Genomic DNA, 72,089 nt, shown 5'->3' with positions numbered 1-72,089 from the left:
TAATATAAAACCCTCAGAGTAAGTTCTGAGAAGACATTAAATATAAAACTGGGCAGCTCCAACCAAACATGGGTGGCCTTTCAAAATTTGATTCATTCAGTATGTACCTAGACTGCAGCAGAATCTGAAATCAGTGGTTTCTGAAATTGATATAAAATATACAAAGATTCCATGTATTTTTTTTTATGAGCAAACAAGTACATTCCAAAAGAGCAGTTTGGGCTACATAAATAGGTCTTTCTGGTCAGATATACTTAATGCAAGAAGTTGGTAAGAAATCAAAATTAAGGCCAAGAGCTTCCTCAGTTAAGTGCAGACCTATGCTCTTTGTTTTGGCTTCCTTGTTAGCTCTCTCCAGTTAATTGGGTTGTCTTGTTCTGAACTGGTACACTAAGGAGACATTCCCCTGATCGTTTTGGAGCAATCATATATTTTTTGACACTCTTAAGAGTTCTAACCTATGACTGAGGCCGGGGTGCAGGGTAATTTAGGTGCAGTAAAGGCAGGAGAAGGAGAAGGTGAAATTGGCTGAGGTTTTGCGACTTGACTTTAGCTCTTCACAAATGCTTAGAAAATTGGAATTCTATGACTTTGCCAGCGTTAGATTCATTATATTGCTCAGTGATTAAGCACAATGTTTAAGCTGAGCTCTCACTGTTATGTAAAGTGCCTCGGGGGCAGCTCTAAATTGCAGATTTTCTATGCTTTTCTCTCTGCGAGATTCTGAACTCCTATAGATAATAGTCTTTGAACAAAGCTTCTGTATGTAAAATAGATTTTATAGCCCATATTTGATGAAAAGTATAGTCACAAAAGTATTCTTTTAAAAGGCATCACTCTGTGCCAGAAATTTTATATAAGCCACTTAGTCTATGCCTAAATTCTCACAAAACAAACTGAGATAGAAATAGATAGATGTTCACTGGGTAGAGTGAGTCTGGTACTTGGCAACAATGATGCTCATTGCAAGCATCTGTGGCAGCATGAAGGGTACAGTTTTAGTCCTCTAACTGAACTGTGATTCCTGGCTTCCAAACAATATCCAATGCAGTACTTTTATTCATAGCAGAATGTAATAATGCCATAGACTATAACCAAGAAACAACAGAATATATATATATATATGTATATATATATATATAGCATATGCATGATCTTTTGAGGAAAATAATTGGTCAGATATTCCAAATCTGAATCAAAGAGTTCCAAATAACAGGAAAACCATTGAATGTCCATGCTTTACTCACAGTATTTTTAATACTTGATACATAAAATATGTTAAAGGCCTGGAAAGATGCATCTCCAATGAGATTTATAAAATGTAACAACATATTAAATAAAAATTAAAAATGAAAAACTTCCTCTGATAACAAACTGGCATATTTTCTACTAATCAATAAATTGAGTGAAGTATTAAAACAGTTGTTAGTCTCTTTGACATGAGAAGGTACTCTGCAGTCTAAGGACAGAGAAACATAAACACCAACAAAGCCTCAAAATCCTCAACCTGGCATGGTGATGCACGCCTTTAATCCCAGTACACAGGAGACAGAGGCAAGTGGATCTCTGTGAGTGAAGGCCAGCATGGTCTACAAGAGCTAGTTCAAGGGCAGGCTCCAAAGCTACAGAGAAATCCTGTCTCAACAAACTAAAAACAAAAAAACAAAAACAAAACACAACAAAACAAAATCCTCAACCTACAATCTGTCCTGCCTGCAAGATGTTCTGGGGCAATGGTGGTGCAGAACTTGTGCTAGTGGTCAGTCAATGACTGGTTTAATTTTAGGCACACCTCACAAGAGGAATCCCATACCCTATACTTCCTAGATAGCCAGTAATCGGAGGCTGGAGAGCCTAGAGATCTGGGAAAGAACCAAACACAACTGCTGAAAACCAAACTAAAACAATAAAAACCCAGAAAGCAACTTCCATAATCACTCTAAAGCAAAGTACAAAAAGGGGCTGTATGTTAATGACATTTTAAAAACTCTAGAGGAAAAGAGGTCAGTGTTAGCCACTTGACAGTTTTCAATTCAACTTGTACCTTCAGAGGTTCCAAAAGTAGCGAAACAAAAGGCCCACAGGCAGATCTCCTGTAAGCAAAACGGAACTTTGTGGTGGTGTCACATCATATATCCCATCAGCGGGGCTTGCTGACTGTCAACCATGCTGCACACCATTGAAGTTAGTTTGTAGAGATGCGGAGCACTTTAAATTCCAAGAGAATGTAGGCTGCAGGGAATAGGCTTAAGTTACCGTACACATCCTTGTGATGAAACTATGGAGTGTGATGCCCTCTGCGCTGGTTGTTTGCCCTGGTGTACACATTTCTACACAATAATACACTTCTTCAAATAAATAATTACCCATTGTCTTAGTTATCCATTCATCATGGTGAGCAAATACCTACAAAAAAGCAATTTAAGAAATAAAAGATGTACTCTCGCCCACACTTTTAGTTCTTCTAGGAAGTGATGTTATAGCCGGGAAGAACAGGGTAATTTTCCTGTAGGACACAAAGACAGTACAAGGAGATCTACAGGGGTTCAGGCCGAGCTACAGCACACAAGATATTCCTCACAAATCACTGCTGACTTGTGCTAACAGAGTAATATTAGTTCGAATGAGTCAATACAACTGCCTCAACAAGACCTGAAAAATGACTATACGAATTGAATTGTGAAGAGGAATGGGGGAGATCTTTCTTGGTTTCAATCTCTGATGAAGAGGTAGATGCAGTTAGCAAACGCTGAGAGGGTGAAAATATGTTTTTCACAAAGGATGAGTTCCTTTAATGGTAACTTCACCCCCAGTGATCGTGTATACATATAAGCACACTAAACATATTCAGATGCTTGGGTTTATATGTTTGTATAAAATAATAAGAGTTATAGAATGAATTTGGGAGCAAATATGGGAAATTAGATGAAGGAGAGGAAGGGGGTATTATGTAACTATGCTTTAACTTTTAGAAAACTGAAAAAAGAAAGAAGGCCTAATAGAAATATTTATAGGATTAGGTTGTTCCCAATTCTATGAAAGTTTGAAGGAATGCCCTCCATGATTTCCATTTTTGAAAGCAGAACCATGTATAGCGGTGCAAATATAGTTTATTAAACGAAGTATAACTCTGGCTACACACATCATGGTGTATTTTCATTTTAAACAGTGAGATTTTCGACTTTAAGGAAAGATTAACTGGATTTTATTGAGGATAGTCATATGTAAAATTTTACATGATGTGGAGTTTGGATCACAGTTTCCTCCTCCATGTATTGTCTCCTGCATACCAAAACACACGTGCACACACATATGTATCTATGAAAACATGTACACATCCACTCACATAACACACATTACACAGACACCAAATGTTTCATATTCTTATCTTTTGACTACTAAGAAATCAAGGCATGGTCTGGTTTTATTCCCTCTTTAAACTGTTTAAATTTCTGTTTTGAACCAATGTGCTATTGTTAAGAGTTAGTATATTTCTTTTCCTTGCCCTTATTTACAATGTGGGTCCATGTATGTAATGGCTTTGTACTGGGAATTTTTTTGAATTGCTGAATAATTAAATTTCAATTTTGAAAGGATAGAAATTAATACTTGCAGAACTATGAATTTCTGTTGCTATGAGAAATACATGGGAATTTAAGTGAAATGAGAGAGCTGATTAAATTTTTAAAGGAGATGGTAAAGCAGTAAAAAGGAATAAGGAGATATTAAGGTAAAGTCACACACATTATGGACCGCAAAAAAAAAAATAAGTGGTAAAAAAAAAAGTGATGGTCTCATTCTTTGGGGGACTTACCCTCACAACCACAAGACTTAAAACTCAGCCCATTTTCTCAAAAGTTTCAGCTCTTCCAGGTATTGCCAAACTGAGAGCTAACACATTACTCATTTTAGAAACTATAACAAACACATATTACCTATTTCAGATACAATAGCTTAGAATGTTATATATGATAATAAATGACTATATTTCTTTTTTAGATCTTTTTAAGAAATTTGGTTTTCTGTTTTTGTTATTTTTCTCCTCTATGGAGGGTATAATCTCATAGAGAACCTAGATCAGTCATGAATTTGCCTTGGAGGACACCTTGGATTTCTGATTTTCCTGACTACATCTCACCTTCCAGTGCTGGGCTTATATGCCTGTATCACTATCCTAGTTTCTGTAGTTAAGTTTTTATTAGTACAGTTGGAATGTTTATGTTTAAATAATAATAATATTTACTTTTTCATGTTTTAGTATTGAGGTTGATTTAATTTTTTACATGTTTTAATTTAAAACTGTTTTTCAATCCCTAGGACAAATATTTGTTTTAATTAAAAAGATGTATAATATATTATATATAGGTTTTAATTTACAAGTTTTTTAAAGATCAGAGTGATTTAATATAAATATTTTCATATTTTAATAAAAACTATACTTCTACATACAGCACGGATTGAACATAATTTATACATTTGAATTCTAGTTTCAAGCATTGTTTTTTATGGTGTTAGAAATGAAGCGACAGCTCTTGCCTTCCCCCAGTGTCTCAGTAGAACAGTACTGCTCAAAATCCTACCATCGCAAAGAAGCAGAAGTTCCCAGAGGGGTGCACAGAAGGATTTTGCCTTTTCTAAAACTATTTCCAAGCAATAAGCCTTGAATAATATAAATTCTACTTTTTCCCAAGGACATTATGATGGCTTTATATTTTACTGCATTTGAAGGAATGAAGAAATAAACTGAAAGGCAGTCTTAAAGGATTTTAAAAGTTGTCTTAATGTTTCCCAACCACACACACTTCATATCATATACAGAACAGCGAGTTCTCAAGGAGCTCTAACGCTGTCTGAATCTCACTGATAAATGGGGAAAAACAAGGTCTGTGAACTTTGTCAGTTTTGGGGGGGATATTGATCCTTGATAATGTTTTAGCTGCCACAAAACAAAACAGGATCAGACTTTAATCCTTAAAACAATATAATGTTCCAAAATAATATTTGTAAATTGTAGCAAGATTTCTGTGTCTCTGCACAGAACCATATTGGATTAGGGCAGAATGAGGTGGACAAAAAATAAGAAGTAGAGAGTTAACGCAGTTGAATCTATGTGGAATTCATAAATGCTTTCAGTGAAGACAGAGATCATTGAGGAACAAGTCAGCTTGATTTTGCTGTGTTGCTTTCACCCTTTTCTATATCCTGTTATGGTCAGAACTCTCCTTTGTGGGTTCTGTTCTTGGAGACCTCAGAGTTCTCTGTTCAGTTTGGGCTTTGACTCTATGCACTGCGTATTTACTATGCACAGCTCTTTTAATAAACTTTGAAAAAGCAGTATAATTTGAAACTTTCACCCACTTCCTCTGGAATTATTTGTATTTTAAGGGTTGGTTTTAGTCCTAATAGGTCTGAATGTTAGGCAAATACTGTCTATAAAACTGAGTTTTCTTATACTAACAAGGAAAGATAGTGTGGTGATTTCCTCTGTGCTACGGTTTGACAAGATCTTTATTTGACCGAAATCCTAAATGAACAAGAGCTAGAATAATGCATGACCAAATAGCTTGGGCATTTTGTTTGCTTTTTTTGACATATAGAAATAAAGATTACATTTATCAATTTCCCCAGGCCTTGTTTTTAAGATCACTATGTTTAATTTATTATTGGCATAATTGGTTCACCAACATTGCCATTCACACAGACACTGGAGTAATTTGGGCAAAATTTGAAGTTACATTCTTTCTTAAAATATCTCAGGATTTCTTTTTTTTTCAATTAATTTATTTTTAAACCATCTTTTTTTTCTTTCTTTTTTTTTTGTGTGTGTAGCCCAGGCTGGCCTCGAACTAGTGATCCTCATGCCTATGCCTCCTTCAGCAAATCCTACCGGTGTGCACCACCTCAACCGGCTAAACTACTATTTCTTATTTTACATGTCAATCCCAGTTCCTACGTTCTCCCCTCTTTATGCTTCCTCTACTTTCTCTCCCATCCCACCCCCTATCCACTTCTCAAAGAGGGTAAGACGTCCTATGTGGAGTTAGCAAAGTCTAAGCACAGGGCTTTGAGGCAGGATTATGGCTCTCCCCCCTACATCTAGGCTGAACAAGGTATCCCTCCAAAGAGAATGGGTTCCAATAAGCCTGAGCAGTAGAGATAAAGCCTAGTCTCACAGGCAGTGGCCCCTCAGTCTGCCCCAGTCACACAGCTGTCTCCCACATTCAGTGGGCCTAGTTTTGTCCTATGCTGGTTCACTTGCTGTCAGGCCAGATTTGGTTGGCTTCAATTAGCTCAGGTAAGCTGTTTCTGTGGGTATCCTCATCATGGCCTTGAGGTCTTTGTATTTTCACTCCTCCCACTCTTTGACTGGACTTTGTTAGATCAACCCAGTGCTCCACTGTGGATCTCTGCCTTTGCTTCCATCAGTTGCTGGATGAAGGTTTTATGGTGACATTTAAGATAGTCATGAATGCGACTTCAGGCACCCTCTCACTATTGTTTAGTGTCTTAGATGAGGTTACCTTTGTGTATTACTGGAAATTTTTCTAATGCCAGGTTTCTTGCTAGTTCCATAATGACTCATTCCATCAAGATATCTTTCCTTGTTCTCTGTCTCTGTCTTTTCCCTGACTCAACAATTCTATTCCCCAAAGTTCTCCTTTGCCTTCTCCTTCTCCCTGACTCAAAAATATTCAGTAGGGAGAAACTGTCTCAACATTTCAATATAATATACTAACTTCTTTTCTGTAGATTTTAGTATATGTCAGTATTGTCAAATGTGTAGAGATATTCAAGGTTCAATATATTTAAGACTTTTGTGAAGATTATATTTTACACTAATTATGTTTGCTCTACTATTGCCAAATGATTAACTAACAACATAACGTATTGTTAGTTGGAAAAATAATGTAACATCCCTTTTTGTAAATATTAGTAAACATTTTTCTCTCACCGTATATTTCTCTCTATTAATTTTTCTTTGAAAAAACACAAACAGGTAAGTACTCTGAAAATTAAAGGAGAGTCATTTCATTTCACCTAGATAAAAAAGTCCAGGGAAGATTAATTTCTAGCCAATATCAAAGAAAATATATGTATGATGGGTAGATGAAGAATGAAACTGCAACATAAGTTATAGTTTCGGGCTGATTTTAGAAGTAGAGAAGGGAGAGGTTTTCTATATGTCCTTAAAATTATAATCATATGTGTTTATTTTCACATAGTAATCAGTCTCTGCCTCCAGCTTTTCTAATCTTTCTTTTTGGTATGTTTTACATATTCTTTTGACATTAATGTTACAATGAAATCCTTAAGTAAGAATCTATGCAGTCAAGTAGATTATTAGTGAAGACCAGCAAGAGGATTTTAGCAAAGGACAATGCATTACTCATTACAATGGCTAAGATTACACATCTCACTCTAGAGAAAACTTCTCCACTTGGGCAGAAAAAAAATGTGAGCAGTTAGGCAGAGGTGTTCTATTGTGGTATGAAATTGGAAGGTACATAAAGAATTTTCTAGTGGGTGTTGTGCACCAAATAATGCATTTCCTGATCTTAGCTTTGCTATTAGTTATTCCCATTTTTTCTCCCTGTTCAGAATGTACCCTTCAATAGTTGCTCTGGGATAAACATAATTGCACCAAATATTTCTTCTTTGATGTGACATGCTATTAAGCTTTCTCAATAGAGTTTGAAACTACTGTTTTTGAACAGGATGAAATGATTGTTCTCTTAATTATGTTATGGGAGACTTGGAAACAGCCTTCCTACAGAAGCATGAATAGGATGAAGGCTTCTTGCCTGATGAGTGGGCATAGGCCTCACACAGTCTATTCAATGAGGAGATTGTCTGATGCTCTGGAGCCCATACTCATTCTGCAGCCTTCTGCACAGTCAGTTAACACACTTCCGCCTGTTAAGCCATCAAGTTGCCTGTTCTTCAAGCACATTCAGAGCCTATCTACCCAATGAACTCTTTTAACAGGTTTAGTTACCCTTTCTCCACCACCTGTATTCCACTGGGTAGCTTCTGGTTCTTTTGGAAATAATGTATATCTGCTACCTGTCCCTACTAGAAATCTGCTAAGTGTTGAATTTTATCTTTAAGGTCTTGGTTCAAATTTTCTGTTGTTCCTTGCTCAAATACTCTCCTGTGTTGAACTTCCTTCTATACTATTTTTGTCAGTTCCTGACCACAAACTTCCCCTCTTTAAGCTATCATATCATCCTGTTTCTTCTCCCAACAATATCAAGAACAGTAAAAGTTAATGTAGATTATATGAGGTATAAGAATATAGTGTAATCAGTTGTAAACTCTCTCAAGCCTTGTTACTTTTGTTTTTGCCTGCTATTTCTCATATATAAAACTGATAAAAGAAACCCCAAGTAAGACATTTTATGTATAGACTATTCCCGTATTACTAATCGGGGTGGTAAAAGAAACCCTCATTTTCTCCATTATCTGTGGTTTTTGGAATCTGGAGTAATTAACTTATAGAAAATTATCTGGCTATAAAATTTATTACTATTTGTTTGTCTAATGAAACAAAATCCAAGCCATAAAAATTTCTATTTCACAATTTTTGTTCAGAGAAATACCTTGTAGAGATGATTAAATTCAGCTACTACATGCACAATGATCCTTGCTATAAAGCATCTCAATATATTCCCCCCAGAAAGAACAACTGGAGACTACATCAAAGAGGAACACTCATTATTTTGCTTAATTTGTTAACTTAGAGTTTTGTTTTGGACATATTTCCTTAAATATATACTAAGCATTTTGCTAAATGTATAACAGCTAAATATTCATAGTGAGTTTATTAGTATAACTAAAATTAAAGGATTTACGAATCTTCAAATATTAGTTACATAGCCTATTGATGATAGAGACATACCTAATAGAGAAACAGTTAGAAATGAAACAAATTTGTTGTATAACCCACTATGTATTTAAAATTATGATGTGTTGAGAGCTGGAGAGATAGCTGAGCATTGAAGAAGGCTTGTGACTCTTGTAGAGAACTCAGGCTTTATTCTCTATAACCATGCAAGAAAGCTTCAAACTGCCTATAATTTCTGCTCTCCTTGATCCGGTGTCCTTTTTAAGCCTCCATTAGTATGCACACTAAAGTTCCTTTATCTATACAGGCATACATAAACACGTATTTTAAACACATAATGTTTTAAATCGTGTTGAGTCCTATAATATACCTGAAGTTTGATTTTGTCTGTTACCTCTTTTAAAAGCAAGGAAGATACCCAAGCAATTGTTAAAATATGTAGTTCAAATATCCAGAGAACCATTGAAACATTGAGGCAGTTCTTTAGCAAATTAATGAAGATATCACCTAGTTTTATTTCATTTCTCTGGTGAATAAATAGTGTTAAATTTATTAACAGTTCTACAGTGTTTAATATGCTGTGAGTAATTTTATTGCTGTAAAGTATTCTTTGCCTATGTCCCAGACAGCAAAACTTGGATCTGGGTACTTTCAATACATCTTTGTCTGTTTGTAGCAGATAAAGGAAAGGAGGGAAAAAGCCTGATTTCATGCAAATATGTAAGTACTTCTGACATTAAATATGTCCATTGTTTCTCTTCTTTTGATTTTGTGTCTCCCTATTAGGAATTATTAAATATTAAATATTAAATATCCCTATCAAGGAAATTCTCCAAATGTGCTGTCTTCATAGAATTTAGTGATTATCCTTACTAAAACTGAGCAAAAGCATGGTCAGCGGATGTAGAAATCTTGCAGACTCACCAAACCATACTAAGAGTCTACATTTAGAAAACTGAGTGATGGAAATAATGACTGAAGTTCTGAGAATTTTCCACCGCAGTGACAGATGTGCTGTGTGCACCAGTTGATTCATCTGCATGACCTTTCTTGAGCTTTTCACAGTCTAATCTTCCAGACTCCCAGGAGGAAGTGTGACTTGTCTATGTCCACTCCTCATCTTCCAAAAGATTCTAAGATTTTGTTAGTAATTTATTCATTTAAAAGTACACAGGCATTGGTGTTGGAAGTCCTTCTGTCTATGTGTTGCTTTTGTTGGTTAATGAAAAGGCAAGGTCTTGAGCAATGGTTCAGCAGTTGTAAGCACTAACCACTCCTCTCAAAGATCCACATGTAAGTTCCAGAATGTACAGGGTAGCTCAACTGTCTATATAATTTCACTTCTGGGGAATCTGATGCCCACTTCTAGACTTCACAGGTAAAAGACACATATGTGGGGCTCAGACATATATGCAGGCCAACTGCTTATACAAATAAAATAATGAGTTAATGAGAATATATTTATACAAGTACACAGAAATTATGTTGTTCACTAATATTTATTTAAGCAGCATGCCTTCTCATTTTATCTGGATCTAACCCAAATATTTCTTACAGTTCTGAAAACTCCCAGCAGTGAAACACAGGCTATATGATGACATAGTGTTTCTATTAGAGAAATATTGGAACATATTAATGAGTTTCTCCATTTACACTTAGGTACTTTCACTCTGTGAGACTTATAATTATTTGGGGAGCAACTATTAGCTGATGCAGCATAGCTATTAATTTTTAAAATGAATGTTTACAGCTTCTCTTAGGATTTACTTAAGAAATCTATAGCTAAATTAAAACCAAATCTCTTAGGATGTTTTGTCCTTCTTGGCCATTGTCTCTTAGAGGCCTGCTCTTTTTTGATGAGGAAAAACAGGGAGAGTTGATCTGGAAAAAAGGAGAGATTGTACAAGAGCTAGTCACAAGATGGAGGGTAAATTGAGGTTGAGATGTATTATATGAGAAAAAAATCTATTTCTAATAAAAATAAAAATGACGGCGGAGCTCTCCTGAATCCCGTCCCAGCCTTTATCCAGCTCAATCACATTCCTGGCCAGCAAGAGAGAGTGAACTTCTAGCAGACTTCCATTGGAGGAGTGGTGAGTTTTCTCCTGGCCAGAGGGCTTCTGCTAGGAGGAATTCAGCCTTTCCCCACACCCCTCGACAATCTGGTCACCAGGCAGAGGCGGCTCCTCCCTGCGGAGCTCTCCTGAATCCCATCCCAGACTTTATCCAGGAGAGAGTGAACTTCTAGCAGACTCCCATTGGAGGAGGGGTGAGTTTTCTCCTGGCCAGAGGGCTTTCTCTAGGAGGAATCCAGCCTTTCCCCGCCGCCCTCGACAATCTGGTCACCAGGCAGAGGCGACTCCTCCCTGCGGAGCTCTCCTGAATCCCGTCCCAGCCTTTACCCAGGTACACCTTCCTCTCTTCCCCCCTTCCCTCTGGGGCCACAAGATCTCCCCAGAGCAACTCCCTTGCTCGCTGGGCCTGGATTGTGAGTGCAACCCAGTAGTAGGGAGTGCCTGTGTTTCAATAGACTGCCTGAGGAAAGGCAGGCCTTCTGTCAGTGAATTCCCTGCCCAACAAGGGAACCTGACCTGGTACTAGAAGATCCAGTAGAGAGCATTTGAAGGAAGAGATGGGCAGACGCCAAGGCAAGAACTCCTCCAACAATCTAAAAAGCAACATGAAAACACCAGAACCCAATGACCCTACAATAGAAGGACTTGAACCTCTTAATTCAGAAGAAGCGGGAAAAAATGCCCTTATGAAAGCAATAGAGTCCCTTAAACAGGATATGAGTAACTCCCTTAAAGATCTGGATGAGAAGTATAACAAAAAGATTGAAGAAATGAGTAAAGAAATGGATGAAAAATATAAAAAAAACATCGAAGAAATGAGTAAATGCATGAATGATATACTGGGAAACCAAGAAAAAACAATCAAACAGGTAATGGAAACAGTTCAAGAATTGAAAACTGAAATGGAGGCAATGAAGAAAACACAAAACGAGGGCCGGCTGGATATGGAAAATCTAGGTAAACTAACAGAGACCACAGAATCAAGCATAACCAACAGGATAGAAGAGATGGAAGAACGAATCTCAGAGTCTGAAGATACCATAGAGAAAATAAATGCTCTGATCAAAGAAAACAGCAAATCCAACAAATTCTCATCACAAACATTCAAGAAATCTGGGACACAATAAAAAAACCAAATCTAAGAATAATAGGGATTGAAGAAGGAGAAGAACTGCAGATCAAAGGACCAGAAAATATATTCAACAAAATTATAGAAGAAAACTTTCCCAATCTAAAGAATGATATCCCTATGAAGGTTCAAGAAGCATACAGAACACTGAATAGGCTTGATAAAAAAAAAAAAACATCCCCTCGCCATATAATAATCAAAACACAAAACATACAGATTACAGAAAGAATATTAAGAGCTGCAAAAGAAAAAGGGCAAGTAACTTATAAAGGTAAACCTATCAGACTTACACCTGACTTCTCTATGGAAACCATGAAAGCCAGAAGGTCCTGGATAGAGGTACTGCAGAAACTAAGAGACCATGGATGCAAGCCCAGACTAATATACCCAGCCAAGCTATCATTCACTATCAATGGAGAAAACAAAATATCCCAAGATAAGAACAAATTTAAACAGTTCGCAGCCACAAACCCAGCCTTACAGAAAGTAATAGAAGGAAAATCGCAACCCAAGGAGTCCAACATTGCCAGCACTGCTTATAATAACTCAGACATCTAGCGACCCTTCACGAGCTTAACTCAAAGAAGGGACACATACAAACTCTATTAATCAAACAAACAAAAAATAATAATAACCGGAGTCAACAACCACTGGTCATTAATATCACTTAATATTAATGGACTCAATTCACCGATAAAAAGGCACAGACTAAGAGACTGGATACGAAAACAGGATCCAACATTCTGCTGTTTACAAGAAACACACCTCAACCACAAAGACAGATATTTACTCAGAGTAAAGGGTTGGGAAAAGGTTTTTCAAGCAAACGGACCTAAGAAACAAGCAGTTGTGGCCATTCTAATCTCCAACAAAATTGACTTCAAACTAAAATCAATCAGAAGAGATGGAGATGGACATTTTATACTCATAACAGGAACAATTCATCAGGCAGAAGTCTCAATCCTGAATATCTACGCCCCTAATATAAAGCCTCCTACTTATGTAAAAGAAACACTTCTAGAACTCAAGGCAGTCATCAAACCACACACACTAATAGTAGGAGACTTCAACACTCCTCTCTCACCAATGGACAGGTCAATCAGACAGAAACCTGACAGAGAATTAAGAGAATTATTGGTGGTATTGAATCAAATGGACTTAACAGACATCTATAGAACATTCCACCCAAATAGGAAAGATTATACCTTCTTCTCTGCAGCTCAAGGAACCTTCTCAAAAATTGACCACATTATGGGTAACAAAACAAACTTCCACAGATAGAAAAAAATATTAGTAACCACCTGTGTCTTGTCAGACCACCATGGATTAAAGTTAGAATTCAAGAACAGTGCTAACCCCAGGAAGCCATCAAATTCATGGAAGTTGAACAGTCAACTACTGAATCACCCCTGGGTCAAGGAAGAAATAAAGAAAGAAATTAAAGTCTTCCTTGAATTTAATGAAAATAAAGACACAACATACTCAAACCTATGGGACACTATGAAAGCAGTGCTAAGAGGAAAGTTCATAGCACTAAGTGCCCAATTAAAGAAAACGGAGAAAGCACACATTGGAGACTTAACAGCACACTTGAAAGCTCTCGAAAAAAAAGAAGCTAATTCACCCAGGAGGAGTAGAAGACTGGAAATAATCAAACTGAGGGCTGAAATCAACAAAATAGAAATACAGAAAACAATCCAAAGAATCAATGAATCAAAAAGCTGGTTCTTGGAGAAAATCAACAAGATCGACAAACCCCTATCCAAATTAATCAAATGGCAGAGAGAGAACATGCAAATTAATAAGATCAGAAATGAAAAGGGGGACATAACCACAGACACAGAGGAAATCCAGAGAATCATTAGATCTTACTACGAAAATTTATATGCCACAAAGTTGGAAAATGTAAAAGAAATGGACATTTTTTTAGATAAGTACCATATACCAAAGTTGAACCAAGAACAGGTGAGCAATCTAAATAGACCTGTCAGTCGTGAAGAATTAGAAGCTGTTATTAAAAATCTCCCTACCAAAAAAAGCCCAGGACCAGATGGTTTCAATGCAGAATTCTACCGGAACTTCCAGGAAGAGCTAATACCTATACTCCTTAATGTATTTCACAATATAGAAACAGAAGAATCACTGCCAAACTCTTTTTATGAAGCTACAGTTACCCTGATACCAAAACCACACAAAGACACAACCAGGAAAGAGAATTACAGACCAATATCACTCATGAACATTGACGCAAAAATACTCAATAAAATACTGGCAAACCGAATCCAAGAATACATTAGAAAAATTATCCATTATGATCAAGTGGGCTTCATCCCAGAGATGCAGGGTTGGTTCAACATACACAAATCTATCAATGTAATCCATCATATAAATAAACTGAAAGATAAATACCATATGATCATTTCATTGGATGCTGAAAAAGCATTTGACAAAATTCAACACCCATTTATGATAAAGGTTTTGGAGAGACTAGGGATACAAGGATCATACCTAAATATAATAAAAGCAATATACAGCAAGCCGTCAGCTAACATCAAATTGAATGGAGAGAAACTCAAAGCCTTTCCACTAAAATCAGGAACACGACAAGGCTGTCCACTCTCACCATTCCTCTTCAATATAGTGCTTGAAGTTCTAGAAATAGCAATAAGACAACATAAGGGGATCATAGTATTCGAATTGGAAAAGATGAAGTTAAACTTTCGTTATTTGCAGACGATATGATAGTGTACATCAGCGACCCCAAAAACTCTACCAAAGAACTCCTACAGTTGATAAACACCTTTAGTAATGTGGCAGGATACAAGATCAACTCCAAAAAATCGGTTGCCCTCCTATACACAAAGGATAAAGAAGCAGAGAGGGAAATCAGAGAAACATCACCTTTCATGATAGCCACAAATAGCATAAAATATCTTGGGGTAACTCTAACCAAGGAAGTGAAAGACCTATTTGAAAGAACTTTAAGTCTTTGAAGAAAGAAATTGAGGAGGATACCAGAAAATGGAAAGACCTTCCCTGCTCTTGGATTGGGAGAATCAACATAGTAAAATTGGCAATTCTACCAAAAGCAATCTATAGATTCAATGCAATTCCCATCAAAATCCCATCAAACTTCTTCACAGACCTTGAGAGAACAAGAATCAAGTTTATATGGCAAAATAAAAAACCCAGGATAGCCAAAACAATCTTATACAATAAAGGAACTTCTGGAGGCATTACCATCCCTGACTTCAAACTCTATTACAGAGCAACAGTATTGAAAACAGCTTGGTATTGGCATAACAACAGAGAAGTCGACCTATGGAATCGAATAGAAGACCCAGGTATTAACCCACAAACTTATGAACACCTGATTTTTGACAAGGGAGCTAAAGCTATACAATGGAAGAAAGATAGCATCTTTAGCAAATGGTGCTGGCATAACTGGATGTTAACCTGTAGAAGAATGAAAATAGATCCATATCTATCACCATGCACAATACTCAGGTCCAAATGGATAAAAGACATCAACATTAATCCGACCACTTTGAACCTGACAGAAGAGAAAGTGGGAAGTAGTCTACAAGATATAGGCACAGGAGACCACTTCCTAAGCAGAACCCCAGGAGCGCAGACAATAAGAGAAACAATAAATAAATGGGACCTACTGAAACTGAGAAGCTTCTGTAAAGCAAAGGACACTATCAGTAAGACAAAAAGGCTACCTTCTGACGGGGTAAGATCTTCACAAACCCTTCAACAGATAAAGGTCTGATCTCCAAAATATACAAAGAACTCAAGAAACTAGACACTAAAACACCAATTAACCCAATTAAAAAATGGGGTACTGAACTTAACAGAGAATTCACAACAGATGAACTTCGAATGGCTAAAAAGCACTTAAGGTCATGCTCAACCTCCTTAGCTATTAAGGAAATGCAAATCAAAACAACTTTGAGATATCATCTTACACCTGTCAGAATAGCCAAACTCAAAAACACCAATGATCGCCTATGCTGGAGAGGATGTGGAATGAGGGGAACACTCATCCATTGTTGGTGGGAATGCAAACTTGTGCAGCCACTGTGGAAATCAGTGTGGCGGTTTCTCAGGAAACTGGGAGTCAACCTCCCTCAGGACCCAGCAATTCCACTCTTGGGAATATACCCTAGAGATTCCCTAACATACTACAAAAGCATTTGTTCTACTATGTTCATAGCAGCACTATTTGTAATAGCCAGAACCTGGAAACAACCTAGGTGCCCCTCAATAGAAGAATGGTTAAAAAAGGTGTGGAACATATACACATTAGAGTTTTACTCAGCGGTAAAAAACAATGACATCTTGAATTTTGCATGCAAATGAATGGAAATAGAAAACGCTTTACTGAGTGAGGTAAGCCAGACCCAAAAAGAGGAACATGGTACGTATTCACTCATAAGTGGATTCTAACCATAATTAAAGGTCTTTGAGCCTATTATTCGTGATCCTAGAGAAGCTAAATAAGAAGGTGAACCTGAAGAAAATCATGTATGTATCATCCAGGAGACTGGAAATGACAAGAGTCCCAGGTAACCTCGGGTGCATGGGTGGTTGGGAGGGTTGTTGGAAAGGGAGAGGGTTAGAGAGAAGGGAGTAGGGGAGGATTGGGGAAAGATCCGGGGACTGGGATGGGGCGGTGGGAGGAAGGATGGATATGGGATCAGGCAAGTATATACCTCAACTAAGGGAATAATTTTAGGGTTTACAAGAGACTTGATTATAAAGGGGATCCCCGGTCCAAGGAGAGATCCCCAGATGGTTCTCTGGACAGAGGAGAGGGTGCCTGAACCGGCCTTGGCCCACAACCATACTGATGAATATTTTGCATGTCACCACAGAACCCTCATCTGGCGATGGATGGAGATGGAGGCAGAGAACCACGTTGGAACACTGGACCTAGCTTCCTAGGTCCAAATGAGAGGCAGAAGGAAAGAGATCGTGAGCAAAGAAGGCAAGGGCACAGGAAACCTTCATCCGACGTTGGATGGCGATACAGATGGAGACCCATATTGGAACACCGAACCGAGCACTCCACAGTCCAAATGAGGAACAGAAGGATGAAGAAAATAAAAAAAGCAATCAGGACTGCGAGGGATGCGAGCACCCACTGATATAAGGGGACTGATATAATGAGAGTTCACCAAGGCCTGTAGGACTGGGCCTGAACGAGGACATGATCCAACCAGATTCTCTGAATGTGGCTGGCCCGGAGCCTTTTTGAAAAGCCATTGACAATGACACTGGGACTTGCTTCCTCTGCATATACTGGATTTTGGCAATCCAGTCTGTTTGGACTCTCACCTTCCCTGGACCTGGAGGGAGGGGGGAGGAACTTGAACTTCCCACAGGGCAGGAAACCCTGACTGCTCTAGGGGATGGAGAGGGAGGAGGAGAGGGAGTGGGGGGAGTGGGAGGGTGTTGGGAGGAGGGGCTGAAATGGAAACTTTTATAATTTAATAAAAAAAAAAATAAAATAAAAAAAGAAGAGGGAAATAATATAAATATATTTTAATTTCAAAAAATATGTTTTAAACTCCATGTTATTTATGTACCACACTTTCTTTATTCACTTATTTGTTGAAGGACATCTAGGTTAATTCCCTGTCTAGAGAATTGTGAACAGTGGCATAGAGATGTCAGTACCTCCATGGAATCCACGTATATCCTTTTGAGTATGAACTCAGAAGTGGGGCATTTGAACCATAATTTTACACCTTTAAGGAACACGCACCTTACTTTTCCAGTGGCCGCACTAGTTTATATTCCCATCATTAGTGTGCAACTGTTCATCTTCCTCCACATCTTCACCCGCATCTCTTGTTTGTTTTTTAATATGAGTGCTGTAGGAAGCCTTACAGCCAGTGGTTACCCACCCACTGGGGCGTGGCCTCTTATACTATATATGCCGATGTAGAGCATGCATCCGGCCTATCTTTTCTGGTTGTGTGATTCTGTTTCTGATCTCTGTTCAAACCGAGGATTCTGATTTGTGAGTCTACCCCTAAATAAATAACCATCTGTTTCTCAAAAATAAATAAATAAATAAATAAAATGACATGAATCTTGACATATTTTCATATTTTATTCTCATATCAAAGATATAAGAAAATTATGTAATAATACTGTAAACCATAAGGCAATTTGAATTTCCTTTGTTCACATATTTAACAGGGTTTTAATATACTGATATAAATGAATATACTGTTAACATTAAAAACTGTTTGAAGGGATGTGAAGAAGAGAGAGAGTGTAAGAGAGAGAGAGAGAGGGAGCGAGAGAGAGAGGGAGCGAGCGAGAGAGAGAGAGAACATATGAAATGAAAGAAGACATTTATGCTTACAAATACCACATGGAATAGTTAATCAGTTTGTCTTGAGCAAAATTTTAAACCAAGTAAAGTTGTCATACTTGTGAGCATCAATTGTGTTCCAATGCTTGTGCTTATAAAACTTTACTATGGTTTTGGGATATCACTCTGTCATTCTATTTAAAATATATTACTGGCCCAGAGATAAGAGTGATTAAAATGCCATTAGAGAACTTCGGGTAATATTGTATTAAAAACAAAGTGCAGTGGTTAGTACCTAATACAAACTGTGTAATACACATAAATCAGCAAGTCTAAGTGTAGAATATTTGTGAAAATGCTGAAAGGAAGTTCTATTGTCTTAGGAAACTATGATTTCTAATATCCATTGAAGAGTCTTGGTGAATATTCTTTTTTCTGTTGTGCCTTTTTTTTCAAAGTTTATCAAATTATGAAAGTTTCCATTTCTGCCCCTCCTCCCAACACCCTCCCACTCCCCCCTACCCCCTCCTCCTCCCTCTCCATTCCTAAGAGCAGTCAGGGCTTCCAGCCCTGTGGGAAGTTCAAGTTTCTCCCCCCTCCCTCCAGGTCCAGGAAGGTGAGCATCCAAACACACTGGATCCCAAAAATCCAGTGTATGCAGAGGAAACAAATCCCAGTGTCATTGTCAATGGCTTCTCAGAAAGTCCCCATGGCAGCCACATTCAGAGAATCAGGTTGGATCACGTGCTCGTTCAGTCCCAGTCCAACTGGCCTTGGTGAACTCTCATTAGAACAGTCCCCTTGTATCAGTGGGTGATCGCACCCCTCGCGGTCCTGAGTTTTTTTTCATCTTCTTCCTCCTTCTGCCACTCATTTGGACCCTGGGGGGCTCAGTCCGGTGCTCCAATGTGGGTCTCCATCTGTATCGCCATCCATCCTCGGATGAAGGATCTAGGTGATAAGCAAAATCTTCATCAGTATGGTTATAGGCCAAGGCCGGTTCAGACACCCTCTCCTCTGTCTAGAGAACCATCTGGGGATCTCACCTTGGACCTGGGATCCCATTTATAATCAAGTCTCTTGTAAACCCTAAAATGACTCCCTTAGTTGAGATATATTCTTCCCTGATCCCATATCCATCCTTCCTCCGTCCCCCCATCTCAGTCCCCCGAGTTTTCCCCATTCCTCCCCCTCTCCCTTTTCTCTAACCCTCTCCCCTTCCAAAAACCCTCCCACCCACCCCCCCATGCACCCGAGGTTACCTGGGACTCTTGTCATTTCCAGTCTCCTGGAGGATACATACATGATTTTCTTCAGGTTCACCTTCTTATTTAGCTTCTCTAGGATCACGAATAATAGGCTCAAAGACCTTTAATTATGGCTAGAATCCACATATGAGTGAATACATACCATAATCCTCTTTTTGGGTCTGGCTTACCTCACTCAGTAAAACGTTTTCTATGTCCATCCATTTGCATGCAAAATTCAAGATGTCATTGTTTTTTACCGCTGAGTAAAACTCTAGTGTATATATGTTCCACACCTTTTTTAACCATTCTTCTATTGAGGGGCACCTAGGTTGTTTCCAGGTTCTGGCTATTACAAATAGTGCTGCTATGAACATAGCTGAACAAATGCTTTTGTAGTATGATAGGGCATCTCTTGGGTATATTCCCAAGAGTGGAATTCCCGGGTCCTGAGGGAGGTTGACTCCCAGTTTCCTGAGAAACCGCCACACTGATTTCCACAGTGTCTGTACAAGTTTGCATTCCCACCAACAATAGATGAGAGTTCCCCTCTCTCCACATCCTCTCCAGCATAGGCTATCAGTGGTGTTTTTGACTTTAGCTAATCTGACCGGTGTAAAATGGTATCTATAAGTTGTTTTGATTTGCATTTCCCTGATCGCTAAGGATGCTGAGCATGACCTTAAGTGTCTTTTGGCCATTCGGAGTTCTTCTGTTGAGAATTCTCTGTTCAGATCAGCACCCCATTTTTTAATTGGGTTAATTAGAGTTTTAGTGTCTAGTTTCTTGAGTTCATATCTCTGTTCAGATCAGCACCCTATTTTTTAATTGGGTTAATTAGAGTTTTAGTGTCTAGTTTCTTGAGTTCTTTGTATATTTTGGAGATCAGGCCTTTATTTGATGAGGGGTTGGTGGAGATCTTCTCCCACTCAGAAAGTAGCCTTTTTGTCTTACTGACGGTGTCCTTTGCTTTACAGAAGCTTCTCAGTTTCAGGAGGTACCATTTATTCATTGATTCTCTTATTGTCTGTGCTACTGGGGTTCTACCTAGGAAGTGGTCTCCTGTGCCTATATCTTGTAGACTACTTTCCACTTTCTCTTCTCTCTGGTTCAAAGTGGTCAGATTAATGTTGAGGTCTTTAATCCATTTGGACTTGATTTTTGTGCATGGTGATAAATATGGATCTACTTTCATTCTTCTACAGGTTGACATCCAGTTATCCCAGCACCATTTGTTAAAGATGCTTTCCTTCTTCCATTGCATACCTTTAGCCCCCTTGTCGAAAATCAAGTGTTCATAGGTTTGTGGGTTAATATCTGAGTCTTGTATTCGATTCCATAGGTCGACTTCTCTGTTCTTGTGCCAGTACCAAGCTGTTTTCAATACTGTAGCTGTGTAATAGAGTTTGAAGTCAGTGATGGTTATACCTCCAAACGTTCCGTTATTATATAAGATTGTTTTGGCTATCCTGGGTTTTTTGTTTTTCCATATAAAATTAATTATTATTCTCTCAAGGTCTGTGAAGAAGTTTGATGGGATTTTGATGGGGATTGCATTTTATCTATAGATTGCTCTTGGTAGAATTGCCGTTTTTGCTATGTTGATCCTCCCAATCCAAGAACAAGGGAAATCTTTCCATTTTCTGGTGTCCTCCTCAATTTCTTTCTTCAAAGACTTAAAGTTCTTGTCAAATAGGTCTTTCACTTCCTTGGTCAGAGTTATCTCAAGATATTTTATGCTATTTGTGGCTATCGTGAAAGGTGAAGTTTCTCTGATTTCCCTCCCTTCTTCTTTATCCTTTTTGTATAGGAGGGCTACTGATTTTTTGGAGTTGATCTTGTATCCTGCCACATTACTAAAGGTGTTTATCAACTGTAGGAGTTCTTTGGTAGAGTTTTTGGGGTCGCTCATGTAAACTATCATATCGTCTGCAAATAACGAGAGTTTAACTTCTTCGTGTCCAATTCGAATCCCCTTGATCCCCTTATGTTGTCTTATTGCTATTGGTAGAACTTCAAGAACTATATTGAAGAGGTATGGGGAGAGTGGACAGCCTTGTCTTGTTCCTGATTTCAATGGAATGGCTTTGAGTTTCTCTCCGTTCAGTTTGATGTTAGCTGTCAGTTTGCTTTAACTAGCTTTTATTATATTTAGGTATGATCCTTGTATCCCCAATCTCTCCAACACCTTTATCATAAAGGGATGTTGGATTTTGTCAAATGCTTTTTCAGCATCTAATGAAATGATCATATGTTTTTTTTCTTTCAGTTTATTTATATGATGGAGTACATTGATGGATTTGCGTATGTTGAACCAGCCCTGCATCTCTGGAATGAAGCCAACTTGATCATAATGAATAATTTTTCTAATGTGTTCTTGGAATCGGTTTGCCAAGATTTTGTTGAGAATTTTTGCGTCAATGTTCATGAGTGAGATTGGTCTGTAATTCTCTTTCTTGGTTGTGTCTTTATGTGGTTTTGGTATCAGTGTAACTGTAGCTTCATAAAAGGAGTTTGGCAGTGACTCTTCTGTTTCTATATTGTGAAATACCTTAAGGAGTCCAGGTATCAGGTCTTCTTGAAAGTTCTGGTAGAATTCTGCATTGAAACCATCTGGCCCTGGGCTTTTTTTGGTTGGTAGATTTTTGATAACAGCTTCTAATTCTTCGCGACTAACAGGTCTATTTAGATTGTTCACCTGGTCTTGATTTAACTTTGGTATATGGTATTTATCTAAAAACCAACCCATTTCTCGTACATTTTCCAACTTTGTGGCATATAAACTTTCGTAGTAAGATCTAATGATTCTCTGAATTTCCTCTATGTCTGTTGTTATGTTCCCCTTTTCATTTCTGATCTTATTAATTTGGGTGTTCTCTCTCTGCCATTTGATTAGTTTGGCTAGGGGTTTGTCAATTTTGTTGATTTTCTCCAAGAACCAACTTTTTGTTTCGTTGATTTTTTGGATTGTTTTCTGTGTTTCTATTTTGTTGATTTCAGCTCTCAGTTTGATTATTTCCAATCTTCTACTCCTCCTGGGAGAATCTGCTTCTTTCTTTTTCCAGAGTTTTGAGGTCTCTTGTTAAGTCTCCAATATGTTCTTTCTCTGTTTTCTTTAATTGGGCACTTAGTGCTATGAACTTTCCTCTTAGCACTGCTTTCATTGTGTCCCATAGATTTGAGTACGTTGTGTCTTTATTTTCATTAAATTCAAGGAAGAGTTTAATTTCTTTCTTTATTTCTTCCTTGACCCAGGGGTGATTCAGTAGTTGACTGTTCAACTTCCACACATTTGTAGGCTTTCTGGTGTTAGGATTGTTATTGAATTCTAACTTTATTCTGTGGTGATCCGACAAGACACAGGTGGTTACTAATGCCCCACGCTATTGTCTCACCAGCAAGAACCACACGGGACATGGGGGAACCCCTCCTTTATATAGGAAACAGTCCTTGCTTCGGACGTGTCACCCTTGGATTTCCCCACTGTCCATTAGCCCTGGTGAAGCCTCGGGAGTAGGCGGGGACAGCAGTGGAAAGTTACCGAGCACATGTGCGTTCATCTGGCAGTGAAACCGGATGCCAGCGCCATCTTGCAATGGAGCATGTGGATGCGCCCCTTCACATACAAATATTTTTTTGTATCTATGAAAGTTTGCTTTGTTTCTGAGTATGTGGTCAATTTTTGAGAATGCTCCATGAGCTGCAGAGAAGAAGGTATATTCTTTCCTTTTTGGGTGGAATGTTCTATAGATATCTGTTAAGTCCATTTGATTCATTACCTCTAGTAATTCTCTTATTTCTCTGTTGAGTTTCTGTTTGATTGACCTGTCCATTTGTGAGAGAGGTGTGTTGAAATCTCCTACTATTAGTGTGTGTGGTTTGATGACTGCCTTGAGTTCTAAAAGTTTTTCTTTTACGTAATGCGTGCTTTTATATTAGGGGCATAGATATTCAGGATTGAGACTTCCTCCTGATGAATTGTTCCTGTTATGAGTATAAAATGTCCATCTCCATCTCTTCTGATTGATTTTAGTTTGAAGTCAGTTTTGTTAGATATTAGAATGGCCACGCCCGCTCGTTTCTTAGGTCCGTTTGCTTGGAAAACCTTTTCTCACACCTTTACTCTGAGTAGATGTCTATCTTTGTGGTTGAGGTGTGTTTCTTGTAAACAGCAGAATGTTGGATCCTGTTTTCGTATTCAATCTCTTAGTCTGTGCCTTTTTATAGGTGAATTGAGACCATTAATATTAAGTGATATTAATGACCAGTGGTTGTTGATTCCGGTTATTATTTTTGTGTGTGTGTGTGTAGTAGAGTTTGTGTGTTTCTCTTCTTTGAGTTGTGGTTGTGAAGGGTCGCTAAATGTCTGGGTTATTGTAGGCAGTGATGGCAATGTTGGATTCCTTGGGTTGCGATTTTCCTTCTATTACTTTGTGTAAGGCTGGATTTATGGCTACGAATTGTTTAAATTTATTTTTATCCTGGAATATTTTGTTTTCTCCGTTGATAGTGAATGATAGCTTGGCTGGGTATAGTAGTCTGGGTTTGCATCCATGGTGTCTTAGTTTCTGCAGTACCTCTATCCAGGATATTCTGGCTTTTATGGTTTCCATAGAGAAGTCCGGTGTAAGCCTGATAGGTTTACCTTTATAAGTTACTGCCCTTTTTCCTTTGCAGCTCTTATTATTCTTTCTTTAATCTGTATGTTTTGTGTTTTGATTATTATGTGGCGAGGGAATGTTTTTTTCTGATCCAGTCTATTCGGTGTTCTGTATGTTTCTTGAACCTTCATAGGAATATCGTTCTTTAGGTTGGGAAAGTTTTCTTCTATAATTTTGTTGAATATATTTTCTGGTCCTTTGATCTGCAGTTCTTCTCCTTCTTCAATCCCTATTATTCTTAGATTTGATTTTTTTATTGTGTCCCAGATTTCCTGAATGTTTTGTGAAGAGAATTTGTTGGATTTGCCGTTTTCTTTGACCAGAGCATTTATTTTCTCTATGGTATCTTCAGAATCTGAGATTCGTTCATCTATCTCTTGTATTCTATTGGTTATGCTTGATTCTGTAGTCTCCGTTCATTTACCTAGGTTTTCCATATCCAGCCGGTTCTCGGTTTGTGTTTTCTTCATTGCCTCCATTTCAGTTTTCAATTCTTGAACTGTTTCCTTTACCTGTTTGATTGTTTTTTCTTGGTTTCTCATGGTATCATTCACGGATTTATTTATTTCTTCAAACTTTTTGTTATATTTCTCATCTACTTCTATGCTCATTTCTTCAAACTTTTTGTTATATTTCTCATCCAATTCTTTAAGGGAGTTATTCATATCCTGTTTAAGGGACTCTATTGCTTTCATAATGGCACTTTTTTCCACTTCTTCTGGGTTAAGGTTTTCAAGTCCTTCTATTGTAGGGTCCATGGGATCTGGTGTTTTCATGTTGTTTTTCAGATTGTTGGAGGAGGTCTTGCCTTGGCGTCTGCCCATCTCTTCCTTCAAGTGCTCTCTATTGGAACTTCTGGTACTGGGTCAGGTTCCCTTGTTGGACAGGGACTTCACTGACAGAATGCCCACCATTCCTCAGGCAGGCTATTGAAGCACAGGCACTCCCTCTTTCTGGGATGTGCTTACAATGCAGGCCCAGCTTGCAAGGCAGGTGAGCTGGGGAAATTTAATGGCCCCAGGGGGAAGGGAGAAATATAGGAATTCGTACCTGGATGGGAGCTGGGATGGCAGGCGGTAGGGCAGAGCCAGCACTGCAGGGTGACCTGGGTGTCTATGGGGTCATGGAATGCCCGAGCTCCTCCTCACCGGGACCCTGCCATGGGCCCGAAGCAAACTCACCCCTTTGATGGCCCTCTGCTAGAAGTCAGGGCCCCTGCTGGTCAGGAATGTCGCTGAGAAGGCACCTGGTCCACCTGTCCTCAGGGAGGCCTTTAAGTCCCAGGAACTGCCTCCAGCCGGGATGCGCCTACAGCCCAGGCCCAGCTAGCAAGGCAGCTGAGCTGGGGAAATTTTATGACCCCAGGGGGAAGGGAGAAATATAGGAATTCGTACCTGGATGGGAGCTGGGATGGCAGGCAGTAGGGCGGAGCCAGCACTGCAGGGTGACCTGGGCGTCTATGGGGTCGGGGAACACCCGAGCTCCTCCTCACCGGGACCCTGCCACGGGCCCGAAGCAAACTCCTTGGCGAATTTTTTTTAACTAATACAATAAAACTACTATTTATTTATTTTGTTTTCCATGCTGACATGGAATATTAATATATTAATATTAATGTATTATAAATATTAATCGAGCATATATTTTTCAGTTAATAGTTGATGAAGACAGAAAATATAACAAAACTAAACAGTTTTAAGTAGATAAAATTATATTATTAAGGTCTTTTTAAAGTCTGACACCACGGAAATCCCAGATTGTGTGCTGTAAGAAAGAACACATTTGTGTCTATTATTACATTTTCAAGTTATATTATTAGGTCTTTAAAATATGAATTGCATAGCCAGAAAGAGTAATTGCTATCAGTAAGATACTACTGTAAGTATTTCCCCACAGAGTTTAATTGATTTTCTGATAGGCAGAATATAACATTTCATGGAAAAGAGCCCACCATGTTCTATCTGTCTGATGAAAGTCATGATCTCATGCTCTGAGCAGATTTTTCTGTGATTGTCATCGTTTGAGCTTTAAAACCTTTAAAAAGAAGCGCTTCAGGACCAGTGCTACCAGGGGAAACAGCTATGTGGACACAAATGAGGTGTCCTTGTGCAGAAAGAAGTGAGAAGTGTCTGGCACATGTCTGGGTTAATACAAGTAAGGATTTCACAATTATCTGTGTGAATTTTAGGACTGAGATTGAGACATAAGGAAATAGTTAAAAAAGTAGATACAATGAAACTGTGGCCTGTGATTATACAGAGAGTAACTTGTGTCAGCCCAGCAGCATAATGATGAAGGAGGAGACAATAAACTATTTCTAATATCATTCCACTGCATTTATTTCCTTCAAGGGGATTCTCTTTTTGATCACTCTTCAGAGTGCACTTACATGGCTAGTTGACTTACGAAAGATTTCTAATCAAGAAACATAAAAATGAAGTGTCATCCTGTGGATTGCAATAAACCCCTGGCTAGATGCAAAAACAAACACAAACAAAAACCCTGGACACTTTTACCTAAAAATATCTCTCTATAATTTGACATGCATAATTTGAATTGAAATGTTATTGTAAAGAAAAAAAAACCTTCAAAATGTACTGTGTATTAGAACATAAAAATACCAAGCAGTATATTATGTAAGTGTTGGAGAAAATGGGTCTTTTCATGTAGTTGAATTTATAATAAATAGTAAATTGCCTAAAATGTGAACATACTATACAAAGATACTTATTAACTGGCCCATGTAAGTAGCCATAATAAAGAAAGCTATATTTTATTCACTTAAGATTCTTATTTTTAAACTGGAAAATGTTAGCTTTTCAGATTCTGCATTGCCTGAAGAAAACTGTCTCTTCTTCCACCAACAGCCATCAGATGAGAAGAATAACTCTCTTGCTAGCAGTGGGATTTCACGACTCACTTTCACACCCAGATTGTGCAGTAAGAGACTGCTTGATCCTTTCTCAGCTGCCCAGATCAGAATAATCACACGGAAACTACATCACTGTTTGGCCAACTACTCAGGATATTTCTAACTATCTTTTATATCTTAAATTAACTCATTTCTTTTATTTTGTATTTTACCACAAGGCTTGTGGTTTGCTAATTCTTGCTTCTTCGGCATCAGCCTCCTTCAGTAGCCATATAGCATCTCTTTGACACCTGCCAACTCTTACTCTAAACCTCTGTTTGGATTTTGTTATCATTTATAAAATGGGTGACTCAAGACCGGTCCTACAAGGGGCCTCACAGGTCACCCAACGCCTCAACCAGTCCCCTTGCAGGTGAGAGACCATGGCAGGTAAGAGAGTGATATGTCATTCAGAGAGAACTTGGTTATAGAGTTTAATTAATGGGTAAGGGGATTATAAAGGAAAGAAATAAATAGAGACGGGAGGAGAAGAAGGGAAAAGTGGAGATACAGCAGTTACCACTTAAGAGGAATGGCAGAGAGAGAGCATGGGCTGGAGAGGAGGCACTAGATCAACTTGCCTAGGTAGGGGAAGGGGGGATTGGGAGTGAGCAGAACTTGTCTCTTAGAGGGACAGGGTCCCCAGGGGACAGGCTAGGCCAGCAGATTACAACATTCCCACCTTTCCCTTATAATAAAAAGGCAGGGAGTTAGGCATGACAGGATGAGAAAATTGGGACAGCAAGTTCTCAAGAGTGCTTCCTGAATATTTGTGGGTGTTGTAGTTTTGTGGGGGAACCTGAGAAATCTGAGTGCTGGTCATATCCTGAGGTAGCTGGACATTTTACTCCGGTGTGTAACTGTCCGGTGTCTCTTGGACAGGGCAATGTGTTGTCAGAGCAGAGGAGAAAGTTAAGTTCAGGAAGAAAAAAATTTTCAGGACCAGGGAATTGAGAGGGAAGTATCTAACCAATTTAAGGTGAATCCTTCAATTTGGCCTTCATGGAACTCACAAAAGTTCTTTGAGTTTGTAGACACATATACTGTATAAACAACAGCATATTTATGTCAGAATGACTGTGATAGATGTTTTTACACAATGAAAAGTATCTTTAAGACTTTGAAGTGCAGCATGAGAGAGAGATTTAATAACTTGTACTTGTCCTCCCACTTTTATAACTTAAAGGTACACATTTTAATAACTTGCATTTCTATATCTTAAAACACCCTTTATTTAGAACATGTTAAGAAGTTATAGTAAAATTTCTTTGATGAGGTTCTCTTTTAAACTAACAGAACCTCTCAGATGTCAAACTGCATCAGAGATCTTTGAGAACAGTAAGATTGTACTTGAGTTATTGATTAAAAAATGACAGACAAGTTTCTCAATTGACTACCTAGACCCACATCCTCCATGGTCTTTGAAGGCAGGGGCATCAGAACTGTATTTGCCTTCTGCTGTTTAGTAATGGTATTACAAAGTTTTAGAAATCCTGTGGATTAGGAATACTATAAGAAGACAAATCTAACGTGGGCTGAGCAGCAAGGCAGTCGATTCCATTTGATTCTCTTTCTACATTTGGAGACCTTCATTTTAAATGAAAGGCAGTTCACACAGTGGTTTCCACTTTCACCTTATGAAGTGAATTGAAGATGGACATTATTTTGTGCCTACCTGTCTTTTGTCTTCTTTGGAAGAAACAGTGCTTTTCCTAGGAACAACCTGTCTCTCTGTTATGAAAAGACTTTTAATAATTAAATAGTTAAATGCCATACTCCCCAGATCTCTGAGAAGTTGAGGGCTGTTTATTGGGTATAGATAAGTTATAACTGCAGTATAGAGTCCGCCTGGAGAACTGGGTCCAAGCTTGACTTGACTGGATTTTAACTTAACAGGTGAAATTTATACTTGTGAAAGACAAAGAAGAAAAATCTGTTTGCAATAGAAGCTTACCATAACGCTTAATATATTTTAAAGCAGGGTTGCATTATAAAGTCTCTTTTGTAAGAAATTTGAAAGAACATACCAATTTGAAATATAATGATGACAACTTGGTCACCTGACCCACCCTTAGTGAAGATGGTGGCAGTTATGTGTTTCACAGAAAAACCACCTTTTCTGAGATGTAGTGGGAATTTTAAGCAGAAACAAAAAAGAAGAGAGACATGGAGGCCATGTAGAATATACATTTAAAATAGAATCACATCCATGTGGCTACACCATTCAAACAGGGTTTCATACATGGAGTAGACAGGGAAGTTACTCAGCACTGTCGCCCACCAGCTGCAACGCCACCAGCTGCCGTGGAGAGTGAGAATTGGAACTGGAAGCAGTCACCTTGCGGACCCAGCTAGTCTTGCTGTTTCCTGCGGGGCCAATGGTAGCAGTGACAGACATAGACTAGAAGGAATTGGAGTGAGAAAAATATTAGGAGTTAGACAAAGAGCTTTTATAGGCAGGTGGGGGTGTGGCTGCCCAAAGAAAGGAAAACACATGGCTGTGAGATGCTAGCGGGACACAGGCAGTGTGGAGCATGCTGGACAGAAAAGTTTTCATGTGCCTGTTTGATGATAGAAGTTAGAAAGTTTGCACTTTAGGTTGTTATTTAAGGGGTACATAAGCCATTTGTTAGTGCAAAGTTGGGTATGGTTAGAAATTTGTAAGTAAGGCAGAGGTTTTAGTGTCTGTAAAAGACATCCAAGTGGGGAAAGTTGGCCTGGTTGTTTTAGGTATATTTTCCATGGCCAAAAGCATGAGAGAGATGAGACCCAATGGGTATGTATCTGTCAACACCTTCGAGATAGAGCAAGGGTCATGGGATAGGTTAAGGCCACCCTAATACTCGTCAGTTCAGAGAGTGGGGACCGGGGGTCACTCCAGGTGTCTGAGGGTCTACAGTCCGAAAATGAGATGAGGACAGCAGTCCAAGACGAGAATCCAGATCTCAGTTCTCAGCCAGGGGGAATAGCCAGAGATGAATGTCAGCAAAAGCTGACTTGGAGAAGGTACCTTACCATTCGCAGCGGTGGAGCAGGCACAAGATGCTAAAAAGTGGTCAAAGTCCAGGGTCTCCATGTCCCTCAGGCTGTCAATGGTTTTCTTTCCTTTGTTAACTAATCAGTACCATTCTGGAAATTTTAATTAAATTGCTTAATGCTATTTAGATGGTATTTTTTTTAATTATTTCATATGTTGTAGGAACTAATTCTAGTGGATATATAGTTGGTAAAGTTTTTCTTCCATTCAGTTGGCTCCCTCTTCAGTGGAATGACGAGGTCCTAAAGTGTACAGAGGTGATTTAGTTTAATGAATTTACAATTTTTTTGAATTGTTTGTTTTAGTGTCTGAGCTTCCAGCATCCTGTATAGAATGCTGTTCCTGTGTCAATGAATTCAAACATATTCATTAATTTCATCACTATCAGACTAAAAGTGTCAGGTCTTTGTAAAGGTCTGTAATCTGATGCAAATTACGTACAGTGTGAGAGATAATGATTAAGTTTTCTTCTATTACTCGATGCTGTCTAGATGACCAGGGACACTTGTTGAATATTCTCTCTTCTTCAGCGCATACAGTTGTCCTTCTTGTCAAAACCCAGGTGACAGTATGAGTTTATGTTTATGTACGAATTTTCTATTGTAGTTCATTGATCATTCTATTTTTTAGTAGTACTTTGCTTTTTTTTATATTACTGCTGCTCTGGAGAATAACTTGAAATTGGAATGATGTTACCTCCAGCACTGATTCTATTGTCCAGCATTGTTTGACTACTCTTAGTCCTGTATCAATAAAAATTTTGAGGCTAACTTTTCAAATTCTCAGAAGAATTGAATAAGAATTTTATTGGGGATTATATTGGATATGTAGATTAATCTTATTTGTACAAGTACTTACACAATATTAATCTGATCAAGGCATAAGCATGAATTTTCTTTTCAGTTTGGGGCATTTTCTTTAATTTTGTTCTTTTTTGCCCTAATGTTTTTATTTAACAAGTTTTTCATTTCTTTTGTTAGGCCCATTCAAATAGTCTTTTTTTAAATTGTTTTAAGGTAATAGTTAATGTGATTCCTCTGATTTTTCCTATATGTTATTGCTTATAGTATATAGGAAGGTGACTATGTTTGTTTTAATTTTTATACTGCTATTGTGTAAATATATTTATTCGCTTGAAGTGGTTTTTTTAGTGGAATATATAGAATTTTTTATCTGTGTGTTCAAGTCATCTGTAAATAAGAACACAGTCATATTTTTCTTTTCTACTAACATTTCCATTATGCAAATTATTGCTTTAGCTAATAGTCAAACACTGTTAAAGGGAAATGTTGAAAATGGATATCCTTTTCGTCTTCCTGATTTTTGTGTCATGTAAATGTTTTTAATTTATATACATATAACACTATGTTAATGTGAGACTGTTGAAATTTTATTATGTTGAGATAAGTCTTTCTTATTCCTACATCATTCTAGTCATTTGCAATGAAGAAATGCAGAACTTTGTCAAAGACTTTTGCTGTTTATTATATTAGCTATATGGTTAATTATATTAATATAATATATTAATTATATGGTAATGTGGTTTCTGTCTTTGAATATTTTATGTCGTGATTGATGCTTACCAAATTATGTATGTTGAGTAATCTTTGCATCTCTGAGATGAACCTAACTTACTAACCATGGGTGGGTGATATTTTTGATGTATTCTTGAATATTATTTGCACACATTTTATGAGAAACTTTATATCTATGCTCATCATAGAGATAAACCTAAAATTATCTTTTGTTATTAACTGTTCTGTCTCTATCTGATTTGAAATCAAAGTATTATTGGTTTCATAAAATAATTTATAAATATTTGTACTTTTTATTATATGTGATAATTTGAGGAGTTTTGCTGATTTTTTTTTCTTTGAAGGTCTTGTGGAATTTTATATTGAATACATCTGGTTCTGAGTTTATTTTACCTGTGAGACTTTAAATTGCTATTTCCATATCATTTAATGCTATGAAAAAATTTAAATTATTACTTCACATTGAAGTAACTTTAATAGGACATATACATTTACAAACTCATTCTTTTCTTTTAGATTTTTAATTTAGTGGAATATAAAATTTTAAAGTATGTTTTTCTGCTGAACACCCTCCGTATCTGTTATACTATCTTTAAAATACCTGATTTTATTAAGAAGGATTTTATCTATATTTATGGAAATTATATTAATGCAGGGCTTGGGATTTGTTCATTCAAACTATCATTAACTCTTCCCACTAACTATCTAATTATTTTGGAATATAGTCACTGAAAAGATTAGAACTGCAGTCAATGATCGATCCTGTTGTTTCATCCACCAATGTAGGTCATTTCTACTCATAGAATTATCTCCTTATCTGTCATCAAGATTCTTTGATTTTTAGAAATTCAGTTAAGTTACAGAATGCATTAATACTGAACAAATATATATGACAATATTTATTATTAGTGTTCTTACATTATTTTATATTTCATGTACTGAATAGCGCTTGTAAACACATGGCTTAGATAATGTATTTAAATAAACAAGTTTGTTTACTAATGCCTATAAAATAGTGCTAAGGCATATTCCTAATACATGTGTGTTTGATTATTAATTATTTTATACTTTGTTCCTTCTTTCTAAGAATAAATATATAAATTAATAATTATTTTCTTAGTGTTTATTCACAGTGACTCTTATAAAAGAAAATGAAACTTAAAATAGTATCAAGGATGCAGTTATTAGAATCGATATATATCAAATATATTTCTGTGAAAGAAGGTAATTACCATCTCTCAGAGAACAACATTAAAATATTATAACATTTGATAATAAAAAACATAATACAAAATATAGATTGGATTTCAAACTACTGAAAGATTTTCATTACTATTCTTTATCCAATTTTCTACTGTAATTTAGTTCCCTAACAATAAACATGAGAGTTGGACTTTAAAAGCTCTCATTACTACTCTCCACGCAGGGGGGAATCACAATAGGAAACTAATGGCAATGTTTCCTTTTCTTACTTCTGCTCTACTTGAGAATAAATCATAGGGATATTACAAAATTGCTATTTATTAAAAAGGCAAGAACATGATTTAGATGAGAAATTAAACGAAAAGTAAAACACAAAGTTATTTTAGTCTTAAAAGCAGATCAAATTTCTAATGTTATTATTCCAAGATTCTATATCAAGTAGAGATTAGCATTCTTATGACTTATTATAACACAAATAATGTAATTAGTATTTTTATTTTCTGTATAATAATTTTGTAAACCTCTTAAATTATTATTCATCAAAAAGAAATCATTATATTTCTGTTTTGTGTTTGTAAAATATTTATTAATGAAACACCTGAAGAACAAAATTCAATACTATAGACTGTAAAAATAAAATAAATACAGCAATAAAATATAACAATGTATTTTATTAATATATTAAGAAATATTTATATTATTTTTATATTATTATTTTTATTATATATTAAGATATATTTTCAACAGTGATAAATCTATAATGGTTATATATACATGTCTTGCTGATGTTAGGAACCCATTTATCCTCTCAGAATATCATATTCTAATTCCTTATAAATATTATCCAAAAAAGTAGCTAAGCTATGAAACATAAGAAACAAATTAAATTAAAAGTGTTTATGTTAGCATTAGGAATGTATCTAAAGACACATTTTAAGAGCTTCACTCAAAATTCACTTTATTATATTTACCAATTTAATTTTTTAATTTATGTGTTTTTATGTGTGTATTGTGTAGATATATGTGAACTTGAATTCAATAGGACATGAATTTTTGTAAGAGCACCACTATTGGAAACCTTTAGTTCTCTCTTTCCAAAATAAGGAATGGAACTCTGGTTGTCTGACTTGGAGGAGTCAGTGGTCTCTTTTGTACCAGTTCAATGAGTGATTGTTAGAAAAATCTACAAGTGATGTTAAGACAGAGGAGTTATATATAAAATTATAAATATAAACTAGCTCATCTCATTGAAATATTTAAGAAAACTGGAATCCACTGCAGGCAAATCACATGTATAGATAGATAGATAGATAGATAGATAGATAGATAGATAGATAGATAGATAGATAGATAAAGATATTTACTCAAATACAACAATGTATTAGATATTAAAACATCCTTAGATTTACACATTACTTCAGGTGAAACAAAATGAAAGATGACTGGGTTTATATTTTGCACATCTAGTCCGGAGATACTGGTAATAGAATATGAACAAGAAAATCTTTGGAAAGATGAGCTTCTGTGCAAATGATTTATCCTGGTTCATGTTAGTTAAGCTGTATGTGTTGGAACTGTCATTTGCTTACACAATTCCTAGACTGGAATCCTCACCCACTGTAATCTGAGACTGCTCTTTTATTTCCTTGCACCCAGACTAGAATAATCACACAAAATATATTAATTACAGCACTGTTTGTCCAGTTAGCTTAGGCTTCTTACTAACTCTTACATCTTAAAGTAACCCATTTCGATTAATGTGTGTCTAACGTTCTGTTCTGGCATCTTTCTCCTTCCGCAGCTACATGGAATCTCCTTTACTCTGCCTACGCTCTGTCTCTATCTCTTTCAGATTTCCCACCTGGCTTTGCTCTGCTAAGTCATTGACTGAAACATCAACCAATGCTAATAAAACATATCCATAGCACACAGAGGGAAATCCCACATCAACCCACTGATACAATGATGGGACATCACTGCTGATCGGGTTTAAAAGTAGAGACCCTAGGAACGAGATTATTTTTGTGTCCTAAAACAGGCATCAAATGACAACAATCTTTCTACTTGAAGGGTTAGAGTGCAGATATGACAAGAGCTCACTGCATCTGTAACATCATTGGTCTTTGACTCTCCATTCTTCAAAACTGTGAGAAACATATGCCAATTATTTATGTGCCTCACAGTTGGTAATAATTTGTAGTCCTGTTCAAAACAAACTAAAGCAGATGTCTGTGCAGACGGATGTAAAAACTATGCAACTGGGTATTGCATTCAGGATCCACAGAAGAGATCAGTGATGGAGAATTAAAAGTGATGATTGTAGGCAATAAAACTATTTTTGAAAGCTGATTGAGAGAACATGGAGGGGTTGAAACTGAGGGAAAGCTACAGTGTGTGATTACAAATTCCTTTCTGTAACATGTACTAGTAAAAACAAAGAAACCAACCTGAAAACTAAGTGGTATATATATATCACAGAATAGCCTTGAGCAGTGAAAAATAAGAGTCCATTTAGGAAGATAATTCATCTCATACTGCCAATTTGATGAAATTGTTTTCCTAGAAAGTGGAACCCACAAAGTAGATGCATTGGTTGCAATGATAACTAAGAAGAAGTTGGAATGTTTAAGTCTTAAACCAAATTATTGGTCCAACTTTAGGCCTCTCTAAGTGGGCATCTACTGTCTCGTAACTTTGGTGAGACTATTGGGTAAATCCTTCAGAATGTATGAACAGACTCTAGTTGTCATCAGCCCTAAAGCTATAATTGTTCCCAGGGTACATCTGGAGTCATCAGCTATGTTTTGCCTACCTTCTGTAATTGCCAACCTGATGCACCATCAATGTATTTAAAAAGTGTGATCTATGTCTTTCTTTGTTACTATGAAATATTCATCAAATTCTCATCTTTTTAGAAGATGGCATTTATTGCAATCTGAACCTTGCTTGCTAGGCAAATGACCACTTTTTTGATTTCATTTTGGATTATGCACTATTTTTTTGAGGTAAGAAGTTTTATTCTGCATCATTCCAGGATAAATTAACTTGACCATTTTATGCTTTTATAACAAACGAAGAAGTATTTAGCAATATTTGCATACTGCTAATGTATATTGGCTGATAGAAGTGTGAAAATGTGGATTTCAATTATATTTTGGAAACTTAAAAAGTGTCATCCTGAATTGCTATGGAATCAGGGATATGTTTTTCTTTCTTAAATGACAAATATTAGAATGAGATTTTAAACTATTATAAATTATTTGTAGAAGATAGACTTGATGACCCACCTGAAGTTACATATGTGAAATGTTCTGGAAGCATAACAAAATGTTTTCGTTCAAAAGATATGAGCCCTCTCCAAAACATCACAACATTTGCTGCAGTAATAGATAATTGAGGTCATATGTCCCAGATTTATGTATTCATGTTGAAAGATGAGAAGGATCTTGTAAAAGCTCTATCCTAGTTTTTAACTTAGTTATTTAGTCATCCTCTGACTTTAGTCAATTCATACTAAAGTCTAAAGAGAAAGGTAGAAAATATGATATATTCATATGCTTATAATATTACCACTAGATGAACTATGCAGTAAAATAAAAACTGATATGGACCAGTGCTTTTCAAGTGTTAGATAGATGAGCATTTTGTGAGTGGAAAGAATCCAGTTTATTTAAGATTTCTAAAGTTGGTCCTAGATAGGGATTGGAATATTGAGAAGGAAGAAGTTAATGGACAAGAAACCAGGATGTGGCTGACATGGGGGCTGACTGAGAAGCCATTGACAAAGGCACTGGGTCTTGTTTCCTCTGCATGTACTGGCTTTTTGGGATCCTAGTCTGTTTGGATGCTCACCTTCTTAGACCTGGAGGGAGCGGGGAGGAACTTGAACTTTCCACAGGGCAGGAAACCCTGACTGCTCTTAGGACTGGAGAGGGAGGAGGAGAGGGAGTGGGGGGAGTGGGAGGGTATTGGGAGGAGGGGAGGAAGTGGGAATTTTTATAAATAAATAAATAAGTAAATTAAAAAAAAGAAACCAGGAGGTTATTGCGAGAAATGACAGGGAAGGCAGGACAGAAGGAAGTGTGAGACTAGGACCTCACTGTGTCTCACAAAGAGCAATGAGGCCATTGCAGCTGCATTAGAAGGAGTGTGGGAAATAATTGGTGGGTAATGAGATGAGAGAGATTGCAAAGAGTAAATTCATTCAAAGTCTCCAGGTCAGGTAATTAACTGTAGATATTAATATAAAAATGTGAGAGGAAGAGAGAAAAAAATCTCAGTAAAGTTCTGAACTACTCTGAAGTACATTTTCAAAGAATTTATGTGAGCAAGAATGAGAATATTCTTAAAAAGAGAAAATGGAAGTAAGCAGAATTATTAAGAAATCTAGAGCAAGTAATTAAGCAGAGAAAGCAGCTGTTCATGGCAAAGGTCTGAAATCCAGATCTCGGAATCTGAATTTCACAAGGGCAAACGACATCTGCACTTGGAGGGGCATGCAGGGCAGGAAGGCCAGAGCTAAGGAAGCACTAGCTTTGATATTTGGAGAGGGAAGATCTTTCCAAGTTTTACCTTGTTTTCAATACAAGTTTTCACTTCAGGAAATAATGGGTGTGGGGAATTAATTACAAGGCCAACAAATTTGAGAGTGAAAGAAGAAATCCATTCTAATAACCAGAGGTTTTTTTTTTTTTCCTAGACCAAGAAACTGCCTGGATGGTGGTGGTACATACTTTTAATCCCAGTATTTAGGAGGTAGAGGCAGGCAGATATTCATGGGCAACGTGGATTACAGAGTAAGTGTCAGGACTGCCATGGCTATACAATGAAGCTCTGTCTCAAGAAAATAAAATAAGAAAAGAACTCTAAGCTCTTCCTGCTTCTCACCTTTAAAACTGAACTTGATATACATTGTGTTGGTAGAGCCCTCTTCTCTGCCGCAAATGAGATGTATTTTGAAAGAAAGGCATACAGGGTCTCCGTAATTTTTTTCGACAAAATAGTTTGGTAATAATTGTGTGTGTTTGTCTTTCTCTCTCTCTCTCTCTCTCTCTCTCTCTCTCTCTCTCTCTCTTATACTGTGTGTGTGTGTGTGTGTGTGTGTGTGTGTGTGTGTGTGTGTGCGCATGCACTTGGAGTGTATACCCATGATATGGAAATAGAAGACATGGAATCATACCCAAATACAGCCAAACATGTAGTACATATTTTATTCCTATGTAGTTTAACAGATTCAATAAATTTTATTTTCAAATTAGGGGTAATGTGTGTCTTCTTGATAAAAAAATACATATTGTTTAATGATATAATGAAATAATATGTATTCTGATTTGCTATGGCTTTTTACTTATATAAGTCTGGACATATATTTGAAATATTATTCTGAAATATTTATATGTATCTATAATATTGTAATTATTTGAGAATACTCTTTTTTAATTCTGGAAAGTTATCATGGGTGTGTTATTTGAATCCATAAAGTATTAAACATGATAGTATTGAATTACCAATTTTGAAAGATTTTTTTTAAGTTTTAATCTGTTCATTTTATTACTGATTACAGTTAAAAGATTTTTAAACATGATTTCATTAGTAGAAAACATTGTGCTTATACCACTAAGTTTAATATGCTAAACTGTAAACTTTATGCCTGTGACCATTCATATTATAATATTAAGACAAAAAGTATAATATGAGACAAATTACACCAGAATAATATTGAGCAGACATGTTTGGAACAATTGTCATATCTTCAACTACATTTGGCAGCATCTGATAGTACATATTTATTTTGTACTCAAATTGAAGTACTTAGAAGGAACTAATCTGCAGATTCAACTGTAAGTATACCTTATACCTATCAAAATGAAAGGCTAAACTCACATCAAAAATAGAATACCATAACTGACATCTTAATATGATTATGTTTTCAAGATAGCATTTCTTAAAATTAGTTACATTTTGTTTGTATTTGCCTAAAGCTACAGTATGTCAAAATGTTCAGAAGAACAAGAGGTTGTTATTCAAATAAGTATGTAAGAAAGTGGTCTTTTTAAAGAATACCTCTTTGGGATGCTAATTGAATTTAGTATTAAAATATCACAAGGAAAATGTATATAACATCAAAATTATCAAAATATATTAATAAAAGTGCACCTGTATATGAATAGTATACTTTTATATAAATGTACCTTACTGTAATACTATTTGTTAGGAATGTATTTGTCTTATTAATGCTAAATTGTATCTTTTCTTTATCATATACTTCAAGCAAATTAAAATTGTAAATTTTCAGTAAAAAATATTTCCTGAGCCTAAATATTAATTATTTAAATATGTATGATATATGTTCATAAGAAATGTAGTTAGCACATTAGGAGATAAGACTTTTCCATAAAAACACAAGTGGAGTTTAACTATAAGAACACTGAAGGAAGCCGGGCGGTGGTGGCGCACGCCTTTAATCCCAGCACTCGGGAGGCAGAGGCAGGCGAATCCCTGTGAGTTCGAGGCCAGCCTGGTCTACAAGAGCCAGGACAGGCACCAAAAACTACAGAGAAACCCTGTCTCGAAAAATCAAAAAAAAAAAAAAAAGAACACTGAAGGATATTACTTGGTTGTGCTGCCTGTAATAGCATTTATGGGAAAAACAAAATAATCAAATGTTTCAAACATTAGATATTTCAATCTCAAGAAAGAAAGAAACGTGATTCAGTTCTTTAAACTCAGCATTTGTATAGACAGGTGGACCAAGTGTTCAAGGTGATTCTGTCATAAACAGTGAATTTGAGGCCACAACTGACTTGGTCTAATAAAGAACACACTCAATGAACTCAGAATATCGTGATACATATATACACATTTAATATATAAATGTGTAAATATAGCAATAATTAAAGAAGATATTGCTAAATAGAGACAGAATGGGAGGAACATGGGAAAACTTAGCTGGGGAAAAGAGAAAGGATAGAAATGGTATACTTTCAGTCATTGTGTGGAAATCTCAGAATTAATATAATATGATTACTTAATGTAAAATAAACAAACAAAAGAATTAAGAACAAACACCAAAGTTATCCAGCTTCAATAGTACCACAAATTCTCACTATAAGGAATGCATGAGAAGATGCCTGGCTTTGGGTTTTTCAAACTAAAAATTGAGTATCATCCACATTGGAAGGTAATTTTGAAAATTAATGTCTTTTTTGTCTGTTTTCTTTCTTTGATTACATTGCTATCAGAGAATTGTGGATCCTAAAGGAAAACAGATATCAACAGTCCATTGAAACAAAGTTCCTAAGTGAGAAAATCATTAGATAGAAGGCAAAGTTCTTCAAATTAAACACAAATATCTGCTTTTCAATGCAACAAATGAGAGAGAAGCAAATTATCAAAAATTCTACACTGGTAAGTTTCTAAATTAACCACAAATAAGCTATCCAAAGATGATTTATATTGAGGTAAAATGTACAGAAATATATATATATATATATATATATATATATATATATTAAAAGGATGGTTATACAAATGTCTATCATCTATCTATCTATCTATCTATCTATATATATATATATATATATATATATCTCATATTTAAATACTTGCACTTCCCCAGCACCTTGGAAAGATAAAGCAATAATGGCTGTAAAGTCAGGAGTCCAGTCACCACTGAGGTGGTCAGAATGTAAGCAGAGCATGTATGGAATTCTCTCAAAAGTCTCCTCAATAATAAAACCAATACAGCTATTTTCTGCAACCTTTATTGGCAGAGACTTGATTTATTTAGCACAGTTACATGTAGCTACAAGAACAAAATGAAAATTCTATATTTACCTAACAGAAGAATGTTTTATCATCATTTCCTTAATTTATGATAACATTTGGGATAAAGCATATGAAAACTAAAAACACAATGAGAAAACCTGGAAATGATATAGCATAGTACTAAAATTTGGAATAAAAACATTTACATGTTTACAAGACTATGTAATTATTTATAAATTATATTTATTTATTAATTCTCTTCAAAAATTGGCTACATGTAATATTGTATAGAAACTAAAGCTAACACAGCTGTGAAGTATCACATATCAGAAGCATATTTCTATCAGTGCTTCAAGCCATTTCCCTAAGAATACAATAAAATGGTTCAAGGCATACCAGAAAAAGTTCTGACTAACATTAAGGTGACCACTGCCCTAATGAAGTGAGCCTAAGAAGTGGTCCTAGTGAATGCTTCAACAATATTTGAATGCATTTGATATATCAGGAGGTTTACAGGTCTTTTCAGATGTGAATTCAATAATTTCACTGGTGATGAAAGAAAAGAAAAAGAAAGAAAGAAAATTATTCAAGATGAAAGAAATGTAAAGGAAATATGACCCACACCACCATATATCATTCCTGAGTTATACCAGAACCAAAACAAAAAGACTTAAACTGTTTATACATAAAGGTGATGGGTTAATTTGTGCAGTAAAACTTAGCATCTGGTCTTCTGTGATGGTCGCAGGAAGTGCAAAAGGCACATGGCCCCAGAGTCACCACCTTGAGCTCAGTTCTGAAATCCAACTGTGGAAAAAGAATACCACCTCTTAAAAATTGTGCCTGAATGGCCCCAAGCTGATCATAGACTATTAATAAAGAAATAGAAAGTTATAACAAGCAACAGATAACAATTTGGAGTGAAACATCATACATGTAATTTAATTAGGGGGTGTTAGAGAAAGAAAAGTCAGAGTTAAAAAGGAAATGGTTTCTAGATGCATCATTTGATGTTAGAAACTTTGAATGCAAAAAAATAAAGGAGCCTAGAGTAATGGCTCATGCCTTTAGTCAGAGCACTTGGGAGGTAAAAGCAGATGGAGCTCTGTGATATGAGGCCAGTCTCATCTACAAAGCAAGTACCAGGACTACCAGAACTACACAGAGAAACTCCGCCTCAGAAAATATGTACTATCAAAATATATGCATATATGAAATTCAAAAAACAAAGATAATGAGAAAGGGACAAAAATGTAAATATAATCATTAAAACAATCGTTATTCATTTAACATACACATTTATGAATCTCAATATATTACAGATTGAATAAAGTATATAAAGCATATAATACTCATATCCAAATACAATGTAACTGCCGGGCAGTGGTGACGCACGCCTTTAATCCCAGCACTGGTGAGGCAGAGACAGGCAGATCTCTGTGAGTTTGAGGCCAGCCTGGTCTACAAGAGCTAGCTTCAGGACAGGCTCCAAAGCTCTAGAGAAACCTTGTCTCAAAAAATCTAAACCCAACCCAACCAAACCAAATCAAACCAAAATGACAACAAAAAACAAATACAATGTAACCAAGCAGTCAAAAGACCAAAGCAAAGATAAATTTTAACAAACTCAGAAAAAAAATCTGTTTATCTGCTATGAATATTAATAATTCTTGTAACGTTAGAAACTACATATGTCATAGCAGTGTGATAACACATTTAGTTGTGAGAGAAACAAACAGAAAATCTTATATGACACACATATTTATCACAACAAGAAACTGAAACATCACCCAAACACAAAGTGTAAAAAGTGATAGTTAGCTATCAGGATATCTTTTGATTGGCATTCTTCAGGTTAAGATGAAAGAACACTTCACAGAACTACATGCCACACAAAGAAATCCTTTAAGGAATTTATTTCATAAATACTAAAATTAATTCCAGAAGTGGGGATGTAGCTGCTGACATTTGTCAGTAATTCTGGTTTTCATAGGTAAAGTTTATGTTATAAAAATTTGTGAACCAGATTTTATAATTAGTGTGGATTTTCAGTAGTGTTTTGGGTATACTACACTCGATCAACTTTAGAAGTGACTGTTCGACTTCCTCCTTTTCTCTCTCTAGCCCAGTTTCTCTGATCAGGTTACCTGATATGTTTATCTTGTTGCAGATTTTAGGGGAGACACATATAGCTTCTGTTCATCTGCATAATGTGAATTATGGATTCATTGTAGATGCCCTCCACTGTTAATTAAGGATTTATTTTAGATGCCCTCTGCTATTAATTATGGATTAATTGTAGATGCCCTCTTCTATGTTAGGCATATTCCTTGTATGACTAAACTTCTAGCATTTCTCTCATAATATGACATTGAATTTTATTGCATAACTTTTATGACTTGAGGCAGCTGTGGTGATACATTTTTTTTGTGCTTTACCAAATAAATCTTGCCTGATGATCAGAGTGTAGACCTAGCCACTAGTTAGCCATAAAGGCCAGGAGTGGTGGCACACATCTTTAATCCCAGCACTCGGGAGGCAGAAGCAGTCAGATCTCTTTGGGTTTAAAGCCACCTTGGGCTACATGCAATTGATCCAGTCTAAAAGAGAATTAGAGCCAGGCACTGGTGGGTCACACTTTTAATCCCAGTACTTGAGAGTCACACACTTTTAATACCAGGAATATGGAGGTTGAAACAGCAAGGGATATGATTGTGTGGAGAGAGAAATATACGGTTATAAGGTGGAAGGTGACAGAAGCTCATGGCATTGCATCCAAGGATTTTCTCAGACAGGATTTTCACATTCGGTTTGATAATTTAATAAAGGTAAAGGACCTAGTGTTTGGCTCCTCTGCTTCTTTGACCTCTCAGCATTTACCCATGTAACAGACTCAGGCTTTTTATTATTAAAACCAATTAGAATTCTCAATACAGACTAGACATTTTTTGTTATTTCTTTATATGTGATGCATTTTATTTATTAATTTATAAATACTGAACTATTCTTACCTATGATGAATTATGCTTAACTCTAGTTAATAGTCTACATAATACACTGCTGGATTTGTTTTTATTTGGGGGGGGTTTGTGTCTGTATTTCTCAAGAATAATAACTTGCATATTTTCATTTTTTGTGGTTCTTTAAGATTTGGTATCAGAGAAATTTTATCTGAACAGAATGTATTTGGAAAAATACATTTTTTCCTATTTGGGGGAAAACAAGGAAAATAGATACTAGCTCTTGTGTAAATAATATCAAATAAAATACAACATAATAAAATACAATAATATACATAATGTGCAATAATATACATAATATACAACAAAACACAGTATTTTAACTATTTTCTCTTTTTAGCATTGTGACTATATGTATATACGTATACCACATGTAAAACTTGTGGCTACAGAAGTCAGAAGAAGATGTCACATCCCATGAAACTGGCAGTTCTTACAAAATTTCAATATTCCAATTCTATAGGATCAAAAAGTTATATTTTATACATGAATGTTTATAACAGCATTATGTATGATATTTATGTATGATATAAAGTAAGGTATTGGTTAACATATGTGAAAGAGGAAATGTAGAGTTCCTATTAAAGAAGATTTAGGGGAATCTCTAAGCCTTCCCAATATCTGACCATGTTCAAAGTTGATCTATCCAACTGATCGCTCAACTATTGAAGTTTACCATTTACTAGAGTAGTTTAAAGCAATTCTTCATATATAAAACAATTTCTATTGTTTTTGTAAATATATGTGATAAAATGTTAATATTAAAACTTCTATGTATACTGCAATGCTATATGAATTATATGAGTACTATATGCAGCATGTTAGTTTAATTTATAACTCTTATAAAACATTAATAATATCTTTGCTTATGAAACCACTCCGATGTGTAATCCTATTTGACTACAGAATACATTGACAACATTAATATGATCATGCGAGTATGACAGCAAATAAAAGAAATAAAAGGAGGTTTTGGCAATGCTAAGTCTCTGCTAGGTCCTACAATTTATTGCTAGCTCTTTTTCTTACTTCAACTCTATTTCCTGTCTCTTTGAATATTGCATTGATTAGCATCACTTGACATTAAGATTTCCTTTTTTATTTTATTTTTTATTGATTTTTATTGAACTCTACATTTTTTTTTGCTTTGTCCCTCCTCCCTTTGCTGAATAAACTATATCAAGCCCATTTTGGTGCATTGAGAATTAAGAAAAGAATGGTATTAAGAGTGGAATGACATTAGTTTTGTTATATAAAGCTTTGGTAGATCGAAGGCCAGTCCTGACAAAAATATGGAGAAAACAGAAAACAGCATCAAATCAGATAGTACACTAAGCACAATGATTTTTAAAAAAGGAAATCTTTGTTATTGCAATGATGCTACATCAAGTTAACTTCACCTCTCAACAGGCCTGTCCTCAAGGCTTCTATGCCCACTTTTGAAGTACTCTGTTACTTTTGTACCTCCAACCCGGAATGGTTTATACTTGGGAATTTGATATGTATAAAATGACACCTTTTTAGGGAAAAATGCATTGTTAATATAGACTGAGCAAACAGTAAATTAACTTAGTGAAGTTTAAAATAGTACATATTACTAGAATTCTTGCAAGGTGTTTATTATACAGTTAAACTTAAATTTTCAACTAAGACAGTTTAGGGCAAATGCTTAAAGTTACATCATTCCAGTGAAGAATAGCTCACTGTTTCCATACACTGAAAATACCTGGTGTGAGGAGGCATGTAAATAGGTGATCTTACGTTTGAAGAGTGTTTTTCAATATCAACAGTCCGTGTTCAAATCCAGTCTACACTGTTTATTAGCTTTTAAGCATGTAAAATTTGATGTATTATTTTAAAAAAATTACTAAATAACCTATATGCTGACACAAAATTTATAATGTGCTCCAAAACAAGCATTGTATTTATTTCCAGATGTTTAACTTACTGTTGTGCACATTTTTATCAATTTCATTTCTACTATAGAAGTTTCATTTGTTTTATGGCCTATTCCTATTTTCCAAAAAAATGTATCTGCATCTTTTTATAGATGAGCTACTTAGTAAAGTACATGTTTACTGATCCTGTTTATTGAATATGTCCAGGAATGAATGTAATATGTAGAAAGAAATTGTTCTAACAACACAGGATCCAAATACTCATGAGCAGTTGCAGATTAACATAAATATTCTATAGTGGAAGACACAGTTGGATTGAGAAATTCAAAGGGTCACACATTTTTAATTTACTCAAAAACTGGGAAAAATATCTTGTCACAGAGGATCTTCATTAATCTCACAAAATATGTGAATTGTGGTGGAGACAAACAAAAATCAGTTTTAGCTATATTCATACCAGTCAACTATTGAACAATTTTGTAAATTTATTGAATCACAGATATATTTGATTGTGTCAGTATAAAATGTTTGCATATGTCAAATTTTAGTCTGAAACATTTGCAGTGGGAAATAATACAGTTGATACTTACCTGTAAGAGAGACATTATTCTACTGTGAAGAAAAATTGTCAATCTTCTGATAAAATTCCTGTATGATTCTTAAATACTTTCCTTAAAGCAAAACTACGACCCACACTTATTTTTCTCATCTAGTTATCCATATTTACAACTCTGAAGCAGCATTTCATTCTAGTGCCATATTTTATTCAACGGTGCCAGTCACTAAGTTGGTTATATTGTATTGTTTATAACAGTTAAAGCAGTAAATTGAGTCAAAAATGGTACTTTTAATTCATAATCAGAACAACTGCATTAGTTATTTTCTCATCACTGTAGTGGAATATTGTCAAGAAAAAAAATTACTTGGGAAGAGGTTTATATTTGAACTACAGTCTGAGAGGATCTATCACATTCTTGGGGAAAGGCATTGCCATGTTTCACTCTGTGCCATTAAGAATTCTGGTAGCACCCTTGACTCCCTGGTCACCCTGCAGTGGTGGCTCCACCCTGCAGAGTTCTCCCGCCTCCCATCCCAGCTTTCATCCAGGTACACCTTCCTCTCTTTCTCCCTTCCCCCTGGGGCCATAAGATCTCCCCAGCTGAGCTGCCTTGCATGATGTCCCTGGGCTCTGGGCACAACCCAGCAGGAGGCAGTTCCTGTGTTTTGATAGCCTGCCTGAAGACAGGTGGGCCCTGTGTCAGCTCAGCAATATTCCTGGCCAGCAAGGGACACTGATCTTCTAGCAGACATTCATCTGAGGAGGGGATTTCCCCAGCTCAGCTGCCTTGCTGAGCTGTGAGCACAACCCTGCAGGAGGGAGTGCCTGTGTTTCAATAGCCTGCCTGAGGAAAGGTAGGCCTTCTGTCAGTGAAGTCCCTGCCCAACAAGGGAACCAGACCTGGTACCAGAAGATCCAATAGAGAGCATTTGAAGGAAGAGATGGGCAGATGCCAAGACAAGAACTCCTCCAACAATCTGAAAAACAACATGAAATCACCAGATCCCAACGACCCTACAATAGAAGGACTTGAACACCTTAATCCAGAAGAAGTGGAAAAAATGCCACTATGAAAGTAATAGAGTCCCTTAAACAGGATATGAATAACTCCCTTAAAGAATTGAATGAGAAGTACAACAAAAAGTTTGAAGAGATGAGTAAATCCGTAAATGATACACTGGGAAACCAAGAAAAAACAATCAAACAGGTAATGGAAATAAACAGTTCAAGAATTGAAAACTAAAATGAAGGCAATGAAGAAAACACAAACTGAAGGCCGGCTGGATATGGAAAATCTAGGTAAACAAGCAGAGACTACAGAATCAAGCATAACCAATAGAATACAGGAGATGGAAGAATGAATCTCAGATGCTGAAGATACCATAGAGAAAATAAATGCTCAGATCAAAGAAAACAGCAAATCCAACAAATTCTCATCACAAAATATTCAAGAAATCTGGGACACAATAGAAAAACCAAATCTAAGAATAATAGGGAATAATAGGGATTGAAGAAGGAGAAGAACTGCAGATCAAAGGCCCAGAAAATATATTCAAAAAATTATAGAAGAAAGCTTTCCCAACCTAAAGAACGATATTCCTATGAAGGTTCAAGAAGCATACAGAACACCGAATAGACTAGATCAAAATAAAATCCCCTCGCCATATAATAATCAAAATACAAAACACACAGATTAAAGAAAGAATATTAAGAGCTGTAAAGGAAAAAGGTCAAGTAATTTATAAAGGTAAAACTATCAGACTTTCACCGGACTTCTCTATGGAAACCATGAAAGCCAGAAGGTCCTGGATAGAGGTACTGAAGAAACTAAGAGACCATGGATACAAACCCAGACTACTATACCCAGCCAAGAACCTTCATCTGGGGATGGATGGAGATAGAGAAAGAGACCCACATTGGAACACTGGACTTAATTCCCTAGGTCCAAATGAGAAGCAGAAGGAGAGAGAACATGAGCAAGGAAGGCAGGATCAAAGGGATCCTTCATCGGATGATAGATAGAGATTGAGACAGAGACCCACACTGAAGCACTGGACTGAGCCCCCAAGGTTCAAATGAGGAGCAAAAGGAGGGAGAGCATGAACAAAGAAGGCAGGACAGTGAGGAGTGCGTTCACCCACTGATACAAGGGGGCTGATCTAACGAGAGTTCACCAAGGCCAGTTGGACTGGGACTGAACGAGCATGTGATCAAACCAGATTCTCTGAATGTGGCTGGCACAGGGACTGTCTGAGAAGCCATTGATAATGGCACTAGGACTTGTTTCCTCTGCATGGACTGGATTTTTGGGATCCTAGTCTGTTTGGATGCTCACCTTCCTATACCTGGAGGAAGGGGGGAGGAACTTGAACTTCCCACAGGGCAGGAAACCCTGCTACTCTTAGGGCTGGAGAGGGAGGAGAAGAGGGAGTGAGGGGAGTGGGAGGGTATTGGGAGGAGGGGCGGAAGTGGAAACTTTTATAAATTTATAAAAAAAAAAGAAAAAAAGAAAAAAAGAAAAAAAAAACAAAGACAACAACAACAAAAAGAATTCTGGTAGCTACTTGTTTCTCAAAACACTCCAAAAGTGGAAACAGAAAATAGAAAGGAAACAAGAGTGCATTGTAATTCTAAAAACTCCTTCACTGTTAATAAACTTCACCCATTAATGTTTACATTTCAAAAGATTTGACAATCTTCCTAAACATTATCACTTCTGGGGACTAAATTTTCTAATACATGAAGAGTTTGGCACACTTGAAGAAATAGTTGTGAATCTTGTTGGATTCATCAACAAATTAATCAATTCTTAATTATTATTTCAGACCATGAATTTCAGAATTTTGCTGTGCAACAAATATACAGACTTGAGGAACAAAAAGAGACAGAAAGTTGTGAACATGAAAGAGGGACTAGTAGAGAAGAGAGGAGGCTGACAATAGTACGAAGGAGAAAAGAGAGTAGGGCTGAAAGTAATAAAATGCATTATGTGCATGTTTAAATTTGTCAAGAAATTAATCAAAATACAACCTATGTCATTCTGGTATTTTATTATAAAAATTTCCATATGCTGGGTGGTTTGTCATCAGTAGAACGGTGTTCTTGGCTGTAAAATAACACGAGAATTCCAAAATCTATGAAGTACATTGACTTCTGATGAAATGTTCACTTTCTGGTTTGTATATGATACCTTCCTCGGGCATTTTCTCACTAATAAAGGCCGACAAAATCCTCCTCCTCCAGACATTTCTAATTATATTGATGAAAATTCCAATCTCATGGTCTAGTCACCTTTAAAGGCTTCACCTGAATCTGTTCTTCTTTGGGATTGAGTTTCAACAAAGAAATTTAAAGTGAAACAGATGAATCCTCCCAAAAACAACAGCAGAAAAAGAGTATCACTCAAAATTCATATTTGTCAGAAGAAATATATAGTACTTAAAATAGAGGTGAAAATATGTTGGAATTGGTGGCTTGCAAGATGAATTATTGAGAGACAACCACTTGCTTCCCAGGTCTGATAAACTGAGTTCAATTCCCAGAACTTATGTTAGAAGATAGTCGAATTCAGGAGTTGATTCTCTTCTTACATACATACATACAAACATATATATACACACACATATATTCATATATGTATATACCCTGCTACATTTAGTCCAAATCTCTTACACACACACATGAGAGAGAGAGAGAGAGAGAGAGAGAGAGAGAGAGAGAGAGAGAGTGAGAGAGAGAGAGAGAGAGAGAGAGAAAGAGAAACACAGAGATAGACACACGTACACACACTCACAGAGAAAGGAGAGAGAAAGAAAGACACACAGTCAGAAAGACAGAGAGAAAAAGAAAGGGTGTCCATACAGAAAAAGTAATAACTTTAAAATATTTTAAAATTTAGGCATTTCAGGCAGTGGTGGTGCTCGCTTTTAATCCCAAAGTCAGGAGTAAGAGATAAGAGTATTTCTGTGTGTCTGAGGCCAACCTGGTCTACAAAGTGAGTTCCAGGATAGGCAGGGCAATTACACAGAGAAACCCTGTCTCAAAATGACAAAAGGCTTATACACTTAGAATTAATTAGTGTAATTAATGCACTCTAACATTGAAAACAATGAATTAATATTATCTCCTATATAAAGAGAAAGGAATAAAAGTTTTTCAGAAAATAGAAGCAATCAAATGTACTTTAAGAAATTATTTATTTTTACTTTGACGTGATATTTGACTGGGTATTATTGGCCTGTACTCAAGACAGTTGATTGAAATGGGGAGTTTCTAATGATCTTACATATTTAATACACTCATCAACTAACAACTTAACTGGCTACTGTTTTTTTAATAGATATAGGAAAAAAGCATCAATACCAATGTTTTACTATGGGTTACTTTTTCATATTCAAAATGACAAACATTATAATGGCATTATCCTAGACCACTTAAATACCCAAGCCTTAATTTTCACATGACCATGACAAGTGAAAGCAACACAGTAGACAGAGTTTCAGGAAGTGGAAACCCTAACTTAATTTTAGTTATTGAAAAGTAAATTTTTCCCTTGAAAAATATTGTTCCACAAAAAAGTTGTCTTCTACTTTAATCTGATATGAAAACCTCCACAATAATTCAGTACAGGTGAAAAGACTACCTAAGCTTCATATTTCAAGAGGCGTGGAAACACAAATAAGCCACTTAGAACTATACCAAGAGAGAAGGATGCTATCATCGATGGTGGGAGAACCTATTCAAATGGTTCTACAATGCAGTGTAGAATTTTATTACTGATTTGATAAACTAAGTACGTGGCTGCTGCCCATTAATAATGGGGTGATCCTCCTTTGAATTTTACCTGAAAGTAATGGTTCTGTGTAAATATGGAAATTCCAGTCATTAAGAAAATTGGGATGGTGGTAATATTGTAAACAAATGCCAATGTTATAGAAAAACAGCAAAATAGAACAAATAAGGATTTATTTTACAGCTGAAATTAATTAAACAACAGAATTTATTTGGATCAATCAAGCGAAACTATAATGTATGAAAGCCACTTGTTTGTTTCCCAGCTACCTGGCAGCTCAGACCCGAAATAATCACAGAGAAACTGTATTATTTAAATCATTGCTTGGCCCATTAGCTCTAGTTTCTTATTGGTTAGCTCTTACATATTAATTTAACCCATTTTCATTAATCTTTGTATTGTTACAAGGCTGTGGCTTACCAGATAAAGTTGCAGCATCTGTCTTTGCTGTGGCTACATTGTTTTTCTTAGAGTCTGCCTCCCTTTCCCAGAAATCAGCTTGGTTTTCCCCACCTATCTCTGTTCTGACCTGCTATGCCATAGGCTAAAAGCAGTTTCTTTATTCATTAACCTATAAAACAACACATAGACAGAAGAACCTCCCACACCATGATAAACTGATTTTTTTCTATGAATCACGTAGTAACTATTGAGAAACATTTATTTTTCTATAAAGATTTTATTCATTGCCTATTAGGTCAACCTGTGTAGACTCTATATTGTCAAGTAAACACAAGTGACAAAACTCAGCTATCCTCACTTAATATCGTCCAGTAATAATTACCTTTGGTAAATATTAATACATTATTTCCCCTTGTGGTTATTTTTTCACAGCACTGAGAAAATTAAGACCAATTAATAGTATGCAGCATAAGAGGTTGAATGACAAGTTTATTCAGTTAAATGACAGTGATACATGCTTATGGGAGTATCCAACTAAGGTCTGAGATAGTTTATGGCTATTTACTTAGTGTAATCAGAGTTCTAATCAGTACTTCCACAACAAGTAAAGCCAGTGACATTCATTGCATACACTTATTCATGTATAAAATCTGTACAGACCCAAAAGACGCTGATGTGACACCTATAGAATGAACTGACAGAGGAGCAGCCAGGGCACAGAGTTGTACAAAGATGTCGGTTTCAAGGACACATACTATTTCTATGTACAATTCATTTTCCAGACAGCATGGTTTCATTAGCATTGGACTATTTATTTTCATTATAACTAGCCCCTGGTAGCTTAATGATTTTGGAAGACTATCGTGGGAGTTATAAGAATTCTAATTCTAGCAAAAATAATTGTCCTTAAGATTCAATTTCATGATGAAAAATGCTTGCTAATGCAAATATTAAAAAAAGAAAATCTCTTCAAGAAAAATTTTCCTGAACATTGGCATGGAGGAGAAACAGTGTTAATTCTAATCAATTTACCTATCCTTGGGTTTAGTAAAGTTCTGTACCCATGAATGGCAGGCATGGTGGTTGAAGGTACTGCATTCTCATCAACATTGACATTTAAATATTAAAATTGAAATCAGGGTAGCTTTTCATGATGTTGGAGATCAGAGTTTGCATAAGATAAGCAACAGATCTACAGACACTACTGTCTATAAAAATAAGAAATTAGAATTTTACTAAGTAGTTTGTCTTTTATCATTAATTACTAAGAATAAAAAGAGGATAAACATACTTTTTGACTGAATAATCAAGTCAATAACTGAAATTGAAAACTTAAGTGAACTCTACTGGAATATTCTTATCATGATATGGAAATGTGATACTGTCTCATGAAACAAGAAAGAAAATGAATAAAATATTTTCTTTACTATAATAAATATATATGATGAAAGAAGATTAAAAACTGTTATCCATATGTTGCTAAAACTTGACTTCTAACTCCAGATACTATTATTTGATGTATGAACTAATAAGACAAGTGTATTTCAATTGACTCCAGATACTATTATTTGATGTATGAACTAATAAGACAAGTGTATTTCAATTGGAAAAAGCATAAAAAGTGAACCTATAATTTCTGCAGATATATAATAAGTAAAATTTAAGTTAAATTTCTCTGGCAAATTTGCATAAAGTACAAAAACAGGTAGGAACTTACAGAATTAAATAAAAATAAATATTTTATAACTGTGATTCACAGTATGAGAAAGTGTTTTGGAAACTAACAAAAGTCAATTTGAGTTAGAAACTAATAAGACAAGAAATAAAGCGTTTGGCTCTATAAAAACTTTATATACGTCTTTATTCATCCACACATGTGGAGCAATTATAGCTTCTGAAATAGTATAAACAAAGCAGATATGATTAGTCAAGAAATTTCAAATGACATATTTGAAGAACTACTTCCTCTCAATTCGATGACTCAGTTCTGAACATTTTTGGGTTGTCTTTATGGCTTTTTAAAATGCAAACACTCAAAGAAATATTGCAAAAAAGAGAACAGATATACAAGAGCTATGTGTAGTAGACTCTGTCCACCTTCAAAGTTTGAGCTAGAAAGGAAAGGATGAGCTACCTATTTATTGGTCCATCTCACACTCTAAACTGCGGAAAGCACAATGTAAAAAATAATGTGGAAGCAAAGCATGTTTTACTTTTAAACAAATACGTTAATGTCTGATCTCTCTGTAAAAAGCATTTTTGGAGAAGAATCTGTACTTTCAGAAGGGTCTGAGGGGAGGTACTCAAGTTTAGTACCACTTTTTATATAAAAAATTGTATCTATGTATTTAATAACAATGATTTTCTGTAAAATTTCATGGAAATACACAGACAGGATGCAAACACTTGAATATTTTCCTAACCAAATTAACACACTGTAGTAATTCATAAGGAAGTCACAATTGGAGATCCATCAATTGAACTGGCCGAAAACACTGCCAGGTCTAGAGAATAATCTGAGTATTTAGGATATGGAAAGTCACTGACTTCATGTATCTTTTTTTTTTTTTGAGCCTCAAGTTAGTAGTAGAATTTGATACAACATGAGTTAAATTCTGTTAAGGGTTTTCAAAAACTAAATTAAATACCAATGTAAACTTATCATGAAAAAAAACACTAATTAATCCCATCAAAAGCATTTACTGATCAAGAGGTAAAAGCCAGGATGACCATGCAAAGAATATTCCTGCCTCATGACAATAGTGACTCTTTAACACAAATCTTTTTTAGCAACATTTTAGCAATATTCTTAGCTTTGCTGTGACTTGTATTAGGATCAGCAATAACAAATTCAATAAAATCCAACAAGTTAATTCTTCAATACTTTATGGATAAAGTAATTAGCACTCCAATTAGACTGGGAGACATTTATGTGCTGTGTCAATATTGCATTAAAAGCATAAGTTCTCAATGATGACTCCTGGATTTGTTGCAAAAATTTGTAGTAATAATGACTTCAGTGTGAATCACTCAGTATTAAATTTACCATTTTATCTGTAAAGTTTAATAATTACAATACAAACATGGAGAAAGTATTATTGAAAAATAGCATGTTTGCATTTAATAAATTTATACTTGCATACATGCATATGTATTCCATTTCATTTTTATATTCAGCACAGGTTACTGTATAGGAGTAACTATAAATTTGTATTTAAAGTTTGATAAACAAGTGTTAAATCATGATATTTAAAATAAAAGTAAAAGAAATAGTTTGACAGAGGATTTGACAGTATAACTCAATGGTAGATCACTTTCTTGCAAAGAGTCATACCATTGTTTTGATCCTAGAACTCAAAATAATAAGAAACAAAACAGAAAAATAATAGTGAAGTAAAAATGGATAGTTGTGTTGTGCAAAGGAATATATATCTATATATCTATATATATATATATATATATATATCAAGCTTTTTTGGAATAGAAATAGTGATTATCTTTGGGAATTTAAATAAATTAAATACTTATACAAATTATATAAATTAATATGTAAAACATAATAATTTATATAAATTAAATAAATTATGACATGTTAAAATGGGATATTACATAAAGTCTAAAATATCATAGTAATCTTTAGGGAATGTAAGAAAATGATGATTGTCTTGAAACAGACATTTCTTCCAACAAATGAATTCATGATATGTGCATGATCACAGTTACCCATGGTGAAGACTTGTGACTGGCACTGTTAGATGTCTCCTTTAGATCCAGAGTGCACATATACATGTTCAACACCTAAAGAAGACTACATTTTGTCTTTCTGTATAGTTCTACTGTATTTTATTCTCTATGAAATAATGTGTTTATTAGTATAGGATTTTTCCAGTGCCAGTTTAATCATACTGCTGACTACTGTCTCCGATAAAAAACCATCAAGATGAAATTAGTTGTTCTTGACAAACTGAATACATATATGTAAACATGTTAGCAATGCTTTAGAGAATTTACAAATTATTTCTTGGGAAGGCATGTATTTCTAGGGAATTAATTTCAGATTTCATATCAGTCATTTACCAATAAACAGACTTTTAATATGTGACCTTGATTGAACCAGAATATTTTCCTAGTTAACCATTCCCCATTTCCTTATAAGTTCTGTGTCAGTCATGATTGTGCACTGCTGTAATCAGAGAATTTTTAAACTTTAAACTAATTAGCTTCTTTATACCCTAACAGAGGGCACCAGCACTAGTAAAATATGAGAATATGGAAAATAATACAACTAGGAGTATTGTCCTTTAGGTTTGTAGGGAAAGCTTTCTTTTGCTAGCTGATCCTGGACCTTAAAATGTGAGATAAAAGTGTCTTTCAGTTCCAAAGCCAGACTCAACTTATATTATGACTGATGAAGTAGAAACCATTCAGGGAATAATAATACACAGTTACATCATTCTATTGGCAAGACGTCTGTGCTGCTGTGGATTATAACTCTGAAAGCTTGAACAAAATGTACAGGGATTTGGTGATATAATAGCAGTTCATAAAAATTGGACAGGTATGTGTCAGAGAACGCCAAGAAATGTAGTAAGTGCCTCTGGGTGGTAGCCTTTGAGAGATTCAAGAAATATGTATCCATGTAAGCTAAAAGTATTCTAAATATTTATAGATCAGGAAGGAGACCTGGGTTGTAATATATTTATACAAATTACCTGCCTAGAGAATTATATATTAACCAAGACCAGCAAAATAACTTGTATTCTAGCAGTATCTTCTTTAACATAAGATTATGTTGTGAAAAACAAAATTCATTTTCATATGGATGAATTTAATGTTTTGCTTTTGAGAGAATTACTTTGAACAACTCATCTGATTATTTATAGTGAATTATTGTTAGTAAATACTGCAAAAATCTCAACAAGGAAGGTTAATGTTCAGCAAAATCAGACTGTAAACTACGACAAATAAATGAAAACATGATTGTGTGAAAATTCTTTTACATATGAGAAGAAAAGATACTTTTATGTTCGGTGCAACACATCAAATCAACCAGAAATATAACAGAATAGTATAACAAAATTTACAATAATATTGACTAATTATGATAAAAAAATTCTCAAATATATTTCAAGTATTACTTTGATTTTATCAGAGAGAAAGTCAGTGATAAGCCCTGAAATTTACAGAAGAATCATATAAATCCTCGAGTCCAGTAGCATGAAATTAAACTAAAAGTTTAATTCTTGCAGCAGTTATAGTACATTTTCTCATTAACACAGCAATCATCCTGATTGGCTAAGAAAACTACAAGCAGTACTTCATTAAAGCTGATCACATTTGTTTTCGACTGGGTAAAGTCATTTTGGTAAAAATATTGTATTAATGAACTTGTTATGTTTAAGAAAATATTTTTAAATGACAAACAACGCTGCAATATCTGTCTAGGAAAGAATAAAAATAGCGTGAATTGTATTCAGGTTTTGAAAGGATAGAATCATAAACCAGCTGTAGTCAGATTAGATGTTGAATTAAGATTTCATGAGTTCCTTTGTATAATATTGACTTTTAATGAGTATTAGCTTACAGAAAAGCATTCAAGACCACTGTCTTTATTTAATATTTATTGCTGTTTTGTGAAATAGTGGCTGACAACACTTTTTATCAACACAAAAATCCATAAAAATAGTTGACCAATACTTATTTTGGTAGTAATAGAATATTTTCATTTATCTGCACCATGTTAATATTTCAATACTTACTAATAAGGAATATGAAATGCAAGCTAAGGTGGCAACCATATGTATAACAGATGCAAGTCATTTACTTGAAAAGCTGCCATAAAAAGGAACAGATTTTAATCTTGAGTAAAATGCCACAATTCACTGCCATATCTAATTTAGTAAAAAAAATAAATATATTGTTTTGCCTCACACTCGATATCACATTAGCATTGACTGGCTCTGGGGAAATAATGGCAAGATAATTTACGGTAGTTACCAGCTCCTATCTTGATTGGATTTGAGGCTCACTCCAAGAAGAAATTCTGCATTATATAGTAAATATGGTCAAAACCAGCAGCTAGGAAAGTCATAGGTCCAGGGACAGAAAGTCTGATTTTTTTTTTAAATTTAGTCAAAAGACATACCCCAAATACCAGTGCTCATACCCCAAATACCAGTCTATCCCAGCCAATCTTTCCAGGTAAACAGGAGGATTTCTACTAGGTAAAGAGAAAACTAAACTCAGCATGCCTCAGAATTCTAATGGAATGATTTCTATCTTTAGGAAGGCTACCACTTCTCTTCACCACCCCAGAGAAGAGTTGTCTTCTTCAACTCCCTTGAGCAGAGGTCCTCTAGTTTTAGAATAACCTGAACAGTCTATATAAATTCAACATCCACACACTAACTCCAAGGCTAATCTGGCTAACATGTCAGGGCCTATTGCTACCTTCCCCAATAAGACTGACAAGAACTTCCCTACCAAGTGGCTGCAGTCTACTCTGTAAGACAGCACACCAGCTGCTCCTCCAGCAACTATTTTGTTTTTTCCAAAAGCATGGTCCAGTTCAGTGGTTTCACTGCACCTTTGCTTACATTTTTTGCTAAGTAGTCATGTTTTCGAATTGCCTTATATTCATGGTTATGTCCACAAATTTCTGATTTCTTCCTACCTTAGGTTGAGAAGCATCTTGTAGTAGTGAATAGTCATCAATACAGGAACATATAAATATTCATAGGGCTATGTATAAGTGATTGTATGTTCACATCCTTAGGTGTAATATCTATGCCCCCTCCACAATACTCAGGGAACATTGCCTGAAGGGGTCATAAAAATATCCTATCATACTACAAAAGTATTTGTTCAACTATGTTCATAGCTGCACTATTTGTAATAGCCAGAACCTGGAAACAACCTAGGTGCCCCTCAATAGAAGAATGGTTTAAAAATGTGTGGAACATATACACATTAGAGTTTTACTCAGAGGTAAAAAATAATGACATCTTGAATTTTGCATGCATATGGATGGAAATAGAAAACGCTTTACTGAGTGAGGTAACCCAGACCCAAAAAGAGGAATGTGGTATGTACTCACTCATAAGTGGATTCTAGCCATAGTTAAAGGTCTTTGAGTTTATAATTCGTGATCCTAGAGAAGCTAAATAAGAAGGTGAACCTGAAGAAAATCATATAGTTATCCTCCTGGATATTAGAAGTAGATAAGATTGCCAGGCAAACTTGGGTGCACAGGGGTGGGGGGTGGAAGTAAGGGGAAATGGTTAGGGAGAGGGGAGAGGGGAGGATTGGGGATAGCTTGGGGGAATGGGAGAGGGGGAGGGAGGAAGGATGGTTATGGGAGCAGGGAAGTTTTTATCTCAACTAAGGGAGCCATTTTAGGGTTTGCAAGAGACTTGATTCTGGAGGGGTTCCCAGGTCCAAGAAGAGATCCCCAGATTGTTCCCTGGGCAGCAGAGGAGAGGGTGCCTGAACTGGCCTTTGCCCATAACCATACTGATGAATATTTTGCATGTCACCACAGAGCCTTCATATGGTGAAGGATGGAGATAGAGACAGAGACACATATTGGAACACTGGACTTAACTCCCTAGGTTCAAATGAGAAGCAGAGGGAGAGAGATCGTGAGCAAGGAAAGCAGAATCAGAGGGAGCCTTCATCCGAGGATGGATGGAGATAGAGACGGAGACCCACATTGGAGCACTCGACTAAGCCCCCAAGGTCCAAATGAAGAGCAGAAGGAAGGAGAACATGAAAAAGGAAGTTAGGACCGCGAAGGGTGCGTTCACCCACTGATCCAAGGGGACTGATTGAATGAGAGCTCACCAAGGCCAGCTGGACTGGGACTGAATGAGCATGTGAACAAACTGGATTCTCTGAATGTGGCTGACACGGGGGCTGACTGAGAAGCCATTGACAAAGGCACTGGGTCTTGTTTCGTCTACATGGACTGGCTTTTTGGGATCCTGGTCTGTTTGGATGCTCACCTTCCTGGACCTGGAGGGAAGGGAGAGGAACTTGGATGTCCTACAGGGCAGGAAACCCTGACTGCTCTTGGGAATGGTGAGGGAGGAGGAGAGGGAGTGGGGTGAGCGGGAGGGTATTTGGAGGGGAGGAAGTGGAAATCTTTAAATAAATAAATAAGGAAAAAAATAAAAGAGTTAGAAAATGGGGAGAAGTGCTCTGAAATGCTGTCCTCTTCACAAGACATGACTGTTACATATATGAACTAACAGAAACTTTGTACTAGACACACATATGCAAAGTCTATAAAGCATTTTAACCCCGAGGCAGAAGAGGCTCCTGAGGCACCATGATTAACTGATAAGTGAAGGGTAGTTCAAAACTAATAAAGGAGGGAAAGTCATTTTCTTAGAGGTTTGGCCACCGACAGGTTCCCCATAGTCACTAGATAACCCCATTGTCATAAAAGTATGGGAAATAATAGCTGGACTCAATAACTATTAATATATGTATTATATAACTATATAATTTTCTATACATATACATATAAATTTATAGATTAAACTTAGATAGGATATATATTATAGACATAGCCAAAGAGAAGTATGGAGAGTGAGTATTATATAAGATGAAGATTTATTGAATATGTCTATCAAAGTTTCAAAGAATAAAAAGGAGAAAATGAAAATAGCAAATCATGAAAATGTCCAGAAATAGAAATCAGTTATAATTTATTATTAGAGCTAATTAGAAAATTTCTTCTTAGTCCTTAAAAGTCAACATATTTGTCATAGAAGCATATTCGTGATTACAACTTGAAGTGAAACATGCAATTTCAGAGAATGACAGAAACTCCAATAAAAAATTAAAGAACTTATTAGGATTAGTTGAATGCCAAGTACTTTGTTTTATATCCTTCTGTACACATGCTTCGGACAGTTTCAGTTCTCAAATCTCTTGCTGGGCTGGACAGCTGTTGTTGACACTGCTCATACATAATGATATCACCACCAAGAGATGCTGAGTTTTTGCTAAGACTATTTGTTAGGCTTATAAAAGCCTACAACCACCACTCCACTGTTCCTAGATATCTGGATACAAGCACACAAAACCCCCAAGTGAAATAGAGCTGTAGTCTGGGAGTCCCTGGTGTTTTTACTACAGTATGTTCATGAAACTGAGGCAGAGTTGAGTACAGTTTATTCCATAAATAAATTGAGTGCATGGTTCATGTGCATTTTTACTTATCAGTCCTAATCAAATGAAACGATGACATGACAATGGGGTCACTGCACCCCTTCTGCTGTGGTAGTTTCCCCTACAGAAAACATCTTCAGATTTCAAACAGGAAAAAGCTGGAACTCTTTGAAATCACTATTATTTAACAATTTTCTTTTAGACACCATATCTGGAAATATTATATAAATACTGAATGGTATAAATTTGATCAGCTATTTTATATAGCTATCAGATTCACTCATTCGTCTTTAATCATGGATCTCAACTGTAATGTAATATTTCTCAGTGTCATCACTTTGAATGTATTTGTAAATCTTGGCTGTCTTTGTATTCCAAAGTTCTACCAATTTGATGAATTAATACGTTTATATTCAGAAATGTATGAGCATAAATAATGAAAAGTTCAATTCCATTTCTTTCAATCACATTATTTAGATAAATATCCTGTGTGATATCCCTCACATTTTCAGTTTATTTTCATGAAATGGATAATTTTCAGTAGAATTTATAATAAGAGGTTTTGTCCTGAAAGTGTAATATTTTAATATTTCCACAAGATGCAGTTAGGTAATAAAAAATTTTTCATTATTCAATGTTTACTTGATGTTTTTGTTGTCAAGACACCTTGGCAGTTTTACTTTTTACATAATATTGTGATGTAATTGCAGACGTGCATTATATACAAAATAAAATCCTTGGAAGAGTTATTCATAAGACAAGCAGTTGAATTTACAGACTGAAGTCAAGGTCTGACAAATTGGGAGCACATTGTCCTAAGAATGTTTGATAGGGGGGCACAGCATAGGGACACCATGAGGCTCACAGGATAATTGAAGCCCTCACACAATTCAATTTGTGTCTCAAGGTCACTGGGATTGTCACAGTCACCAGGTTGCTGCGACACAAGTACAACACAGCATTAGTGTACAGCTGCCAAAAATTGAGCTTTCCAGAAAGCTTACCTTAACACAACTGTAAAAATCACAACTTAGCTAAAGAGGTTATATGTGGTCTCCATAGAAACCCTGCTACAATCTGGACAGTGACATGCTAGGACATCTAAGGATATTAGAACTCCAGTTCTTGCTGGATTCTACAAAACATTTTTTTACATTCTTTTTCTAGCAAGCCTCCTTCTCAGTAGTCAGAGTTGCCTTCACTACATCTGAAATTCCATGTTGACCTTTGACAGTGACCGCTGAGGAAGACATTATCCTTTACTCCATAGAAATCTTTCATTGTCGTGGAAATGAGGTGCACCTGCCTAAGATTCTTCTTTATGCTCTCAGCCAAATCGCCTCAATGGCTCAAGACACATAACCTTTCAGTTTGATCATTGCATGGGTGCTGCAGGTGAAGGGAACCTCTTTCCTCTGCTCCTTGCCTGCTTCAGTGCTCAGTTCTAGGTTTGGATTCTTAAGAGAGATATTGGCTATATTTATGCCACTCCACATGGGCATACTGGAGTCTACATGCTTACAAAAAACCGTCCAAGGCAACTTAGCAATTGGCAACTCCCAGTCTTTCTTTCATCAGGTAATGGAACAATGCTGATTCCAGATTACAGCTACTTAGGATAACTCAGTATTTGCAAAAAGTGATATCTTCCAAGACCCATAGGACAAAACATCTGCTGGTTTTAAAACAAGTCACTTGCAATTTAAACTGTATTTCCCAACGTTGTGAATGATTAACTTGAATATGTTCATGGTTCACTGACCAAACAGAGCTGGCTCTCTTTTTGTGGACAAGATCATGCCATGAAAATGACCAGTTTGGAATATCAGTCATGCCAGAACGTTTGCAGTCTTTGCAGGAGATATTTTTGGTTGTTTTTTTTTGAGAAAATAATTTTATTAAATTATAAAAGTTTCCATTTCCACCCCTCCTCCCAACACCCTCCCACTCCCCCCACTCCCTTTCCTCCTCCCTCTCCATCTCTAAGAGCAGTCAGGGTTTCCTGCCCTGTGGGAAGTTCAAGTTCCTTCCCCCTCCCTCCAGGTCCAGGAAGGTGAGCATCCGAACAGACTGGATCCCAAAAATCCAGTATATGCAGAGGAAACAAGTTCCAGTGTCATAGTCAATGGCTTTTCAGAAAGACTCCAGGCCAGCCACATTCAGAGAATCCGGCCACATTCAGAGAATCTGGTTGGATCACATCCTCGTTCAGTCCCAGTCCAACTGGCCTTGGTGAACTCTCATTAGATCAGTCACCTTGTATCAGTGGGTGATTGCATCCCTCGCAGTCCTGATTTACTTTTTCATTTTCTTACTCCTTCTGATCCTCATTTGCACCTTGGGGGGCTCGGTCCGGTGCTCCAATGTGAGTCTCCATCTGTATTGCCATCCATCGTCGGATGAAGGTTCCCTCTGGTCTTCCCTTCTTTGCTCATGTTCTCTTTCCTTCTGCTTCTCGCTTGGACCTAGGGAGTCAAGTCCAGTGCTCCAATGTGGGTCTCCATCTCCATCTCCATCCATCGCCAGATGAAGGATCAATGGTGATAAGCAAAATATTCATCAGTATGGTTATGGGCCAAGGCTGGTTCAGGCACCCTCTCCTGTGTGCAGAGAACAATCTGTGGATCTCTCCTTGGACCTGGGATCCCATATATAATCAAGTCTCCTGTAAACCCTAAAATGACTCCTCTAATTGAAATATATTCTTGCCTGATCCCATATTCATCCTCCCCCCCCATCCTGGTCCACCAAGCTTTCCCCATTCCTCCCCTACTCCCTTCTCTCTAACCCTCTCCCCTTCCAACCACCCTCCCAACCACCCATGCACCCGAGGTTACCTGGGACTCTTGTCTATTTCCTATCTCGTGGCTGATAGCTAAATAATCTTCATCAGGTTCACCTTCTTATTTAGCTTCTCTAGGATCACGAATAATAGGCTCAAAGACCTTTAATTATGGTTAGAATCCACTTATGAGTGAATACATACCGTGTTCCTCCTTTTGGGTCTGGTTTACCTCACTCAGTAAAGCGTTTTCTATGTCCATCCATTTGCATGCAAAATTCAAGATGTCATTGTTTTTTACTGCTGAGTAAAACTCTAATGTGTATATGTTCCACACCTTTTTTAACCATTCTTCTATTGAGGGGCACCTAGGTTGTTTCCATGTTCTATCTATTACAAATAGTGCTGCTATGAACATAGTTGAACAAATGCTTTTGTAGTATGTTAGGGAATCTCTTGGATATATTCCCAAGAGTGGAATTGCTGGGTCCTGAGGGAGGTTGACTCCCAGTTTCCAGAGACACCGCCACACTGATTTCCACAGTGGCTGCACAAGTTTGCATTCCCACCAACAATGGATGAGTGTTCCCCTCATTCCGCATCCTCTCCAGCATAGGATATCATTAGTGCTTTTGAGTTTGGCTATTCTGACAGGTGTAAGATGATATCTCAAAGTTGGTTTGATTTGCATTTCCCTGATCGCTAAGGAGGTTGAGCATGACCTTAAGTGCCTTTTGGTCATTCGAAGTTCATCTGTTGTGAATTCTCTGTTCAGATCAGTACCCCATTTTTTAATTGGGTTAGTTAGAGTTTTAGTGTCTAGTTTCTTGAGTTCTTTGTATATTTTGGAGATCAGACCTTTGTCTGTTGAGGGGTTTGTGAAGATCTTCTCCCAGTTGGAAGGTAGCCTTTTTGTCTTACTGACAGTGTCCTTTGCTTTACAGAAGCTTCTCAGTTTCAGTAGGTCCCATTTATTCATTGTTTCTCTTATTGTCTGCACTCCTGGGGTTCTGCTTAAGAAGTGGTCTCCTGTGCCTATATCTTGTAGACTACTTCCCACTTTCTCTTCTATCAGGTTCAAAGTGGTCGGATTAATGTTGATGTCTTTAATCCATTTGGACCTGAGTTTTGTGTATGGTGATAGATATGGATCTATTTTCATTCTTCTACAGGTTGACATCCAGTTATGCCAGCACCATTTGTTAAAGATGCTATCCTTCTTCCATTGTATACCTTTAGCTCCCTTGTCAAAAATCAGGTGTTCATAAGTTTGTGGGTTAATACCCGGTTCTTCTATTCGATGCCATAGGTCGAGTTCTCTGTTGTTATGCCAATACCAAGCTGTTTTCAACACTGTTGCTCTGTAATAGAGTTTGAAGTCAGGGATGGTAATACCTCCAGAAGTTACTTTATTGTATAAGATTGTTTTGGCTATCCTGGGTTTTTTGTTTTTCCTTATAAACTTGATTATTGTTCTCTCAAGGTCTGTGAAGAAGTTTGATGGGATTTTGATGGGAATTGCATTGAATCTATAGATTGCTTTTGGCAGAATTGCCATTTTTACTATGTTGATTCTCCCAATCCGAGAGCAGGGGAGGTCTTTCCATTTTCTGGTATCCTCCTCAATTTCTTTCTTCAAGGACTTAAAGTTCTTGTCAAATAGGTCTTTCACTTCCTTGGTTAGAGTTACCCCAAGATATTTTATGCTATTTGTGGCTATCATGAAAGGTGATGTTTCTCTGATTTCCCTCTCTGCTTCTTTGTCCTTTGTGTATAGGAGGGCAACCGATTTTTTGGAGTTGATATTGTATCCTGCCACATTACTAAAGGTGTTTATCAACTGTAGGAGTTCTTTGGTAGAGTTTTTGGGGTCGCTTATGTACACTATCATAACATCTGCAAATAATGAAAGTTTAACTTCTTCCTTTCCAATTCGAATCCCCTTGATCCCCTTATGTTGTCTTATTGCTATTGCTAGAAATTCAAGCACTATATTGAAGAGGTATGGAGAGAGTGGACAGCCTTGTTGTGTTCCTTATTTTAGTGGAAAGGCTTTGAGTTTCTCTCCATTCAATTTGATGTTAGCTGTCGGCTTGCTATATATTGCTCTTATTATATTTAGATATGATCCTCGTAAACCCAATCTCTCCAACACCCTTATCATAAAGGGGTGTTGAATTTTGTCAAATGCTTTTTCAGCATCCAATGAAATGATCATACGGTTTTTTCTTTCAGTTTATTTATATGATGGATTACATTGATAGATTTGCGTATGTTGAACCAACCCTACATCTCTGGGATGAAGCCCACTTGATCATAAATGATGATTTTTCTAATGTATTCTTGGATTCGGTTTGCCAGTATTTTATTTAGTATTTTTGCATCAATGTTCATGAGTGAGATTGGTCTGTAATTCTCTTTCCTGGTTGTGTCTTTGTTTGGTTTTGGTATCAGGGTAACTGTAGCTTCATAAAAAGAGTTTGGCAATGATTCTTCTGTTTCTCTATTGTGAAATTCATTAAGGAGTATAGGTATTAGCTCTTCCTGGAAGTTCCGGTAGAATTCTGTATTGAAACCATCTGGTCCTGGACTTTTTTTGGTAGGGAGATTTTTGATAACAGCTTCTAATTCTTCACGACTGACAGGTCTATTTAGATTGTTCACCTGGTCTTGGTTCAACTTTGGTATATGGTACTTATCTAAAAAAATTTACATTTCTTTTACATTTTCCAACTTTGTGGCATATAAATTTTCAAAGTAATCTAATGATTCTCTGAATTTCCTCTGTGTCTGTGGTTATATCCCCCTTTTCATTTCTGATCTTATTAATTTGCATGTTCTCTCTCTGCCGTTTGATTAATTTGGATAGGGGTTTGTCAATCTTGTTGATTTTCTCCAAGAACCAGCTTTTTGATTCATTGATTCTTTGGATTGTTTTCTGTGTTTCTATTTTGTTAATTTCAGCTCTCAGTTTGATTATATCCAGTCTTCTAGACCTCCTGGGTGAATCAGCTTCTTTTTTTTTTCTAGAGCTTTCAAGTGTGCTGTTAAGTCTCCAATGTGTGCTTTCTCCGTTTTCTTTAATTGGGCACTTAGTGCTATGAGCTTTCCTCTTAGCACTGCTTTCATAGTGTCCCATAGGTTTGAGTATGTTGTGTCTTTATTTTCATTAAATTCAAGGAAGACTTTAATTTCTTTCTTTATTTCTTCCTTGACCCAGGGGTGATTCAGTAGTTGATTGTTCAACTTCCATGAATTTGTTGCCTTCCTGGGGGTGGCACTGTTGTTGAATTCTAACTTTAATCCATGGTGGTCTGACAAGACACAGGTGGTTTCTAATATTTTTTTGTCTCTGTGGAAGTTTGCATTGTTACCCAGTATGTGGTCAGTTTTCGAGAATGTTCCATGTGCTGCAGAGAAGAAGGTATAATCTTTCCTATTTGGAGGGAATGTTCTATAGATGTCTGTTAAGTCCATTTGATTCAATACCTCCAATAATTCTCTTAATTCTCTGCTAGGTTTCTGTCTGATTGACCTGTCCATTGGTGAGAGAGAAGTGTTGAAGTCTCCTACTATTATTGTCTGTGGATTGATGACTGCCTTGAGTTCTAGAAGTGTTTCTTTTACATAAGTAGAAGGTTTTATATTAGGGGCATAGTTATTCAGAATTGAGACTTCCTCCTGATGAATTGTTCCTGTTATGAGTATAAAATGTCCGTCTCCATCTCTTCTGATTGATTTTAGTTTGAAGTCAATTTTGTTAGATATTAGAAAGACCACACCCGCTTGTTTCTTAGGTCCATTTGCTTGGAAAACCTTTTCCCAACCCTTTACTCTGAGTAGATGTCTGTCTTTGTGGTTGAGGTGTGTTTCTTGTAAACAGCAGAATGTTGTATCCTGTTTTCGTATCCAAGCTCTTTGTCTGTGCCTTTCTATAGGTGAATTGAGTCCATCAATATTAAGTGATATTAATGACCAGTGTTTGTTGACTCCAGTTATTATTATTTTTTGTTTATTTGTTTAATAGAGTTTGTATGTGTCCCTTCTTTGAGTTAAGCTCGTGAAGAGTCGCTAGATGTCTGAGTTATTGTAGGCAGTGTTGGCAATGTTGGATTCCTTGGGTTGTGATTTTCCTTCTATTACTTTCTGTAAGGCTGGGTTTGTGGCTACGAATTGTTTAAATTTGTTCTTATCCTTGAATATTTTGTTTTCTCCATTGATAGTGAATTATAGCTTGGCTGGGTATAGTAGTCTGGGTTTGCATCCATGGTCTCTTAGTTTCTGCAGTACCTCTATCCAGGACCTTCTGGCTTTCATGGTTTCCATAGAGTAGTCCGGTGTAAGTCTGATAGGTTTACCTTCATAAGTTACTTGACCTTTTTCCTTTGCAGCTCTTAATATTCTTTCTTTAATCAGTATGTTTTGCGTTTTGATTATTATATGGCGAGGGGATTTTTTTTATCATGTGTATTCGGTGTTCTGTATGCTTCTTGAACCTTCATAGGAATATCATTCTTTAGGTTGGGAAAGTTTCCTTCTATAATTATGTTGAATATATTTTCTGGGCCTTTGATCTGCAGTTCTTCTCCTTCTTCAATCCCTATTATTCTTAGATTTGGTTTTTTTTATTGTGTCCCAGATTTCTTGAATGTTTTGTGATGAGAATTTGTTGGATTTGCTGTTTTCTTTGATCAGAGCATTTATTTTCTCAATGGTATCTTCAGACTCTGAGATTCGTTCTTCCATCTCTTGTATCCTATTGGTTATGCTTGATTCTGTAGTCTCTGTTTGTTTACCTAGATTTTCCATATCCAGCCGGCCCTCGTTTTGTGTTTTCTTCATTGCCTTCATTTCAGTTTTCAATTCTTGACCTTTTTTCATTACCTGTTTGATTGTTTTTTCTTGGTTTCCCAGTGTATCATTCACGCATTTACTCATTTCTTCAAACTTTTTGTTATACTTCTCATCCATTTTTTTACTCAGTTCTTCAATCTTTTTGTTGTACTTCTCATCCAGTTCTTTAAGGGAATTATTCATATCCTCTTTAAGGGACTCTATTGCTTTCATAGTGGCACTTTTTCCCACTTCTTTTGAATTAAGAGGTTCAAGTCCTTCTATTGTAGGGTCGTTGGGATCTGGTGTTTTCATGTTGTTTTTTAGATCGTTAGAGGAGTTCTTGCCTTGGTGTTGCCCATCTCTTCCTTCAACTGCTCTATATTGGATCTTCTGGTACCAGCTCAGGTTCCCTTGTTGGGCAGGGACTTCACTGACAGAAGGTCTACCTTTCTTCAGGCAGTCTATTGAAACACAGTCACTCCCTCCTGCCGGGTTGCACTCACAGCCCCGGCCCAGTGAGCAAGGGAGCTGCTCTGGGGAAATCTTGTGACCCCAGGGGCAAGGGAGAAAGAGAGGAAGGTGTACCTGGATAAAGACTGGAATGGGATTCGGGAGAGCTCCGCAGGGTGGAGCCCCCACTGCAGGGTGACCAGAAAGTCGAGGGGGGCGGGAAAAGTCTGAATTCCTCCTAGCCGAAGCCCTCGGGCCAGGAGCAAACTCACTCCTCCTCCAATGGATGTCTGCCAGAAGTTCACTGTCTCTTGCTGGCCAGGAATGTGGCTGAGCTGATTCAGGGCCTGCCTGTCCTCAGGCAGGCTCTCAAAGCACAGGAACTGCCCCTGCCCGGCTGAGCCCATAGCCCAGGCTCAGTGTGCAAGGGAGCAGCTCTGGGGGGATCTTGTGGCCCCAGGGGGAAGGGAGAAAGAGAGGAAGGTGTACGTGGATGAAAGCTGGCATCGGATTCGGGAGAGCTCTGCAGGGTGGAGCCACCACTGCAGGGCAACCAGAAAGTTGAGGGGGGTGGGGAATTTTTGGTTTTCTAAGGAGAAGAATACCATGCTGATTATTCACAGTTTCTCTCCTCAGTTTCCTCAGTTCTACTTTTTGCTTTTACTGTCTTCCTCCTTCCTACTCCTCTCTTTGCTCTTTTTTCTACTCTTTCATTTCATTTATTTCCTTCTCTGCCTCTTCTCTTTCTTCACCCTATCTATGATCTAAGATTCTAGGCAAGTTTTTACCTTCACCTTGGACCTCAGATCACTTACTTCCAACCTGTATAAAACATAAAACCCTAGTTATCCCCTATATTTTTCTACAAAATTTCTCTTTGTTGCTAGAAATAAATATTTAAATAAAATATTTTGATAAACCAAACCCTGATTATCGAAATTCCAGTGCTTGAGGAGACTTTTATCTTATACCTAGTTACTATCAACATGAACTCTCAGTATGGTGCCTCAAGAAAATAAAGATCCTGTCTTAGAAAACAGACATCTCAGTGTATGCATTGAAAGAAAGACCTGGTGTTAATGGTACCAACCAGGTGGAAACTGAGCATAGATAAGTTAATACAAAATATATTTTGCTTACTTGGCATTATAGAAAATTTTTGAGAATAGTTTAAGTAAATAAATTTCTGAAAAAATTAGACACCAACTAATTTGTGTGAAACTCTTTTATAAACTGTTCTAAAGATTATGAAGATTAATTTATTTTCTTCCAAGTTTGGTTTTATCCTTTCTTTCTTTTCTGCGTGTATGTGTGAGACATAGAGAAAAAGAGAGAGAGAGAGAGAGAGAGTAAATACTTATATCTAATTGAAATACGTGTATTTTTCTGAAAATTCTGTACTTTTTGTATAAGGAAAGTTAAACATTTCCAGGGACAGTATGTTGTGCTTTTGAGTAACACATGAAAGAGAAAGCACTGGAATGAATTTTGTGGACCTGAGGCTGCATATAATTAAATTAAGTGTGATACATGTTAAAAAACATAAAAACAAAATTATTCAGCTTCCTTACTACAAATTCAAAATTGAAAAAAATCAATTAAAAAAGATTTATTTTATCTCATGTTTTCAGAGGCCTCTTTGCATGTGGGATGGCACTGTTTCTTTAGGCCTGCAGTAAGGGAGAAGCACCCTGGTGGGCGGTATGAGGTAAAATAAAGCAGCTTAATTCTTTATGAAATTATAGAAAGCAATCTGAATTTGCCATTCCTAGCAGCTTTTCTAGGAATTAGCATTTCACCTGTAAGGACAAACTCAGCATTTCTCTCATCTCTTCATCAAAGTTGTATTGTTGCCATTACAAATTAACAAAATTGTACGTGCTTTAAGCAATATAAATCTTGTAGGCTGCAATTTTACAGGTCAAAAGCCCAATGTCAGTCTTTCTGGGCTGAGCACCAAGTGCTGGCAGAGCCAAGTTTATCTACGTAAACTTGTTAAATGCAACTCTATTCTTGGATTGTGACCTCATTCTCATATCAAAAGTAGTTGTAGTTTGTATCTATGATCCTGACTCCATAGGTTCATAATTCTGGCACTGATTTCAGGCCAACCTTAACCTTTTTGCTCTTATTATAGACTAACCAAAGATAATCTCTTTGACCAAGGAACTGTAGTTTCCATTGCATTCAAAGATTCAATTGTATATAAATAAACTTCAATATTTTCCAGGTAGGGAGAAACAAAATTTTAAGGACAGTGAATCAAATAATTCTTCTTGAACCATTTCCCTTTAATACAATTGTTAGGAGACTTAGTTCTTAGTATTGAAATTTAGTGACATATCTTAATAATTAGAATAAAGTGTTGGAATGTATCCTCACAAACATTGGAAAATATGTGACATTTTAATATTTTAATAAGAATATTGAATTTTATAACTGAGGAGATGAAAGGTGAGTATTTTTTTTACCAAAAACTGAATAAGAAATTTATTGATCCTATGATCCTAATAAGAATACTAAATATATAGGTAAAAGTTTGCAAAATCTGACCAACCAACTACAATTTACCCAGTACATAATCTTATTCATCTTTTAAGTTTAACATTTGTTCCTTAAATAGAGTTACTTGTTCTGTGAATTAATGTATATATATATATATATATATATATATATATATATATATATATATACACACACACAGGCTGATTGACTGGTTAGACTGACTTTGTTTGAATGAACAGTAAGAATCTTACAGATCTAGAGCCAAATTATCTTGGAAAACTTTAAATATACTTTTTAATAATAACTATTTAATATCTATCAACCATTTTCTGACTTACTATTCCCTTGACTATCAGACAACTTTTCATATTGTGTGGGTAGACCATGAGATTCACCAAGCTAAGGAATGGCATTGGATACCTTTTGGGTATTACAGCAGTGACCTCCTCAAGTTTTATAACCTACATACCTTACATTTCCACAGTTGTATTTGATATTGCTTTGTTTTGGAACTGAGAAGTTCACAAAACTGTTATAATGAGGGAACGTGGTATTTGGGAAAATGAGAATCATCATGCTCCTGTCACAGTCAAGCCCTTTCTCTTTATCGTTTTGAGACAAGAAGCACAGACACATGTCAGTGGATATGTAGCATTGCAGTGTCATGAGGGCACAAAGGAAACATAAAATAACTACAAAATTTATGAGCATATATACCAGCCAAGTGGAAGCATTAAACTAAGGAATCAAGGAAGGACACAATGACTAAAAATATTCATTTCTTATGGCAGAAGAATCTCTCTTAGAATGAGTAAATATTAAAAGAAATCTGTGTACAGAAAAAAACAGAAAACAAGAAATCATGAGAACATTTGCAATTAAAATGGGCCTTTGATCTTTACCACACATGGTGAATGGAAGGAGGAA

At 36.3% G+C, this 72,089-nt stretch overlaps 1 pseudogene; it reads right to left on the bottom strand.

Annotated features, from left to right (window-relative positions):
* Positions 1–29,459: 29,459 nt before the first annotated feature.
* On the bottom strand, positions 29,460–62,340 carry LOC146892160 (L-lactate dehydrogenase A chain pseudogene; annotated as a pseudogene).
* Positions 62,341–72,089: the final 9,749 nt, after the last annotated feature.

This window comes from Myodes glareolus, chromosome 12 (genome assembly GCF_982192425.1).
Source record: "Myodes glareolus chromosome 12, mMyoGla1.1, whole genome shotgun sequence".
Classification (NCBI taxonomy): Eukaryota; Metazoa; Chordata; class Mammalia; order Rodentia; family Cricetidae; genus Myodes; species Myodes glareolus.
This window is presented reverse-complemented; position numbering and strand designations above follow the sequence as displayed.